Source organism: Zea mays, chromosome 5 (assembly GCF_902167145.1).
Source record: "Zea mays cultivar B73 chromosome 5, Zm-B73-REFERENCE-NAM-5.0, whole genome shotgun sequence".
Lineage (NCBI taxonomy): Eukaryota > Viridiplantae > Streptophyta > Magnoliopsida > Poales > Poaceae > Zea > Zea mays.
Genome location: NC_050100.1, coordinates 42,202,463 through 42,274,551, shown reverse-complemented (window position 1 = coordinate 42,274,551; position 72,089 = coordinate 42,202,463). Strand labels below are relative to the sequence as shown.

General features: G+C 46.8%; 1 protein-coding gene across 1 annotated transcript; it reads left to right on the top strand.

The window, feature by feature from the left end:
- The first annotated feature begins 28,445 nt into the window (after positions 1–28,445).
- Positions 28,446–33,555, top strand: LOC542179 (U1 snRNP). The gene is made up of 10 exons (NM_001358412.1): positions 28,446–28,625; positions 28,720–28,834; positions 28,923–29,002; positions 29,541–29,616; positions 29,702–29,766; positions 29,886–29,948; positions 31,753–31,834; positions 31,926–32,088; positions 32,399–32,464; positions 32,547–33,555. Exons 1-10 carry the CDS (start codon positions 28,527–28,529, stop codon positions 33,211–33,213), a joined length of 1,476 nt encoding a protein of 491 aa, NP_001345341.1. The 5' UTR covers positions 28,446–28,526; the 3' UTR covers positions 33,214–33,555.
- The last annotated feature ends 38,534 nt before the right edge of the window (positions 33,556–72,089 follow it).

The following is a 72,089-nucleotide window of genomic DNA, read 5'->3' as shown; positions in this document are numbered from 1 at the left end:
GATGCTGAAGACTGGCTGCGCACTGTGGAGCGGGAGTTGCATACCGCTCAGTGTGACGACAGGGAGAAAGTCCTGTATGGTCCCCGTCTATTGAGAGGAGCAGCTCAGTCATGGTGGGAGTCTTATCTCGTCACCCATGCCAACCCCGACACCATCACCTGGGAAGAGTTCAGAGGAAGCTTTCGTCATTACCATGTGCCTGCAGGTCTAATGACAATGAAGAAGGAGGAGTTCCTGGCCCTCAAGCAAGGGTCATCGTCTGTTAGCGAGTACCGGGACAAGTTTCTGCAGCTGTCTCGCTATGCTCCTGAGGATGTCAACACCGACGCCAAGCGACAGTACCGTTTCCTGAAAGGCTTGGTCGACCTTCTGCAGTATCAGCTGATGAATCATACCTTCCCGACATTTCAGCACTTGATTGACAGAGCAATCATGACAGAGAGGAAGCGTAAGGAGATGGAGGATCGCAAACGCAAGATCAGTGGACCCCTGCCTGGAAGCAGCAATCGTCCTCGTTTCTCAGGCAATCAACCTCAGCAGTTCAGGCAGAACCAGCGTCCACCTCAGTATCAGCAGTTCCAAAGGCAGTATCCTCAGCACCAGTATCAGAATCGTCAGAACAATCAGTCAGGAGGAGGTCAGTTTCAGAGGTAGAATCGGCAGACACCTCGTCTTCCTGCCCCAGCAGCCCAGCAGAACAGTCAGGCAGCACCAGCTCAGATTGGGAACAGAGCATGTTTCCACTGTGGAGAGCAAGGCCACTGGGTGATGCAATGTCCGAAGAAGGCAGCCCAGCAGCAATCAGGCCCCAATGCCCTAGCAAAGCAGAACGTGTCTCAGCCTGGAGCAGGCAATCGCTCTCAGCCGCGTTATAATCATGGAAGACTGAACCACTTGGAGGCTGAAGCAGTTCAGGAGACCCCCGGCATGATAGTAGGTATGTTCCCAGTCGACTCCCATATAGCAGAAGTGTTATTTGATACTGGAGCAACGCATTCTTTCATTACTGCATCATGGGTAGAAGCACATAATCTTCCAATTACTACCATGTCAACCCCCATTCAAATTGACTTAGTCGGTGCTAGAATTCGAGCCGATAGCATTTGTTTGAATGTATGTGTGGAAATAAGGGGGATAGCGTTTCCCGCTAACCTCATAGTAATGGGTACTCAAGGAATAGATGTCATCCTAGGGATGAATTGGCTAGATAAGTATCAGGCAGTTATCAGTTGTGATAAGAGGACAATTAAGTTGGTGTCCCCACTAGGAGAGGAAGTGGTGACCGAGTTAGTCCCGCCTGAGCCGAAGAAAGGAAGTTGTTATCAGATGGCTGTCGTTAGCATTGAAGCAGACCCAATTGAGAGTATCAAGGTTGTGTCCGAGTTCCCGGATGTGTTTCCAAAGGACTTACCGGGTATGCCACCAGAGCGAAAAGTTGAGTTTGCCATAGAGCTTCTTCCTGGAACCGCCTCCATCTTTAAGAGAGCTTATAGAGTATCAGGACCAGAGTTAGTTGAACTTAAAAAGCAGATCGATGAATTGTCAGAGAAAGGTTACATTCGGCCAAGCACCTCGCCTTGGGCCGCCCCTATCCTATTTGTGGATAAGAAAGATGGCACCAGAAGGATGTGTATCAATTATCAAGCTCTGAATAAGGTCACCATCAAGAACAAGTACCCCTTGCCCAGAATAGAAGATCTGTTCGACCAGTTGAGAGGAGCCAGTGTGTTCTCCAAGATTGATCTGAGGTCAGGTTATCATCAGCTCAGGATCCGACCTTCAGACATTCCGAAGACGGCATTCATTACCAAGTATGGGTTGTATGAGTTCACTGTGATGTCTTTTGGTTTGACAAATGCACCAGCCTTCTTTATGAACTTGATGAACAGTGTATTCATGGATTATCTTGATAAGTTTGTGGTGGTATTCATTGATGACATTCTGATTTATTCTCATAGCGAAGAAGAACATGCAGATCATTTGAGGATGGTATTGCAGAGATTGCGAGAGCACCAGTTGTATGCAAAGTTGAGCAAGTGTGAGTTCTGGATCAGTGAAGTCTTGTTCCTGGGTCACATAATCAACAAAGAAGGATTGGCTGTGGATCCGAAGAAAGTGGCAGACATTCTGAACTGGAAAGCGCCAACAGATGCCCGAGGAATCAAGAGTTTCATTGGAATGGCCGGATATTATCGGTGATTCATTGAAGGGTTTTTGAAGATTGCAAAACCAATGACAGTGTTGCTAGGCAACAAGGTCGAGTTCAAGTGGACCCAAAAATGCCAAGAGGCCTTTGAAGTGCTGAAAGAGAAGTTGACAACAGCGCCTGTCCTAGTCTTGCCTGATGTGCACAAGCCCTTCTCGGTGTATTGTGATGCTTGTTACACTGGTTTGGGATGTGTGTTGATGCAAGAGGGAAGAGTTGTGGCTTACTCGTCCCGACAACTGAAAGTTCATGAGCATAATTATCCAATCCATGACCTAGAGTTGGCAGCAGTGGTTCACGCACTGAAGACATGGAGGCACTATCTGTATGGACAGAAATGCGATGTTTACACAGACAACAAGAGTCTGAAGTACATATTCACTCAGTCAGAGTTGAATATGAGGCAGCGAAGATGGTTAGAGCTGATCAAAGACTATGAGTTGGAGATTCATTACCATCCAGGCAAAGCGAACATAGTGGCAGATGCTTTGAGAAGAAAGAGTCAAGTCAATCTGATGGTCGCTCGTCCGATGCCTTATGAGTTGGCCAAAGAGTTTGACAGGTTGAGTCTCAGATTTCTGAACAACACGCGAGGAGTCACAGTTGAGTTGGAACCTACCTTGGAGCGGGAAATCAAAGAAGCGCAGAAGAACGATGAGAAGATCGGTGAGATCTGGCGACTGATTCTAGACGACAGAGGCAAAGATTTTCGGGAAGATGTAGAAGGTGTGATATGGTTCAAAGACCGCTTGTGTGTTCCCAATGTCTAGTCTATTCGGGAGTTGATCCTCAAGGAAGCTCATGAGACAGCCTATTCGATTCACCCTGGCAGTGAGAAGATGTATCAGGATCTGAAGAAGAAATTCTGGTGGTATGGAATGAAGAGGGAAATCGCAGAACATGTGGCTATGTGTGATAGTTGTCGGCGGATCAAGGCAGAGCACCAGAGACCAGCTGGACTGTTGCAACCGTTGCAAATCCCTCAGTGGAAATGGGATGAAATCGGCATGGATTTCATAGTCGGATTACCTCGCACTCGAGCCGGCTACGATTCCATTTGGGTAGTGGTGGATCGCTTAACCAAGTCAGCCCACTTCATACCTGTCAAGACCAACTACAGCAGTGCAGTATTGGCAGAGTTGTACATGTCTCGGATCGTCTGTCTTCACGGTGGGCCAAAGAAGATAGTGTCAGACCGAGGAACGTAGTTCACCTCTCATTTCTGGCAGCAGTTGCATGAGGCCTTAGGCACACATCTGAATTTCAGTTCAGCCTATCATCCGCAGACGGATGGTCAGACCGAAAGAACCAACCAAATCCTTGAAGATATGTTGAGAGCCTGTGCGTTGCAAGATCAGTCCGGATGGGACAAGCGATTGCCTTATGCAGAGTTTTCCTATAACAACAGTTACCAGGCCAGTTTGAAGATGTCACCATTTCAGGCGCTTTATGGAAGGAGTTGTAGAACTCCGTTGCAATGGGATCAGCCTGGAGAAAAACAGGTGTTTGGACCAGACATTCTGCTTGAAGCCGAAGAGAACATCAAGATGGTCCGAGAGAATCTGAAGATAGCGCAATCAAGGCAGCAAAGCTATGCAGACACAAGAAGAAGAGAGCTGAGTTTCGAAGTCGGAGACTTTGTCTATCTGAAAGTGTCACCGATCAGAGGAGTCAGAAGGTTCGGAGTCAAAGGCAAGCTAGCACCCCGCTACATTGGCCCATATCAGATTCTCGCAAGGCGTGGAGAAGTGGCCTACCAGCTCAGTCTGCCAGAGAATTTGTCTGTTGTGCATGATGTCTTTCATGTGTCTCAGTTGAAGAAGTGCTTGTGTGTGCCAGAAGAGCAGTTGCCAGTGGAAGGTCTTGAAGTCCAAGAGGACTTGACATACACAGAGAAACCAGCGCAAATACTTGAGACCGCAGACAGAGTCACCCGAAGGAAGACCATCAGAATGTGCAAAGTCAGATGGAATCACCACTCTGAAGAAGAAGCAACCTGGGAGCGTGAAGATGATCTAATGGCCAAATACCCTGAGCTCTTTGCTAGCCAACCCTGAATCTCGAGGGCGAGATTCTCTTAAGGGGGATAGGTTTGTAATGCCCTGAATTTGGGGGTAGAATTTTTTTCTTCTTTTCTCTCACCAAATTCGGGCGTTACTCTCTTTTCTCTTCCTGGTTCGCTCTTTCTTCCCAATTTCAAACCAGTATAGTGACAAGTGTCCGTGTCGTGTATGAACAAAGACCTAAGTGTCATGGGTGTTGCATCATGCTGAAGCACATTTCTTTGTCTGATATTGCGTGTTCGTCTCGTTCTGTCTCGGTTTTCGGTTCACGATTGGAGCCCGTATCGTGCGTCTCGGATTGGGTCGTGCGTGTCGTGGGTTTCGGTCCGCGAAGTGGCCCAGCCCAGCCCAGCCCGGCCCGGCCCGGCGCGCCCCTGGCGCCCACACCCCCCCCCCATGCGCCCCCTCCTCCTCTCCCTCTCTCATTTGGATTTCCCGCGCAACAACCTCCCTCTCCCTCTTCCACCTCTCTCTCCCTGTGGTGCCCTAGGGATTGGAGACGGCGATCACCGGAATTTGGACCCCGAGGTGAGCTCCCCTCCCCTCCCCTTCCCTTCTCCTCTCTCTCCCTCTCCCTCCCCTTCCCTTCCCTGCGTGCCCCCCTCTCTCTCCCCCCGCGCGGTGGCGCTTGCCCGCCCCCTGCCCCTCCCCTCGGCGCGGCGGCGCCCGCCCCCTGCCCTTCCCCCCGCGCGACGGCGCTCCCCCGCCCCGGCCTTCCCCCGCGGCGGCACTCGCCCGCCCCCTGCCCTTCCCCCCGCGCGGCGGCGCCCGCCGCGCCCCAGCCTCCCCGCAGCGGCGCTCGCCCGCCCCCGCCCCGGCCTTCCCCACGGCGGCGCTCGCCCCCCGGCCCCCGGCGTGGTCCGCCCGCCCCCGGCGCGGCCTCCCCGGTCCCCGGCGAGCCCCCTGCCCCCGGCGCGCAGCTCCCGACGCGCAGCCCCGGCCCCCTGCGCGCGGCGTCCCGGCCCTCGGCGTGGCTCGCGTGGCCTTGGCATGGCCTCGCTGAAAGTCGCCTAGGGGGGTGAATAGGGCGAAACTGAAATTCTCAAAAATAATCACAACTACAAGTCGGGTTAGCGTTAGAAATATAATCGAGTCCACGAGAGAGGGTGCAAAACAAATCGCAAGCAAATAAGGAGTGAGACACGTGGATTTGTTTTATCGAGGTTCGGTTCTTGCAAACCTACTCCCCGTTGAGGTGGTCACAAAGACCGGGTCTCTTTCAACCCTTTCCCTCTCTCAAACGGTCCCTCGGACCGAGTGAGCTTTCTCTTCTCAAATGCTTGGAACACAAAGTTCCCATAAGGACCACCACAAAATTGGTGTCTCTTGCCTCAATTACAAATGAGTTTGGTCGCAATGAAGAATCAAGAAAGAAGAAAGCAATCCAAGCGCAAGAGCTCGAAAGAACACAAGCAAATCTCTCTCACTAGTCACTAAGGCGTCGTGTGGAATTTGGAGAGGATTTGATCACTTGGGTGTGTCTAGAATTGAATGCTAGAGCTCTTGTAAGTAGTTGAAGTGGGAAAACTTGGATTTCTTGAATGTGGGGTGGTTGGGGGTATTTATAGCCCCAACCACCAAACTAGCCGTTTGGTGGGGCTGTCTGTCGCATGGTGCACCGGACAGTCCGGTGCACACCGGACATGTCCGGTGCGCCAGCCACGTCACCAAGGCCGTTGGGTTTCGACCATTGGAGCTCTGTCTTCTGGGCCCGCCTGGATGTCCGGTGGCACACCGGACATGCACTGTAGAGTGTCCGGTGCGCCACTTCGCGCGTGCCTGACTTCTGCGCGCTTTGGCGCGCATTTAATGCTTCTGCAGGTGACCGTTGGCGCGAAGTAGTCGTTGCCCCGCTGGCTCACCGGACAGTCCGGTGTACACCGGACATGTCCGGTGAATTATAGCGGAGCGAATTCCCGAAGCTGGCGAGTTCCTGAGACGCCCTTCCTTGGAGCACCGGACATTGTCCGGTGAACACCGGACAGTCCGGTGAATTATAGCGAAGTGCCTCTGGATTTTCTCGAAGGTGAGGAGTTCAGCGTGAAGTCCCCTGGTGCACCGGACACTGTCCGGTGTGCACTGGACAGTCCGGTGTGCCAGACCAGGGCACACTTCGGTTATCCCTTGCTCTCTTTGTTGAACCCAATTCTTGGTCTTTTTATTGGCTAAGTGTGAACCTTTGGCACCTATATAACTTATACACTAGAGCAAACTAGTTAGTCCAATTTATTTGTGTTGGGCAATTCAACCACCAAAATCAATTAGGAAATAGGTGTAAGCCTAATTCCCTTTCAATCTCCCCCTTTTTGGTGATTGATGCCAACACAAACCAAAGCAAATATAGAAGTACATAATTGAACTAGTTTGCATAATGTAAGTGCAAAGGTTGCTTGGAATTGAGCCAATATAAATACTTATAAGATATGCATGGACTGTTTCTTCATTTTTAACATTTTGGACCACGCTTGCACCACATGTTTTGTTTTTGCAAAAAAAAATTGTAAATCTTTTCAAAGTTCTTTTGCAAATAGTCAAAGGTAAATGAATAAGATTTTTCGAAGCATTGTCAAGATTTGAAATTTTCTCCCCCTGTTTCAAATGCTTTTTCTTTGACTAAACAAAACTCCCCCTAAATGAAATTCTCCTCTTAGTGTTCAAGAGGGTTTTAAGATATCAATTTTGAAAAATCTACTTTCTCCCCCTTTTGAACACAATAAGATACCAATTTGAAATTTATCAATTGAGAATCATACCAATTGAAAAACTCTTTTTAAAATTAGGTGGTGGTGCGGTCCTTTTGCTTTGGGCTAATACTCTCTCCCCCTTTGGCATGAAACGCCAAAAATGGAGTCATTAGAGCCCTTAGAATTACTTTCTCCTCCTTTGGTCATAAATAAATGAGTGAAGATTATACCAAAGACGGAGTGATGCTCGGAGTGACGGCGAAGGATGAGTTACGGAGTGGAAGCCTTTGTCTTCGCCGAAGACTCCAATTCCCTTTCAATACACCTATGACTTGGTTTGAAATAGACTTGAAAACACATTAGTCATAGCATATGAAAGAGACATGATCAAAGGTATATAAAAGAGCTATGTGTGCAAATCAACAAAAGAAGTTCCTAGAATCAAGAATATTTAGCTCATGCCTAAGTTTGTTAAAAGTTTGTTCATCAAGAGGCTTGGTAAAGATATCGGCTAATTGATCTTTAGTATTAATGTATGAAATCTTGATATCTCCCTTTTGTTGGTGATCCCTTAAAAAGTGATACCGAATGGCTATGTGTTTAGTGCGGCTATGCTCAACGGGATTATCCGCCATGCGGATTGCACTCTCATTATCACATAGAAGAGGAACTTTGGTTAATTTGTAACCGTAGTCCCTAAGGGTTTGCCTCATCCAAAGTAGTTGCGCGCAACAATGGCCTGCGGCAATGTACTCGGCTTCAGCGGTAGAAAGAGCTACGGAATTTTGCTTCTTTGAAGCCCAAGACACCAAGGATCTTCCCAAGAACTGGCAAGTCCCCGATGTGCTCTTTCTATTGATTTTACACCCTGCCCAATCGGCATTTGAATAACCAATTAAATCAAATGTGGATCCCCTAGGATACCAAAGCCCAAACTTAGGAGTATAAACTAAATATCTCAAGATTCGTTTTACGGCCGTAAGGTGAGCTTCCTTAGGGTCGGCTTGGAATCTTGCACACATGCATACGGAAAGCATTATATCCGGTCGAGATGCACATAAATAGAGTAAAGATCCAATCATCGACCGGTATACTTTTTGATCGACGGATTTACCTCCCTCGTCGAGGTCGAGATGCCCATTGGTTCCCATGGGTGTCTTGATGGGCTTGGCATCCTTCATCCCAAACTTGCTTAGAATATCTTGAGTATACTTCGTTTGGCTTAGGAAGGTGCCCTCTTGGAGTTGCTTTACTTGAAATCCTAAGAAATACTTCAACTCCCCCATCATAGACATCTCGAATTTTTGTGTCATGATCCTACTAAATTCTTCACATGTAGACTCGTTAGTAGACCCAAATATAATATCATCAACATAAATTTTGCATACAAACAAGTCATTTTCAAGAGTTTTAGTGAAGAGTGTAGGATCGGCCTTTCCGACTTTGAATCCATTAGTGATAAGGAAATCTCTAAGGCATTCATACCATGCTCTTGGGGCTTGCTTGAGCCCATAAAGCGCCTTAGAGAGTTTATAGACATGGTTAGGATACTCACTATCTTCAAAGCTGGGAGGTTGCTCAACATAGACCTCTTCCTTGATTGGTCCATTGAGGAAGGCACTCTTCACATCCATTTGATAAAGCTTGAAGCCATGGTAAGTAGCATAGGCTAATAGTATACGAATTGACTCAAGCCTAGCTACGGGTGCATAGGTTTCACCGAAATCCAAACCTTCGACTTGGGAGTATCCTTTGGCCACAAGTCGAGCTTTGTTCCTTGTCACCACACCATGCTCGTCTTGCTTGTTGCGAAAGACCCATTTGGTTCCTACAACATTTTGGTTAGGACGTGGAACTAAATGCCATACCTCATTCCTAGTGAAGTTGTTGAGCTCCTCTTGCATCGCCACCACCCAATTCGAATCTTGAAGTGCTTCCTCTATCCTGTGTGGCTCAATAGAGGAAACAAAAGAGTAATGCTCACAAAAATGTGCAACCCGAGATCTAGTGGTTACCCCCTTATGAATGTCGCCGAGGATGGTGTCGACGGGGTGATCTCGTTGGATTGCTTGGTGGACTCTTGGGTGTGGCGGCCTTTGTTCTTCATCCTCCTTGTCTTGATCATTTGCATCTCCCCCTTGATTATTGTCGTCATCTTGAGGTGGCTCATTTGCTTGATCTTGTACTTCATCAACTTGAGCTTCATCCTCATTTTGAGTTGGTGGAGATGCTTGCGTGGAGGAGGATGGTTGATCTTGTGCATTTGGAGGCTCTTGGGATTCCTTAGGACACACATCCCCAATGGACATGTTCCTTAGCGTGATGCATGGAGCCTCTTCAATACCTATCTCATCAAGATCAACTTGCTCTACTTGAGAGCCGTTAGTCTCATCAAACACAACGTCACAAGAAACTTCAACTTGTCCAGAGGACTTGTTAAAGACTCTATATGCCCTTGTGTTTGAATCATATCCTAGTAAAAAGCCTTCTACAGTCTTAGGAGCAAATTTAGATTTTCTTCCTCTTTTAACAAGAATAAAGCATTTGCTACCAAAGACTCTAAAATATGAAATATTGGGCTTTTTAGCGGTTAGGAGTTCGTATGATGTCTTCTTGAGGATTCGGTGTAGATATAACCGGTTGATGGCGTAGCAGGCGGTGTTGACCGCCTCGGCCCAAAACCAATCTGAAGTCTTGTACTCATCAAGCATGGTTGTTGCCATGTCCAAAAGAGTTCTATTCTTCCTCTCCACTACACCATTTTGTTGTGGGGTGTAGGGAGAAGAGAACTCATGCTTGATTCCCTCCTCCTCAAGGAAGCCTTCAATTTGTGAGTTCTTGAACTCCGTCCCGTTGTCGCTTCTAATTTTCTTGATCCTTAAGCCGAACTCATTTTGAGCCCGTCTCAAGAATCCCTTTAAGGTTGCTTGGGTATGAGATTTTTCCTGCAAAAAGAACACCCAAGTGAAGCGAGAATAATCATCCACAACAACTAGACAGTACTTACTCCCGCCGATGCTTATGTAAGCAATCGGGCCAAATAGGTCCATGTGTAGGAGCTCCAGTGGCCTGTCGGTCGTCATGATGTTCTTGTGTGGATGATGGGCACCAACTTGCTTTCCTGCTTGGCATGCGCTACAAATCCTGTCTTTCTCAAAATGAACATTGGTTAATCCTAAAATGTGTTCTCCCTTTAGAAGCTTGTGAAGATTCTTCATCCCAACATGTGCTAGTCGGTGGTGCCAGAGCCAGCCCATGTTAGTCTTAGCAATTAAGCAAGTGTCGAGTTCAGCTCTATCAAAATCTACCAAGTATAGCTGACCCTCTAACACTCCCTTAAATGCTATTGAATCATCACTTCTTCTAAAGACAGTGACACCTACATCAGTGAATAGACAGTTGTAGCCCATTTGACATAATTCCGAAACGGAAAGCAAATTGTAATCTAATGAATCTACAAGAAAAACATTGGAAATAGAATGGTCAGGGGATATAGCAATTTTACCCAATTCTTTGACCAAACCTTGATTTCCATCCCCGAATGTGATCGCTCGTTGGGGATCTTAGTTTTTCTCGTAGGAGGAGAACATCTTCTTCTCCCCTGTCATGCGGTTTGTGCACCCGCTGTCGATAATCCAACTTGAGCCCCCGGATGCATAAACCTACAAAACATGTTTAGTTCTTGACTTTAGGTACCCAAATGGTTTTGGGTCCTTTGGCATTAGAAACAAGAACTTTGGGTACCCAAACACAAGTTTTTGACCCCTTGTGCTTGCCCCCAACATATTTGGCAACTACCTTGCCGGATTTGTTAGTTAAAACATATGATGCATCAAAAGTTTTGAATGAAAAGCTATGTTCATTTGATGCATTAGGAATTTTCTTCTTAGGCAACTTAGCACGGGTTTGTTGCCTAGAGCTAGATGTCTCACCCTTATACATAAAAGCATGGTTAGGGCCAGAGTGAGACTTCCTAGAATGAATTCTCCTAATTTTGTCCTCGGGATAACCGGCAGGGTATAAAATGTAACCATCATTATCTTGAGGCATGGGAGCCTTGCCCTTAACAAAGTTGGACAATTTCTTAGGAGGGGCATTAAGTTTGACATTGCCTCCCTGTTGAAAGCCAATGCCATCCTTAATGCCAGGGCGTCTCCCACTATAAAGCATACTACGAGCAAATTTAAATTTTTCATTTTCAATTTCATGCTCGGCAATTTTAGCATCTATATTTGCTATATGATCATTTTGTTGTTTAATTAAAGCCATGTGATCATGTATAGCATTAACATCAACATCTCTACATCTAGTACAAATAGAAGTGTGCTCAATGGTAGATGTAGAGGGTTTGCAAGATTTTAATTCTACAACCTTAGCATGCAATATATCAATCTTAGTTCTAAGGTCGGAAATAGTAGCATTGCAAACATCAAAATCTTTAGCCTTAGCAAGCAATTTGTCATTTTCAATCCTAAGGCTAGCAAGAGACATGTTTAATTCTTCAATCTTAGCAAGCAAATCATCATTATCATTTATAAGATTGGGAATTGAAACATTACAAGCAATAGAATCAACCTTAGCTAATAAATTGGAATTCTCATTTCTAAGGTTGTCTATAGTCTCATGGCAAGAGCTTAGCTCACTAGAAAGTTTTTCACATTTCTTCTAGAGCGTAAGCATTTTTGACCTTAACATGCTTCTTATTTTCTTTAATAAGGAAGTCCTCTTGGGTGTCCAAGAGATCATCCTTTTCATGAATGGCACTAATCAATTCATTAAGTTTCTCTTTTTGTTGCATGTTGAGGTTGGCAAAAAGAGTGCGTAAGTTATCTTCCTCATCACTAGCATTTTCATCACTAGAAGACTCATATCTAGTGGAGGATTTGGATTTAACCTTCTTCTTTTTGCCGTCCTTTGCCATGAGGCACTTGTGGCCGACGTTGGGGAAGAGAAGTCCCTTGGTGATGGTGATGTTGGCGGCGTCCTCGTCGTCGGAGGAGTCGCTAGAGCTTTCGTCGGAGTCCCACTCCCGACAAACATGGGCATCGCCGCCCTTCTTCTTGTAGTATCTCTTCTTCTCCTTTCTTCTCCCCTTCTTGTCATCACCCCTGTCACTGTCACTAGAAATAGGACATTTAGCTATAAAGTGACCGGACTTACCACATTTGTAACAAACCTTCTTGGAGCGGGGCTTGTAATCTTTCCCCCTCCTTTGCTTGAGGATTTGGCGAAAGCTTTTGATGACAAGCGCCATTTCCTCGTTGTCGAGTTTGGAGGCATCGATTGGTTGTCTACTTGGTGTAGACTCCTCCTTCTTCTCCTCCGTCGCCTTGAATGCAACCGGTTGAGCTTCGGATGTGGAGGGACCGTCATGCTCGTTGATCTTCCATGAGCCCTTGATCATAAATTCAAAGCTCACAAAATTCCCGATTACTTCCTCGGGAGTCATTAGTGTATATCTTGGATTACCACGAATTAATTGTACTTGAGTAGGGTTAAGGAAAATAAGAGATCTTAGAATAACCTTAACCACCTCGTGGTCATCCCACTTTTTGCTCCCGAGGTTGCGCACTTGGTTTACCAAGGTTTTGAGCCGGTTGTACATGTCTTGTGGCTCCTCCCCTTGGCGTAGACGGAAGCGACCGAGCTCCCCCTCGATCGTTTCCCGCTTGGTGATCTTGGTGAGTTCATCACCCTCATGCGCGGTTTTGAGCACGTCCCAAACTTCCTTGGCGCTCTTCAATCCTTGCACCTTGTTGTACTCCTCCCTACTTAGAGAGGCGAGGAGTATTGTTGTGGCTTGGGAGTTGAAGTGCTCGATTTGGGCCACCTCGTCCTCATCATAATCCTCATCCCCTACGGATGGTACCTGTGCTCCAAACTCAACAACATTCCATATACTTTTGTGGAGTGAGGCTAGATGAAATTTCATTAAATCACTCCACCTAGCATAATCTTCACCGTCAAAGGTTGGCGGTTTGCCTAATGGAACGGAAAGTAATGGAGTATGTCTAGAAGTACGAGGATAATGTAAGGGGATCTTACTAAACTTCTTGCGCTCATGGCGCTTAGAAGTTATGGAGGGCGCGTCGGAGCCGGAGGTAGAAGGTGATGAGGTGTCGGTCTCGTAGTAGACCACCTTCCTCATCTTCTTTATTTTGTCGCCACTCCGATGCGACTTGTGAGAAGAAGTTTTCTTTTCCTTCTTCTTCTCCTTCTTCTTGTCCTTGTTGTGGGACTCTCCCGATGAAGCCTTCCCGTGGCTTGTAGCGGGCTTGTCACCGGTCTCCATCTCCTTCTTGGCGAGTTCTCCCAACATCACTTTGAGCGGTTATGCTCTAATGAAGCACCGTGCTCCGATACCAAATGAAAGTCGCCTAGAGGGGGGTGAATAGGGCGAAACTGAAATTCTCAAAAATAATCACAACTACAAGCCGGGTTAGCGTTAGAAATATAATCGAGTCCACGAGAGAGGGTGCAAAACAAATCGCAAGCAAATAAGGAGTGAGACACGTGGATTTGTTTTACCGAGGTTCGGTTCTTGCAAACCTACTCCCCGTTGAGGTGGTCACAAAGACCGGGTCTCTTTCAACCCTTTCCCTCTCTCAAACGGTCCCTCGGACCGAGTGAGCTTTCTCTTCTCAAATGCTTGGAACACAAAGTTCCCACAAGGACCACCACAAAATTGGTGTCTCTTGCCTCAATTACAAATGAGTTTGGTCGCAATGAAGAATCAAGAAAGAAGAAAGCAATCCAAGCGCAAGAGCTCGAAAGAACACAAGCAAATCTCTCTCACTAGTCACTAAGGCGTCGTGTGGAATTTGGAGAGAATTTGATCACTTGGGTGTGTCTAGAATTGAATGCTAGAGCTCTTGTAAGTAGTTGAAGTGGGAAAACTTGGATTTCTTGAATGTGGGGTGGTTGGGGGTATTTATAGCCCCAACCACCAAACTAGCCGTTTGGTGGGGCTGTTTGTCGCATGGTGCACCGGACAGTCCGGTGCACACCGGACATGTCCGGTGCGCAAGCCACGTCACCAAGACCGTTGGGTTCCGACCATTGGAGCTCTGTCTTCTGGGCCCGCCTGGATGTCCGGTGGCACACCGGACATGCACTGTAGAGTGTCCGGTGCGCCACTTCGCGCGTGCCTGACTTCTGCGCGCTCTGGCGCGCATTTAATGCTTCTGCAGGTGACCGTTGGCGCGAAGTAGTCGTTGCCCCGCTGGCTCACCGGACAGTCCAGTGTACACCGGACATGTCCGGTGAATTATAGCGGAGCGAATTCCCGAAGCTGGCGAGTTCCTGAGACGCCCTTCCTTGGAGCACCGGACACTGTCCGGTGAACACCGGACAGTCCGGTGAATTATAGCGAAGCGCCTCTAGATTTTCCCGAAGGTGAGGAGTTCAGCGTGAAGTCCCCTGGTGCACCGGACACTGTCCGGTGGTGCACCGGACAGTCCGGTGTGCGAGACCAGGGCACACTTCGGTTATCCCTTGCTCTCTTTGTTGAACCCAATTCTTGGTCTTTTTATTGGCTAAGTGTGAACCTTTGGCACCTGTATAACTTATACACTAGAGCAAACTAGTTAGTCCAATTTATTTGTGTTGGGCAATTCAACCACCAAAATCAATTAGGAAATAGGTGTAATCCTAATTCCCTTTCACTCGCGCTTCCTCGTTTAGCCCCTAACGCATTTCCCGCGTGCGTAAACCCACGCGCGCGGTGATTATTTCTGGTTTGTAGTTGATTTCAAACTCCGTTAGTTAGTGTGCTGCGTCGCGCGCCTCGTCGCGCGACGATTCAATTTAAATTTGTGTTTATTAATGTGCTGCGTCGCGCGCTTCGTCGCGCGACGATCTATTTTAATTTCAGGTTGTTTAAGGTGCGATGTCGCGCGTCCAGACGCGCGACGTTCCAGTTTAAACCCAGCTCTGTTGGAGTATGTCGTCGTGCGCTTCGTCGCGCGATGCTTAACGTCTATTTATAATTAGTGCAAGCGTCTCATTGGGCGCTTTGTCGCGCAGCGAGTCGTTTACTTGTTAATGCAATCTAAAGGTCGTGTCGTACGTCTCAACGTGCGACCACTCCCTTTCATTCATCTTCAATTGTTTATAATGATTAAATGTGGAACTTGACTTTACTTTATGCCAAACGTAACATCCAATTTAATTCCTTTCCATTAAGCGAGTAGTTTGATTTACAACCTTGTAACGTGATCATTTCTCGACTGTCTTTTTCTCTCTCTCTTAGCCTTAAGTGCGAACCCGCGTGGAACGTCTGTTTACTTACTGCACTCTATTGTATGGTGTACTGTTCTTTTGTATTAAATATGTGGATGCATGTATGTTTGCGCTCGCATAGAGAACGATCTGGTTGAGGAGCCCAAAGAACACGCAGGAGAAGCCCCTGAGCAGCAGTCGGTTGGTGGAGGCAAGTGTCCCTTGACCTATCTCTGTCCTATTCATTATTTAATTCACCTCCCACATTACACATTTATGCTTAAGGATTTACTAGCTTTGCTATCCATGTCCTTGTTTACCTATTTAGGTTGGATTATTATTGCTTAGTCTTATGCTATTGCTCAACTATAATCAATGAACATGATGAGAATTATCAATGATACGCTGTTTTCCCTCTTCTTATTATGATGATCTACTTGTGGCCTTTAAGGGGGGTTCGAGCGGTTTCTCAAGTGCCTCTCCGTAAGGACCTGTTCTTTGGATGACCGCCCGGGAAAACAGTGCAACCATGAGGGTGGAATGGGGTGCCCTTAGCTGAATAATTAGAGGATCTGGGGTGTAGTTCGCTTAGCCGTTGTGCCGTCAATGGGGCTCGGTGTATGCGGCTCGCTCTGCCAAGGTTGATTTGTCCCTTGGGGAGGAGTGCGGTACATTTAGGAAACCTAACGGGCGACTACAGCCCCGGGGAGTCTTTGTAAAGGCTACGTAGTGAAACCCTGCTGGGTCACCTTGGTAGTGATCAATGGAGAGTCATGATCTCCGGGCAGAAAGGGAATCACGACTTGTGGGTAAAGTGCACAACCTCTGCAGAGTGTTTGAAAACTGATATATCAGCCGTGCTCGCGGTTATGAGCGGCCAAGGGAGCTCCAGTGATTAGTGATACTTGATCAGAGACATTTTGGTTTACAGGTGGCAATGAGATTGATGGTTCTGGTTATGACTATGGTACTGATAAGTGGTATTCTTTCCGTTTGGAAAGGGTACATCGGGCTAATAACTTGGGCAAATGTTAAAATCTGGCTTTCTACTAGCAAATAATAATCTGACCAACTAAAAGCAACTGCTTGACTTACCCCCACATAAAGCTAGTCCACTACAGCCAAACAGGATACTTGCTGAGTATGTTGATGTGTACTCACCCTTGCTCTACACACCAAACCCCCCCATCCCCAGGTTGTCAGCATTGCAACCACTGCTCAGGAGAAGATGAAGCTGTGGAAGGAGACTTCCAGGAGTTCCAAGACTACGACGAGTTCTAGGCGTGGGTTAGCGGCAACCCCCAGTCGGCTGCCTGTGAAGGCCGCGTTTATCTATGTTTCTTTTCCGCACTTTGATTATTTGTAAAGACTATGTGGATGTCTCAGACAGATGATGTAATCGACTATTATTTCCCTTTTTAATACTATTTGAGCACTGTGTGATGATGTCCATGTTATGTAACTGCTGTGTACGTGAATTGTTGATCCTGGCACGTACATGGTTCGCATTCGGTTTGCCTTCTAAAACCGGGTGTGACAGCCGCTGTCGCCGCCGCCATCGCCGTCGCCTCCATCGTCGCCATCATCACCACCATCGCCGTCGCTGCCCTCCTCGGACGAGTCCGAGGAGTCCTCCTCGTCCAAGGAGTACTCCGACTCATCCGAGCCCTCGAGCCCGGCACGCTCGACGACCCGGATGTAGGTCCAGACCTCCGCGGTAATCCCCTGGGAGTCGTCTGAATCATCAGACGTCGCCGGGGGAGAGACGGGAGCCGGAGATCCCTCGGACTCGGAGGAGAACTCCTCCTCCGAGTACTCCAAGTCGCCGAAGTCCTCCTAGGGAGGAGTCGGCTCGTGCTTGCGTTTGTCGCCAGAATGGTGTGAAGAACCGCTACCTTTCTTGCTCTTGCCCATAGTGGGGAGGAAGGAAGAAGAAGAGAACAAACAGCAGAGAGCAGTAAGAGATGTGAAAATACCGGGGAAGCAAGAACACTATTTATAGAAGAAGAAGAAGGCAACCGTTCACCTCCTACCACGGTCACTGAACAGTCGCAAAAATTCAATATGCAATTCAAACCGTCTGAAGACACGTCAGGCGGCTGACGCTGTTTCACGCAACACAACATCCATTGGGTCTCCAGTCAACTGCGCGGGCGATATGATTACACCCGCGGTCACATCAAGTTACTACTCAGAAGCAGTTTGCTAAATACTCAGCGTACCAAGCCGTCCCTTGCCTACACCCATTGGGGGGGACGCCCAGGAATTATCAGTATATTTTTTTCAAAATTGTCACATCCAAGCAGTGCGTACAATGAATACCTCAAGACAAAAGGGAGATATCAGCAAGGATTAAAGGAAAAACCAAACATAGCCGGTGAGATACAAGTTTGATCGACAGAAGCAACATGAAGGCTAGCCAGGGGACGTCTGTCGAACGTCTAATCAGTTACAGATCAAATAAATAGCTCTACCAAGCAAGATATGGGCAGATCATAAACTCGGCCTCAAAGACAAAATACACGCTGACCTCTAAAGCATAATATCAATGACATAATACCGACCTCTAATGCATTCGGCAAAAGAGAGGATGATTCTCAGCAAAAGGGCACGAAATGAAGACCTTCGAGTGGATTATTTTCAAAAATCCACTCGAAGCTCGGGGGCTACACCCATTGGGTGCACCTTCGGCGCACCCAATGAATCGTCGTCTCAAATCAAGACAATGCTGACCTCTAAAGCATAGGGCAAGATCAAAACAAGGCTGACCTCCAACAAAGTACAAGTGGAAAATAAAAATGATTTCTGATAATACTCGAAGCCCGGGGGCTACACAATGAAGTTCAAGGTCCTACAGTACGAAATGTTGACCTCCGAAGCACGAGTCTGAGACAGAACACCAATTTTTGAGTGATAAAAGCAGAAGGAGACAGTAAGGAATCATTTTTACCAGATTACACAGAAAGTATTTCCTATCACAAACAAAGACCACAAGCTGGACCTAGGATCTTTGGGATGATTATTTCAAAATCAACCAAAGATCGGGGGCTTGTGGGGGACAGATATCCCCCGGGTCCACTGGAAGGATAAAAGACCTCACGAAAGGCCCAAGGGCCCAATAAATCGTAAGGTCATCCCTTCGTGGGCCTGGGGAGGAATGACCAGTGAAGCGGATTGACACAAGGCCGGATCGACGCGAACCCAGACGGCCCAACGACTTCGAGCGAGTAACCACAATAGAGACCCGACCTTCCCGCGCTGGAACCCCGTACAACGGAACCGAGCGAGGATGAGTCGGCGGAACTATAGGAAGATAGACTCAATCGGTTCACTATTTCTTAGGCGCACATTGTTATCATATTTGCATGTATTGCCCCACGGTCGAATATATAAGGCCTAGGGGGCACCCCTTCAGAACGATCGAACTCACTACTAGCCATCCACCCGATTCTCTGCGTTCTCAGGGTCAGAGAACTCTCTTGTAACCCATCACATAAAACACTCTCGCCAGGACGTAGAGTGTTACGCATTTCAAAGCGGCCCGAACCTATAAACCACTGTCCATTATTCCTCGTGCATCCAGCACGAACCATTTAGCTACAGTCGGTAACACCGTCCTACTCCTAAAAACACCTTGAGGGGCAACCCCGGGTGTGCGGTCGGACCCAAAACACCGACATAACCTATGTTGGATTTCGTATATAATAATAATTTTATTGTGTTTCAGGAAGGGCAAAATATTGTTAAACATGATACTCCCACATCTGGTGCACCACAGTTTGACAGAACCCCATGGATAGAAGTTTGTCATGTCGTGTCATCTTCTTATATTTTTATATATGTACACTACAATCCATAATTATTTTTGCCATTGATTACTAACAAATATATATATTAGGCAACTACTGAACTTGTTGCAAGGGATATTTCCTCTAAATCTGCAGTTGGTGAACATCCCCACGTATCACGTGAAGAATGTGCTCTCCAACTATTTAAGTTCATTTGTTCAGGACAACTAGATCCGAACATGTATGTATTCGTTATTCAAACTTCAATTAAGTATAATTAGATGGTTTGTAATTCAAGTTGCATTTTTAGGTCTATCATTGATTTTGGAGGATATGGTGGTTCTGTCCTGGATGTTATCCAATCGTTTTGCCCTAATAAATGCCTCGAGAACTTTTTCATGCAGGGATTTATTGACTGTTCGTGATGATGATTTATTATACAATCCAGATACCATAAGCAACACACTCATACTAAATGCCAATGTTGGGGTATTTTTTTGCTCTTCAACTTTGTATCATGTTTCAATCCTTAGTGTATAAATATATAATACTAATCAATATATTTTTTGTGCAGACTGTTTTGAATATCGAGGAGTTCGAACAACACAGTACAAATCCACAGCCCTTCTCAACATCAGTTCTTAAAGAACAACTAGAACCGACGCTTCCTCTAGATGAAGTTCTGAATCAAATTAAATTGGTGAGCCCCAATCAGTATTATTTGTAAGAATTTTTTAATATTCATTTGGTAATAAGTTATATTTTACGTTATCTTTATTTTTCCATAGACACATTATTGTTCATTCATAACCTTATACATATATGTTAACATATCATGGTTCCTATGCTACGTCGTAGTCACTGGACCCTTTATGCAATCAACTTTCAACTTCGTCGAATAGACATTTTAGATTCAAATCCTTATGGGCCATTGCTTGGAGGCACTTCCTGGAAACAAATCTGAAATGATCAATTGTTGATAAATGGAACGAAAATACCTTGGTCTAGATTAATAATGAGAAGACTTAGCATTGTGTTACATGAAGCTCGACCAGATTCTAGTTAACCAAAGTTTGGCAACTACAAGATTGGGCTTCTTCCCAATTGTCCAACCATGTTACCAGGGTCAAATGATTGTGGTTTTTTTGTCGCAAACTTCTTCCGATGCTACGATTTTGATGATGGCGACATATCAGAATTTGTTGTACTGGTATGTTACTAAATTAGTGTTTTGATCATGCATATATTACTCCTCCATACATCTTCTTAGCATTAATTCAACTATTATGACTATTTCAGGATGAACCATTGGACCAACGTGCTTTTGTTCTGCATTACCTGACCTTTCATCGCAACAACAGGGTTTACCCCTTCCCTGCAGAACTGATGCCTTTCAAGTATGTTCTAAGGAAACGACGTTGTTTGAAAGCCAAGACTTAGATATCATAGCTGAACAAGATTCCCTCTGGGATCCCAAACTGTTTATGTTACTTCTTAAGGCACTTATGTCAAGTGTTGCTCATTTGTATGCTACTCCCCATGACACTTATGTTTGTTGTGTCCAGTGTTTATGCTACTTCATATCAGTATTTATTTCAAGTGTGTAAAACAGAAGTGGTACCAGAATTTCTAGTTATGTTATCTGTGATGAGCTTCTATGCCACTCATGCCCGGATTGTCAGATTGTTAATCGTTTCCGTCCAATGTTTGGCGTATTTTTATTATCATATTATCCTTAATATTCAAGTTTTATGCAACATATATACTTCCATATATTATATGCATTATGTTCCTTTTTCAAATTTACCATGTTAATTATGCTCACTTGTCCAGTGTCTATGCTACTACATTTCTGGTTTATATGAAGTGTGAAACCCGAAGTATGTAATACCAATTGTTTAGTTATGTTAAATGTCTTGAGTTTATATACCATTCCTGTCCAGATTGGCCGATTGTTAATCGTTCCATACCAATTGTTGGCATATATTTAGTTTCATATTTTTGCGTGATGGTCAAGTTTTATGCAACATATTATAGTATTATATCAACGCATTATATGACCCAGTCATGCAAAATATTAATTTCCTCAACCAAACATAGGTCATTGTGCTATTACAAATTTTTACTACATCAACCTCTCTTTATTCACACTTCAAATTATTCACCCAATTCCATATGCTCAGCGGCTGATTCATTTTCTACTTCTTCATCAATATGATGTTTTTTAGCAGTCGAGGTTTCATTCCATTGTGGAGCAGTTGTTTTATTGTTTAGTCTTGATTCAGCCGGTCGTCCTCTCTTTCGATTAGCCAGTTTTGCTAGTCTTGCTCTGTTCTCTTCCACAGACAGACACGTTCTGCTGTTATGTCCATCTGCAATTCCACATAATTGGCATCTCCTATTCTTATTTTTTTCTCCTTTGGCACCTAGTTTCATAATCATTTCTTCTGTATTTTTTATTGTCTGTCTTTTTGGTCTTGCACGATCCGGCATACTCAGATTTATAACATCCACATTAAAATTCAACCTCTGTATAATAAAAAAACGATATTAATTAGTATACACATATATACATAAAGTATTTTTGTACCACTCAGCAAAATCAGTTCTCAATGCTGACCTTCTTAGCTTAATAGCAGGTCGAATTCCGGCATTGAATAGATCCACGGATAAGAATATTTGTCCATCTGTAATTGAAATTACATTAGTAGGAATATAGGCGGAAACGTCTCCAGATTGAGTCTCCACTATTGGTAAAGCGGTCATACTCCCTTCGCCTAAAAGAGAATTTAATTTAGCGGCTCTTTCTAAAAGGCGTGAATGCAAATAAAAACATCCCCTGGATAAGCTTCGCGGCCGGGAGGTCTTCTTAATAGAAGGGACATTTGGCGATAAGCTTGTGCCTGTTTGGAGAGATCATCATAAATTATTAAGGTATGTCGTTCGCGGTACATAAAATACTCAGCCAGGGCTGCTCCCATATAAGGAGAGGATGCACCAATCTGTTCCATTTGGTCGTGTGCTACGTGACACAGAGAACTTGTATCACAAACCTCATGTGGAACTCTCATGTTGTCCACCTATATAGCATAACCCAAATACATCATCATTTCAATGCAGCATAAACATCTATTTCACTATATACAAATGAACACTAAATTTTGAATATGTACCTGGTAACCAGCTGTTATTAATGTCAACGCATGTTCACATCCAGTCATGGGGTTATGATCATCCTACAAAATAAAATATTTTTAGTACATTGATTTCATATATTCATTACATACAATACTTCATGCAAGATTATATATTTATCTTTTACATACTATTTTATGGCATGTAATTGAATTGTCATCTTCCATTCCATCGCCAGCATTATTATTATTTATTTCTTCTTCCTGTTACAAATAATATGTGACCATACATACTCATATGTTCCAAATAGTTTAACATTAAAAATAATTGAATTTTATTACCTGGTTTTCCTCATCATCACTAACATCACATGACTCATTACATCCAATGTCTGGCTCTAATCGGCATAGAACGCCATCGAGCTCATCCAACACATCCATTGCCTTGTCGTACCCTGCTTTTGACATACACGCCTGGCGAACAACTTTTATTGTTTTCGTTAGCAATATTTTCTATCTGTATGATTTAGTAACTCCATCCTTTCCCCTGAAGCTCTTATCAATTCTTTCAAACGGTACATCTTTTCTTGATGAGACAATGTACCTTTGCAATATATACTTTGAAGGTATCTTTTCAACTTGTAGATGCATGAAGGCTCTTAAAAGATGAACACATAATAGACCTGAAATCATGAAGACCAACCATTATTTTTTTAATGATAAACATTAATTTGTACTACAATCAACAAATTATATAATATGCAATTTTATTCGTTTAATCAAGACAATATGTACAAACCTGTATGTTCCCACTGTTTGCACTCGCATGTATACTCTCCAGCTTCTATGTCCGCTGTTATCTTGAATTGATGTTATCCCCACACAATTTTATTAGATCTTTTTGTTTGTTGTACAATCCAATCTTTATCACAACCGTCTATGTCCTTCAATATTCTGTATGCGGTGGCGTATTTCATTGATTCCTCAAATCTATTCATAACAGCTCTGGTGTATGCCCTAGAGACTCTCACTTTGAACCTATACAATGTATCTGTTGTCCTAGGTCCCTATAAGACGTTAATATCATAATTAAACAACGTATTTACATAAACATGTATGCCATACATTATTGATAACAAACACGATATACCTTGCTCATCAATGCCTCCTTTGATTCTTTCATTTTCTTGCTATGCAACATTTTCATCATTTGTTTAGCAAACTCATGCAGAGGGGTGTTCGCATCTACATGTGATTGCTTCACTAATCTGTTCATGCTCTCACTTCGTTGTGTAGACACCATTACCCCACAGAAGTCATTTTTAAAAAATGCTGGTATCCATTCTTTCCTTATTTCATATAATTTGCGTAGAGTCATATCTTCATGCAGATTGAATTCTTCTAGCATCATTTCCCAGGTACATTCAAACTCATGAGGAGTTAATGGATGATGTATAATAGATTGTAATGTTATTTTAAAATCCTTATCAGCAAACCTTGCATATAATTCATTTAAGAATGACATAAATCTGTTCTGGACATGCCATAAACACAGTATGTGAATTGTTTTTGGAAATACAATTCTCAAAGCAATTGGCATTGCAGGATCTTGATCTGCAATTGCTCACAAACTATTATTTTACTTTCACAATAAATTATTTGACATGTTTGCATAACAAATTCACATACCACATACTTGTTAGCATAACTCTCGGACCCTCGCATCCCATACATGTTTTGAATGAATTAAAAGCTCATTCAAAAGTCTGAACTGTTTCATCTCCTAACAAAACAAATCCAAACACTGTACACTACAGATGACTGTTAGCTCCAATAAACATGCCCAATGGTTTATCATATATATTCATCTTGTGTGTTGTATCAAATGTCACAACATCACCATAATCTGCATATTCCCCCTGCATACTTGTGTGTGACAAAAAATACTCACTATTTTCCCATCATTGTCTAGCTAAAAATCACAAAAAATTGTGGATTCTGTTTCTTGCATTCCGTAAAGAAAGACAGACGTTTGGCTACATCATTTGCGCAGTTTTCTCGTCTCCTTGCTGCCCTCCTACATTTGTATGCACAAAAAATGATTATCCAAATATTTACTATAGTAATATTTATGGCACTCAATATATACATAGGCAACATAAAAGATTCCTTACATGTTTTTCAGATCTTGAGCAGTTACTGGTACGTTCTCTGGCCCATCATGCATGTCTGATATAAAATCAACTATGCAATGCTGCAGCACTCGGCTATCATGCATTGCATCAACAAAATTAATGAACTCAGCATCCCTACTTTTGTTGCAACGTAAATGTTGTTTCTCTGCTTCGTCAGTTATGAACTCATGGTTATGCTCCACATTCATCAGTTCAATCTTTGCAGCTACGACCATTTTTTTTCATCATCATATATTTTTTAAATTTCATTCCAACCTTACATTGCGTACAACCCGAATTCCTATTCCTCATCCTAGGTGTATCATTTGGTTTTGGTGCACTTTTACCTTCACGTGAACAATTTATCCACTTATCGAATGTCTTCTCTCTGTATTTCTTCAATGGAAATCCAACTTCATATGCATACCTTTTATAAAATTTATATGCATCATCAACATCCTTGAAAGTCATCCCTACTGTTGGCACTATATTCGGATCAATGTTTTTTTCTGCAATTCATTGACATTGTTGTTTGTACCACAGAATATGATCATAACAATCTAATCAATTAATAATAAAAAACAACAATTATACTTACATGTGAATGGAATATTTGAGGCGTATCCATCTCTCTGGAGCTAATGTTGAACATTAGCGGTCGAATCCATTATTGCCCTTCATCCCCCATGCTTGAAGCGTCGATTACAGGCCCCAGTAGACCAGGAGGTGGTGTAACCATTAAGTTACCATCAACTACTCCCTCACTGTTTGGACCAAGATGATCGCCATCTCCTACCATCGCCGGCGATTGTCCACAGCCGGCCATCTCCATCGCCAACTAGTTCTCCAGTAGTCGGATATTTTTTTCGAATGCAAGGAAATCACGGATGATACTCTAAACAAGTAACCGCACCCACGTTTCCAGGGTATTTCCATAATTTCCGTAACCATATCGATATTGTAGGAGTGTAACTTCAATTCAAAAAAACATTATAACTTCTTACGCACAATGACTCAACGTTTTACGCCATTCTGTATATACTATATATGCAACATTTATAGCGTAACTGTTTTATGCCAAACCATTCATCACCTTATACGATATTATCTTTAACTGCCTTAATTAAACACCATGCAAGATCCATTAATTCCGCGCCCACGTTTCAGAGTACACACGTTTGCATGCGAAATCTAATCCCTATAATTCCGCCCATTACCATATGATTCCCGCCTTCCCATTAATCCACCCTGTCACGGCGCCGCCGGTTCTGCATGTTCTTTGTCTCCTCTCCATCAGACCCACGCGCCGACGGCTGAGCGGACCAGACCCCCTCCACGACCCGGGCTCTCTTTAATATCCGAAGCCCAGGGCTCCCATTATACCTGCCCTATATATATATTAAGAGCCCTAGGCTTCCAATAATAGAGGAAGCCCAGACTAGTCAATATGCACATTTGGTTGAACCAGACCTGGTCAGCAATTACACTGTCACAGCGCCGTTATCCATGTTTCTTCGTTAGCCCAGCCCACGTCTCCCCCGTTTCCCGGTTTCCAAAACTGTCTTCGCGCAATCAACAGAGAGAAACCCGCGCGAGTCCGGGATTACAGCTTCTGCATTTGCCGAATAGGAAGGAAACCCCGTAACCCCTGCGGCCGAGTTGACTTCCCCTGGAAACCCCGTAACCCCTGCGGCCGAGGCGACTTCCCCTGCGGCCGAGGCGACTTGCCAGTCGATTTCCGGCGCTCCAATCCAGCTGCGCTCCTTCAATCTCCTAACATTGGAGCCCGATTGAAGAGCCATTGCTTTCCCGAGAAGTTCTAGGTAATCCATCCAACTTGAAATACATCGAGGTTTCTATCGATTCTTGAAGCTTTTTTGTCGATTTGAAGTCGGTTTGATTGTTTCCCTTAGTTTTATATTGTGTGTGATTTGTATCCGATTATACATTTCTCTAATCGGCTCATTGCATCGCTCATTGCATCTCTCTTTGGTTTATATATATATATATATATATATATATATATAGAGAATATTTGTGGAGTTCACCTACACTCTACTCACCAGGGCACCACCCTTAGCAGGGCTGAGACAATTAGCATTGTAGCCAAGGGCGCATATAGAGGAAAATAGAGGGGGTTGCGGTACTTTATAAAAATAAAAGGTATGTCCGAGTTTAAAAAAATGTGTTTAAATTTTGAGGGTAATAATTGGATTTTTGATTTTCTAGCCATCGCGTCCACACTTTATAACCTAGCTTCAGTCCTAATTGTGGCCATCATACAACACTCCACCTACTATTGGATAGGGCTAAGTACTTACTCCCTCCGGTTCAATTTATAATTTTTTTGATTTTTTTGTCAAATTTGACCAACTCGGCTTTTTTCAAAAAAATTATGACAAAATAAAAAAAATTCAAAGACATACTTTATATATATGATATGTTAAATGATATAACAATAATCATTAATAATAATTATGATTTTTTGAATAATACGAGCCGGTCAAACTTAGGATAAAAAAAGTCAAACAAATTACAAATTGGAAAGGGAGAGTACTAAAAAAATACTTACGTGGTACATAACCACTATTCCAGCTGTTGCTGTCGACGGACACACCGGACAGTTCGATGGTGCACCGGACAGGACACTGTTCACTGTCCGGTGCCTGCCACGTCAGCAAACCGTTGGAGTTTGGAGCGGTTGACCGTTGAAGTCTTTTGTCCTCTTGCTGCACTGGACAGTCCAGTGCGTCCTGACTTCGCAACTCTAACTTATGACTTCTGCATTATGCTCTTTTACTGTTCATCGCAGTCGACCGTTGGGTGCAATTGACCGTTGCTCCGTTGGCTCACCGGACACTGTCTGGTGCACACCGGACAGTCCGGTGAATTATAGCGGAGCAACTCCCAAAGAATCCCGAGAGCGGCCAGTTCGCGAGTGCCTTGGCCTGGGCACCGGACAGTGTCCGGTGCGCCACTATCAGCACTAATGCTTGTCTTTGCTCTAAACTTTGTTGAGTTCATAACTTATTTTCTTTGTTGGTTTGTGTTGATTTTTAAGCACCTGAGATAAATAACAATTAGGCAAACTAGTTAGTCCACGTGGTTTGTGATGGACATCAAACACCAAAATCAATTATGGGAAATGATTAATCTCATTTCCCTTTCAGAAAAGGCTTAGGTTGGGGATCAAAAGGGAGGAGGGAGTTGTACCATCGCCGAGTAGGACAAGCTCAAAGGAGACGCCAGGCGGCCTCGAGTTCATTGGCGACAGCGAGGCGGGGTCTTTCACGACAGGCGGCCTCAAGCCCATAAGCACGTCGAGGTCTTCCATCGCGCGGCACCGCGATGAGTGCCGGGTAGAAGGACACTTGCGCGACGACGACGTGTGGGGGTGGGGGGTAGCGTGCGCATCTGGGTGGTGGGAGCGTGGCGGTCACGGACCTATGTGTGGGTGGGGAGCGCGGTAGCCACGGAGGCGGGGGCATGGTGTACTCAGTGTGGATGTCCACGCTCAGTCCTTATAGAGTAGTAGAGACTGGAAACTTCTGGACGCTAAAATTCTCCACTACAAATTATCATGTGTAAGAAAATTTTACCACACTTTTATAAACCATTTACGAATGAAACCAGTATAATAGGAGAAAGATCTTAGCATGCCCCTATTTGTTTCGGCTTCTGGCAGCTTCTGGCCACCAAAAGCTATTGCGGACTGCCAAACGCTCAGCTTTTCAGCCAGCTTCTATAGAATTCGTTGGGGCAAAAACCATCTAAAATCAACCTAAACACATAATCGGTTGAGTCGTTGTAATAGTAGGAATCCGTCACTTTCTAGATCCTGAGCCCTATGAACAACTTTATCTTTCTCCACACGTAATCGTAATGATACTCAGATACTTCCCACAGCCACATTCTCCCCATAGCCAGATTTTCAAGTTGGTCAGAAAAAAGCTGAACCAAACATGCCTCATAGATTGCCACATATATGGCTAGCCAAAACTATCTAATCTAGCAATGAAACTCGGGCAAGCGCGGCACCGAAAACAAGTCAGGGAGCAGACGTCCAAACAACCATCCGTTTCGTGTCCGTTGTGTCGGGACCCTGCCGCGTGGGCCACTTCACGGTCTTGACCTAGTCCCGTGCGTTCGTTGCTGGGCCGCCTCGACCGCAACAAAGACTACAGGGGGGAGACACATCTCTCCCCACCTCGCTTCGCACCTCTCCAGCCGCCGCCTCCTCCTTCGCCGGCGTCGACGATGGGTGACTATGGCCACGGCGGGGGGCAGATGCGGGGCAACCCGGACTCCCGCCCCAGGGGCCAGGGCCAGCGCCCTAACGTCCAGCAGCTCAAGCTCGTAAGCCACCGATCCCCTCGTCTCCCCTGCTAAACCCTAACCCTAGCTGCCTGATTCGTCTCTGATCCGTGGTTTGGTTTCACCTCGCTCGCAGATGGGGCAGATCCACCCGACGGGGCTCACGCCCAACCTGCTTAAGCTCTTCGAACCGCGTCCACCGCTCGAGTACAAGCCCCCGCTGGAGAAGCGCAAATTGCCGGCCTACACCGGTGAGTCGACGGATTTTGGGATTGTCTAGTAGATGTTTTCAAGGGTTTGCTCACCGATTGTTTGGTGTGGCTACTGATTTGGATGCAGGGATGGCACAATTTGTGTCGCACTTTGCTGAGCCCGAGGATCCAGAGTATGCTCCGCCAGTACCCAAGTGTGAGACCAGGGTATGTTTTTGTCTATATGCTGAGTGTCATAGGTTTGCCTGCTATCATATCTGTACAACGTTCTCTAATCAGACTTTGTGACTTGGTTTCTGAGGTAGTCGAATTACACCACAGTGCTAGTGTGCAACTGGATGGTGTGCCAAGTATTTTTCGTAAAGAATTACATATTGTTAGAACAGTAGCTTCCGAAACCTGCTTGTAGCACACGATATCTACTGAGCGCATGATATTTTGGGCATTTCTGGTCAACTTTAGTAGTTGCTTCTGCTACAAAAGCATGCATGGTTTGACTATGTTCTGGATTTTCAATGTTTTGAGATGATATCATGCATTCAACTGTGTGAAGGCATTGTCACATTTCTTTCTGCTGAGATCACATGGGCCTAAATCATTCTTGAACTGCACAAATTCTCTCTCTCTTAATAATGCATTGGATCATATCTTACTCAATTTTGGGGCATATCTTAGCATTGTTCTACCCTTTACTATTTTATTTTATCCTGCACCTGATTATTATATATATGCTCTATATATGCAGGCAGAGAAGAAGGCTAGAATTCGCAATAATAAGCTCGAGCAAGGCGCAGCTAAGGTTGCTGAAGAGCTTCAGAAGTGTACGTCCTTAGGGCATGGTGTCACCCCAATTATTTTAAAGTTATGGTTGTAATAACATCATTGTTCTGATTTGGTTTTATGCAGATGACCCACAAAGTGACCCCAATGCTACTGGAGATCCATACAAAACACTCTTTGTTGCTAGACTTGTAAGTAATTTTGCCTGAAATTATTGGCAGTTTGGCACATTCCTTAGTCCTTACTGATGAGAATTTGATGGCAAGTTATCTTTGTAAAACCAAGCTAATTGGCTTTGCCATTGTTGCAGAACTATGAGACATCTGAGCAGAGGATCAAACGCGAGTTTGAAGGTTATGGTCCTATTAAAAGGGTAAGTAATGTGGTAATTCCTGTGCAGGTGAAGTTATTGCACTTTGGTAAGGTTTATGGATTTTTCAATCATTCTAAAATGTAAACAATCATTGGACAAAACTGTGGAAAAGTTGCCTCATTAGTTTATGGCTTCCTTTTAAGCTCCTCCGACAAGTGTTTGCAACACCAGGGGTCCTTATAACCGCTTTCTTGCTCCATTTCATATCTAGAATCAAAATCTGCAGTTTCTTCATTTCCTTTCTGGTTTCTGAAAACTTCTCTGGAAATGCTTTCAAAGAAACTGGGAACTCTCAGTTTCATAGTCATTTTTGGTAAACTTAGCATCAATGTTTTAATTGAATTTTTGTTTTTGGAGCCAACAACTTGTTTGCTCTGTTTCACGCACATGTATAGTGTTTGCTCTAGAATGTATTCCATGACAACTTTTTTTTTATGGTTTTGAGCTGTGAATTTGATCATTTAGCTGTAATTCATTTTATTTGATTACTTAATTATGAAATTGGTTCTAGAATAAAATATTTTCAGTAGTTTTATACAGTTCAATGCAATGATGTAAAATTTTACCTAGTTAAGGGTATTTAAACATCAGACAAGAAATTTTTCATGGGGAGGGGTGTGGAGTAACTCTTGGCAGTTGTGTTGTCCTAAACTAAGGAAATAACAATCATTTCTGTGGCACAGAAGGTCTACAACTCTTCACAATCTCTCTTTTTAAGCGATCTTTATACCTTTTGGGGCTTAGATGGAATACATTTCAAATGGAAAATTATATAGGGTTCAGGCATATGTATGCTCGCTGGTAATTTAGTTAAATCTTTTGGACTTTCATTGGAAAGCCATTTTACTATGTGCATGGTTGGTACAACCAATTAATGACAAGGCATCTCTGGGAACACAAATATGCGTAAACAGGTAATTATGGCTGCACCTGTATGTGGCCCAGGTTCTCTATTTCCTAGTACTTTTTTGTCGTCAGCAAGAAATTTCTTGAGAAGAGCAAATTGCTTCTAACGAAGGTAGTAAATGGTTGAGCTGTTCTCTCATTCCACAGATTTGCATCTACCATAATGGTCAACTGGGGGTAAACAAGCTTGAAAAATGCTGACAGTGGCACAAATTAGCATAGATCACTTTGTATTTTTCAAAAAGCAGCTTGTCTGTAGACAGGGATTTTCTACTGTATGTAGGCTTAATTGGGTAGGCTTGCTGGTGAGTATAGTATTTATAGTTCCTTCAGATTAGCTATGAAAGCTATCACTGCTACCAAATTTTGGTTGTGGAGCAATCAGCAACCTTACACAATACTAATTGCATCTCTCAACTCCTAGAGTCGAAGATCCATCGATTTTGTGCATAAGGGGTATACATCACTCACTTGGTATTTATCACCTTTCTGTTAACTTCGTTATCATTCTGTTTGTTTGGAAAACGAAGGCTGAACAAATTTCACCGATGGAGGGCAACTTGGTATAGTATTTAGTTCTATCGTACACCCTTTCCTTTAGTATAAAATTCCCTGGTAAGGGGATATCCAATTTATTTCCCAACGTATGCCAATCGGCCAGACAGCGCTTTTCCTCCAACTGTGTTGATCTGTGCTGGATTTCACTCCTCGTGTGGAAGCTCTACATGTGCAAGGTTAGCACGGCTGTTTTAGGCTTTATGCCTGTCTGTCGTGCAGCATAAAATATGCTAAAAATTAAAAGAACAAACACAATTACAACTAAAAATATAACATATTCTTAACTTCAGGGGAACTTTCTTATTGAATATTGTTTCATTACTAAATTTGATCTTTCCAGGTTCGTCTTGTAACTGAGAAAGATACAAGTAAACCTAGAGGATATGCATTCATTGAGTATGTGCACACACGAGACATGAAAAGTAAGTTTCTCTTTTTGTTGCAAATTTTCCGTTTGGTTTATTCTCTTTCATAATAGCTTACATTTTCTCTGCTAACTTGGGTTCTCACCAGATGCCTACAAGCAAGCAGATGGGAGAAAAGTGGACAACAGGAGGGTATTAGTTGATGTTGAGCGAGGCAGAACTGTTCCAAATTGGCGTCCTAGGAGATTGGGTGGTGGGTTGGGATCAAGCAGGATGGGTGGTACTGATACTGACAAAAAGGATTCCACTAGGTACATCTGTTTCTCATTTTGATCACCTGTAAAAAGTTATTGCTTTTAGAAAGAGGCACTGGAGTCAAACTCGTCAGTGATGCTTATACTGGTCATATGTGTTCACTTTGCTTCTACATGTTTGTTTGTTCCCTTTGTCTTTTATATGCTTTTCTGTAGGAGGCCTTCTGTACCATCTGTGATCTGATACATTGACATGCCATTGTTGATGTTGAAAAGTGTGATGACCTTGGTGTATTACTTGTGCTACATTTATGTTGACATTACGATATCTGATTGTTGTTAACACGTATGCATATCTTATTATCAGGGAGCAACAACAAGGTGGACGCCCTAGATCAGAAGAGCCTCGGAGGGATGATCGTCGTGCCGATAGGTAAGCCATGGGGATTGTTGTGTTGATATCATACTTTTGATGCTTATTAATTGCTTCTTCGTGTGATTATTTTTACTTGAAGGGATCGTGAAAAATCTCGTGAAAGGGTACGGGAAAGAGACCGTGAGGAGAGGACCCGTGAACGTTCGCATGACCGGACTCGTGATAGAGATCTACGAGATGAGAAGCATCACCATAGAGACCGTGAGAGGACTCGGGATAGGGAGAGAGGAAAGGACCGTGAAAGAGACCACGGCCGTGACCGGGAGCGTGATCGTCGTGACAGGGACAAGGATCGTGGTCGGGACTATGATAGAGAAAGGGACCGTGGTCGCTCTCATGATCGCCATCGTGAGAGAGGCAGGGACCGTGGTGAAAGAGATTATGAGCGCACCAGCCATGAACGTGACCGTGGTCACATGCATGAGAGGGATGCAGACTATGGCAATGGTGGGACAAAGCATGACAAAAATCTGTCTAGTTATGGGCAGGATTATGGCTATGGTCAGTATGAGCAACACAAAGGTCATGATGCATATGGTTACAGTCAAGATGTACGTGGACATGAAACTGAACACTCAAAGCGGCATGAGCACGAATATTATCGTGTTGACTCGTATGGTAAAATGGAAGCTAACTATCAGATGCCGCCAAACAATGCTGAGCCAGAAGGCCCTGAGGAAGGTGAGGCATATGAGGAAGGCGACTACCAGTATCACCGGTCTGGTGAACACATGAAGGAAGCTTGATTGCAGCGATGAGATTTGCCTGCAGCTTTATACTGATACACAACGATGGTTTCAATGTTGGTTCTTTGTATGAATTAGTTTCAGCTGCATAGTGCCTGTCAGTTGTGTTCTTCCATGTTGGGGAATTCTCAAAAGGAAGCAAAATCTTGCCCAACTGCGTGGATTTTTGAATTTGAAGCCTATGGCTGCCAATATCTTGTGGAATAAGATATTTGTGTAATCTGGTTGTGGAGATCCATATGATCTGCCGTTATCCATCTACTCTTCTGTTAAGAAGTTTTGTATGACAGTTCCTTCAAATTATTTGTTCCAACATTTTGCAGAACTTCAGAATTGTTGTTCTATTTGGCCTTCTAACAAAAAGTTGCTTGGTAACAACTGCAACCTTTGTCCTCTACATCCAAGCACATAGGTCTCATCAATAAAATGTAATCATTTTTTTTTGTAATTTAGTCTTTTTTTTTTGTAAAAATTTAAGTTCAGCCCGTAGGATGACGTTCTATCGGTTGTAGATCTTTTGCTCGGCGTTTAACACGGCTCGGCGTAATAGCTTAAGGTACTAGATACACTGGCGTACCCATGTTGTGTTAAAGCCTACGTGACACTTAGCTTTCCTTGGCGGAGAACTAGTTTTAGCCAGTCTTCTTCCTCGTTTTCTTCGTTTTCCATACCGTACAATTGCCTCCGGTTGTCGTTTTTGAGTCTGAAAGCTTCGATTTGGTCCATACAACTTAAAGAGCAAGGTATGATGTCTCATCGATTCATTTGCTATATATTCATTCGGTATATATATTACGTGGTATGGTTCCTTAGGGTTTAGATTAATTAGGTGATTGGTGGACAAACAACACACTAGCAAAAGCCTGCACAAACTGCTTCATACCCTTTCATACACAAACTTATCGTCAAAGAACACCAAAATACATCGACACTAAGGGATATGATGTGGCATGGGCACCAGTTAGGCCAAAGGCCATGACGCGAAACTCATAATGGCTCATGTTTGTCTGAAATGTTGTTCTGTGAGTCTCAGCCGGCTGCAACAGAATGTGGTTATAAACCACCGTAAGATCTAGGCTACAAAACCATGAGGCCTGACCCAATTCATCTAATAACTCTTCCATGACCGGTACTGGGAAGACCGACTTAACCGTGATCACGTTCAACTGGAGAAAATCAACGCAAAATCGCCAGGAGTTGTCCTCCTTAACCAAAAGAACTAAAGAGGAAAATGGACTGATACTTGGTTGAATGAGACCGAAGTGCAACATCACTGATACTTGACGCTCAATTATTTCTTTGATTGCTGGTGGATACTGATATAGCCTCACATGTACCGGAGCTGCACCGAGCACCAATGAAATAGTGTGGTCACATTCCCTAGAAGGAGGAAGACTGGTGGGGGGCAAACACTACAGCAAATTCAGTTAAAAGGGACACTAGAGATGCAGGCAACCTATCGTCCTAAAATGAAGGTGTGGCCGCATCAATGACTGTAACATCTACAACTGAACTAGGCATCAAAGTTGCAGAGATACGATGGAGCAAAATTGGCAAGTTGTGATATGATATGACCATCCATTTATGCAGCCAATGAACCTTCATGGGACTGTGCAACGATAACAAATCCATGTCCAAAATCTCATCATAGGAAGACAACTCTAGGATACGAAAATCCATGATAAAAACACACTGCTGAATAGACCAAGAAACCCCTAATAGTTGACGAGAACAATATAGGCAACCTGTAGGATTATGGTGAGGCTACACAAGCGTAAAAATAAATTTTTTGACCCCATAAAACCAAGATCTACTACTGTTATAGATCATGGGCTTACCACTAGACGTGCAGGAAAACGTCTCGATATAGACGAACACGTCAAGCAGTGTCGTGTATTCACCGACGTCCTTCACGTACTTACGTGGTTTGTCCTAGTGCTCTAGATGCAGCACCTACAAGATATCCACACATACAGGGAGGAAGCGCCCGTACTGAACTGCTAGGTTCACGACGGGAACTTGGGAAGAGCGAGAGGGGTGCGACTATTGGTTTGCTGGTGGGCGAATTAGGTTAACCTAACCGGTAAGGAAAATTGACCTCGACCCATTTGACTAATTGATTTTTGTGTTTGATGATCTACAGAGCCCGTGAACTAATGCGTCTGCTAGTGTTTGTGTTTGTAGTTCAAAGGATGCAGAGAGGATTGGGCTGAGGCTCTGAGGATGCAACACCTCAAAAGACTCAAGACCAAAAGAAGCCTAAGGAAATAGTGAAGAAATCCAAGAAGAGGACAGTCAGCCAGCGCTCTAGTGGTGCACCAGACAGTCTGTGCATAGAGGTCCGCAACCGAGGACTCTCAGGTGCTGTAGCACCAGACTATCCAGTGTGCACCGGGCAGTCTGACCAACGATCGACTGCTACATACCTCAACGGTTGACTGTTTACCTTCTGCATTTACATTAAGTACTTAAGTTTCAATCTCTCCTTTCTAGTTAGAATATTTAGGATTGGAACTTAGGTTTTGCGGTAGAGAGAGAGAGAGAGCAACACTTAGATAAAACCTATTTTGCACATTCTAGGTTGTTTATTTGCATAGGTTTTGCTATAGGGATTTAATTGTGGCCTAGTTTATAGATAGTCTTTAGAAGTCCTAATTCACCCCTCTTAGGTGTCGCCGTTTCCTACAAGTGGTATCAGATCCCGGTTTGGCTCATTTGAAACGTTTTAGCTTCACTGCTAATCGAGCCGACACTTTTTAGAGTAAGGGGATGGATACCCATAGACCACCACACTTCGACGGCACTAACTTCCCATATTATAGTGCTAGAATAACTTGTTACCTGGAAGCGGTTGATCTAGGTGTTTGGAGAGTCACTCGTGACAGGATGAAACCACCTAAGAATCCCAAGAAACTCACCACGAGTGACGAAAAAAAATCACTTGAATGCTAGAGCGAAAAATTGCTTGTATGAATCTCTTAGCATAGATTTTTTTAATCAAGTATTTATCTTGAAAACTGCTATTGAGATTTGGCAAAAATTTCATTAGTTCCACGATGGAACATCAAATGTTCGTGAGCAAAAACATTGCTTAGTTTTTAATGAGTATAATTCTTTTGCTATGAAAGAAAATGAGCTTGTTAGAGACATGTATTCCTGCTTAAATCTTGTGATTAATGAGCTCAACTCTATTGGAATTAATAAGCAAGGTGATGCGGACATTGTGAGGAAGATCATGTCCCTAATACCACGATAAAGATATGGGAGCATCATCACATTCTTTACAACCTCTAGGTCTTGAGCCAAATGACCCCAACGATTGTGATTGGAAAAATTGCGTCATTTGAGATGTCGCGGAAAATGGGTCAACAAGAGGAGCCAACTTCTTCAAAGCCATATGCTTTTGCATGTGATGAACACAAAAAGATGAAAGGAAAGAAGAAGGCTCCAAGCTCAAGTGTAGAAGATGAGGAAGAAGAAGAAGATGATGAAGATGATCAACCCTCAATATCATCCTCCGAGGATGAAGAAACAGTCCGACGCGTCGGAAAGGTAATGGGGATGATTCGCAAGATTAATCTAATGGGTGTGCCTCTGTAGGTCGAGGATCTTCTCTTTAACATTGACAGGAAAAATCAAAGAAAGAGATGATGCTTCACATGGGGGAGAAGGGCCACTTCAGGGACAACTATCCTAATATGGCCGAACCCATAAAGAGGAGGAGCAAAGGCAATGCACTCACAAGTGTCAAGACTTTGGATGACTCTTCAAACGAAGATGATCCTCCAAGGACACGTAGCCATCGCTCTTCATCACGCTCTTCACGGTCATCTCACAAATGCCTTATGGCAAGAGGTAAAACAAGTATCCCATCCTCTAGTGATGATGAATGTGATGATGAGGGAAAGCCCTCCATAGATGAACTTGCGCATGTCGTTATATTTTTTGAGGATGTTTGCACTGAACAAAAGGCTCAACTTCAAACTTTGAAAAACAAGTTGATTAGCTCTTAAAATGATTATAAATGTTTGCTAGAAAAATTTGAAACATTTGCAAATTTGAATTGTGAGTTAACAACTAAATTTGAGCAATAAGAGTTTAATGCTCCATCCTCAACTACCGATGATAGCCTTGTCAAAAAGAATGAAAAACTTAAGGCTAAGTTAGCTAGCTCTCAAGAAGCCATTGAAAACTTGCTAGAGAAGATGAAAATTCTTAGCATACACAATAATGAGCTAACTAGTAAGCTAGAGAGCATCGGTAGCACCCGAGGAGCATCTTTAGTTGAAATTCCTAAAATTATTAAGAAATATGCTTCTACTTCTTGTTTTGATTTAATTGATGATTCTAATCCATGCAATCAAGTTCTTGTTAAGAATGTTGTTATAGAAACATGTTCTGATGAGATTGCAATGGAGAATGAGCAATTAAGGCAAGAGGTGGCTCGCCTAGGCAAGGCTCTGTAGGAAAAGAAAGGCAAAGCCAAACAAATCCAACCTCCTCAGGATAACACCAATGTGGGAATGAACAAGCCCGTGGAGGAAGAAATTGTGATTTATAGGTTATGCCACAAGGAATGCCACAAGTCTTACCAATGCAAGGCAAAGATCGGGATAAGCAAAAGGAAAAGCTCAAGCAAACACCAACAAATAAAATCTCCTACACCTACATCAACAAGGTGGACAAAAAGGCCACTACACCATATTTGATCAAGAAGAAAAAATGGAAAGGTGATAGCAATCAAGGCTAACAAACATGCCAACAAAGGAAAGGGGGGCAAACGTATTTGGATGCCAAAGGGTATATTCTCAACCATGAAAAGCACCAAGAAAGTTTGGATCCCAAGTGGGAAGTGAGAAGTTCGAAGGACACCAGAGAATTTGGAGACTTGGCAAAATTAGGATGTACATCATGGGATGCATCATATTGGATCAAGTCTATTGCCAAGTGGGTTAGTGAATACTTTGGACCTAAATTCCCCATCCATGACTAAGGTAACTAGATTTATTGTATTTCCTATTTTTAGATGTGTATCTATTTTCTTGTTTCTAGTTTTTACCTTACATGCCTAGTTTTACATTTAGTATTTTTGTTGTAAGCAGAATTGCATGCACATTAGGTCAATCATATGTTAGGAATGTTCATTTTCAATTCATATTCTTGAGCAAACCTACATGGTTTAAAAATGTTTAGTTAAGCACGTCACATAGCTTATTTAACATTCCTAAATAAATGACACTAATGCTTCAAAGTTTATATCCTACTAGTGGTATTCTTCTTATATGTGCCAAAGCTCAGATTATAGACAATTTTCCCCTCTTGATACCAAAATCAAAGTGCATGTCTCCTACAAGTATTCAAAACTTGTATGCACACTTTTATAGGGAGGTTACTCTATAATCTAAGTCTTTGAGACTATACTTGTTTTGAAGTCTATTATGTGTAGTAGTCTCATGAAGGAAAATGGAGTCCCTAGGAGAAAGACAATAAGCTTCCACTACAAATCTACAAGTACTTCCACAAGTGGTTTCATTCCACTATGATATCATTTACATGTCTTTTCCAGATTTTGATTAGACTATATTACATATCTTATGCTTCCCGTGTTGCTAAATGCATATGTTGTTAAAATATATCTTCTACCTATGCATAGGGGGAGTTAGTCTAATCAATCATATCTTGTCCCTCTCTTTCTCATGTGCTTTTCCTAAGTAGAGGATCTCCAACAGGGGGAGTATATCTTCTTTTATGACAAAGAGGGAGAATATTCTTTGAAAGTGGGAGAATACTCTTTTATGGGGAGTAATATTTTAGAGGGAAAGTCTTATTTGCTTCCTATATGCTTTTAATGTCTTCTTTTTCGATGTTTGATTCCAAAGGGGAGAAGTTTTAGGGACCAAAGCAATTCAAAATATATCAATCACCAAACACCACCCAATTTAAAAAATTTAAAATCTTAAGTTACAAGTGGTTTTTGTTCTACAAGTATCTTTGGTCTAAAATAGGAAGTATGTGGATTATGGAGTTAGGGGGAGGCTTAAGTTCATAATCTCACATTGTGGGGGACATTCATGCATCCTAGAAAGTAGATTGCACATTTTCATCAAAATATTTGTTATATTTGCTTGTTTTGGTTGTGTTGTCATCAATCACCAAAATGGGGAGATTCTAAGGAAAATGGACCTCATCCCATTTAACTAATTGATTTTAGTGTTTGATGATCAACATAGCACTGAACTAATTCATCTACTAGTGTTTGTGTTTGTAGTTCACAGGATGCGAAGAGGATTGGACTGAGGCCCTAAGGATGCAACACCTCAAAATAAGACCTAAAAGAACCGTAGAAGTCCAAGGCTCAAGACCAAAAGAAGCTCAAGGAAATAGTGAATAAATCCAAGAAGACGACAATCAGCCAACGCTCTGGTGGTGCATTGGACATGTTCGGTGCGCACCAAACTGTCTGTGGAGAGAGGCCCGCAACCGAGGACTCTTAGGCACTGTAGCACCATACTGTCCTATGTCTGTGTGCACCAGACAGTCTGGCCAACGGTCGGCTCCAACGGTCAACTGCTACAGGCCTTAATGGTCGCCTGACGTGGTTAGGGCACCAGACATGTGTCACACCGAGGTTTCGGGGCACCAAGACCTGGGCGCTGTTGGGGGCCTTCTTTTCCGCCGAAGGTACTCTAAGCAAAAACACCTTCGATATGACGATATGTAATCAGATACGACATGAAGATATATGCCGAAGTTACAATTGAAGGAGCTTCGACATGATGGCATACTTAAGACGAAGGATGGCACCGACTTAAAGAGGAAAAGACCACATAGTCCCTGATAATTTGTACTATGATTATGATTAGTTTTCAAGGATACGAATGTAATTTCATCCAAGCTGCGTCCTGTGCCTATAAATAGATGAACAGTACCCATGTACTGTTCACGCTGACTTGTAATCACTCACGCGTCACTTTGGGATTTTTGCCTTCTATCAAGAGGAAGGTACAAATGTAATCTAAATATATTATTGATGTTTGTTCATGATTTTATAATGATAATGTGAATAATCTAATGATTCAAAATGATTATTCATATTCTTGTTGCGTTTCATATGTCCGTGTTTATATCTTTTCATATTGAAATGATGAAGGTACTTCCTTCATGACCGTCGTCCGAAGATCATTATATCCTAAAGGGGATAATGTTATGAAGGACGAAGGTCTTTAACCATTAACATTTGTGTTGCCTTGTTCTTGATTTATAGCTTTTGAGAACAAGTGGCCAACATTGGCGCCCACCTCCGGTAAACTCACTTCCACTATTGTGATGATGGCTTCGTACAACAACCAAGCTGTAGCACCTTCGGTCACGAAGTTGGTGCTCCCAATCACAGGTGGTTCAAGCTCAGAACCAGCCAATAAGAAGCATAAGAAGGAAGCACAAAGAAGAGTGCAACATGTTGGGGTGCAAGGACCCTTCATCAGATCCAAGTGGTCTCACATCCCAATTACCTTCTCCCAGGAAGACCTTCAGCTCAAAGATTATCCTCATAATGATGCCATGGTTATATCTTGTGTCATCAAAGGATTTCTGGTCCACAATGTTCTGGTTGACACAGGTAGTGCAACGAACATCATCTTTGCAAAGGCTTTCAAGCAGATGCAAGAGCCAGAAGACAAGATACATGACGCAACACACCCCCTTTGTGGCTTCGGAGGAAGACAGATTGTGGCACTTGGCAAAACAACAATGTCAGTTACCTTCGGTTACGTCCACAACACAAGAACTGAACAAGTTGTCTTTGACATTGTTGACATGGAGTACCCATACAACGCAATCATTGGTCGAGGGACGCTCAATGCCTTCGAAGCAATACTCCATCCAACATACTTATGCATGAAGATACCTTCGGAACAAGGGCCTATTGCTGTTCATGGGAGTCAAGAAGCTGCCAGGAGGGCTGAAGGAAGTTGGACGGATTCAAAGGCTATCCATAACATAGATGGAGCCGAAGCTTGTCAGCAATATAAACACAAAAGAGAGAAGGCTGCTTCGGCAGATCAACCGAAGCCTATGCTCCTATGTGAAAACATAGCAGATCAAAAGGTACTGCTGGGGTCTCAATTATCTGGTGAACCAGAAAAGACTGCTAAGGTTTTTGTTCAACAACAAAGATGTCTTCGCTTGGACAACTAACGATCTCTATGGTGTTAATAGAGATGTCATTGAGCATTCACTCAATGTAGATCCATCTTTCAGGCCAAGAAAACAGAGACTTCGGAAAATGTCTGAGGATAAAGCCGAAGGTGCATGAAATGAAGAGACTTCTCAGTGCCGGTGTTATCAGGGAAGTAACATATCCAGAGTGGCTAGCTAACACTATTATGGTGAAAAAGGCCAATGGGAAGTGGAGAATGTGCATTGATTTTACAGATCTCAACAAGGCATGTCCGAAGGATGAATTTCCCTTACCAAGAATAGACTCCCTTGTAGATGCAGCAGCTTCTTCAAAGCTCATGAGCTTATTAGACTATTACTCGGGTTATCACCAAATCTGGATGAAAAAAGAGGATGAGCCAAAGACAAGCTTTATAACTCCTAGTGGCACCTATTGCTACCTTCAGATGCCCGAGGGGCTCAAAACTGATGGAGGAAGCTTCAGCAGAATGACTGCCAAGGTTCTTCACTCTCAAATAGGCAGGAATGTGCTAACTTATGTTGATGACATCATAGTAAAAAGCATGAAACAAGAAAATCATATTGCCGATTTGCAAGAGACGTTTGCAAATTTCAGGCAAGCTGGTCTCAAGTTAAATCTAGAAAAGTGTGTTTTCGGAGTAAAGAAGGGCAAGTTTCTTGGCTGTCTGGTATCAATAAAGGGTATCGAAGCCAACCCAAGTAAGATCGAAGCTATCCTTTGGATGGAACCGCCAAATTCAAAGAAGGGGCTCAACGATTGGCAGGAAGGCTTGCATCGCTGAATAGATTTATATCAAGATCAGTAGAGAGGAATCTACCATTCTTTGAAATACTAAAGTCAGCCGAAGTTTTTCAATGGGGTCTGGCTCAACAGAAGGCTTTTGAAGAGTTAAAACAATACCTGATAGATTTGACAACTCGAACTCCACCTTCATCAGGAACTCCTTTACTCCTGTATGTGGCTGCCTCTCATTCTGCAGTTAGTGCGGCACTGGTACAGGAGAAGCAAGATGGCCAAGTAAAAAGACAAGCACCGGTATACTTCATCTCCGAAGTACTCAGTTTATCAAAGAAAAATTACAGAGTTGGAGAATGTATTGTATGCTGTGTTGATGGCCTCCAGGAAACTTCGGCATTACTTTCAAGCATATCATATAATAGTACCTTCAACACAACCTCTGAAGGATATAATGAGAAACAGAGAAGCTACTAGGAAGAATTGGAAAATGGGCTGCGGAGCTTAATGAATTTACTATTGATTATGTACATAGATCCTCAATTCAATCTCAGGCGTTAGCAGATTTCATTGCTAATTGGACGCTAGGGGCTCAGGGAGAAGAAACAACAAAAGATGCCAAAGCCTGGATGGTATTCTGTGACGGCTCTTGGGGGACCTTCGGCACAGGAGCGGCTGCTGTTCTAGTAGCGCCCTCTAAAGTCAGGACATGTTATGCAGTAAAATTGGACTTTAGTTGCACAAATAACATTGTCGAGTACGAAGCTCTTCTTTTAGGGCTTTCGAAGCTAAAGGCAATGGTAATAAGAAGGGCAATTCTCAAAACTGATTCCCAAGTTATTTCTGGCCATGTAGACAAAAGTAGCAAGGCAAGGGATCCGAAGCTTGAAAAATATTTGGAAGCAGTCCGAAGATTGGAAGCTTCTTTTGAAGGATTTTCTGTAAAAAATATTCCAAAGGGGAAAATGAGCATGTAGATTTGCTAGCCAAGTCAGCGGCACAGGGGCTCCCTTTGCCTTCGAAAGTGTTCTTCGAAACAATAAAAGCACCTTCAGTCGAACTTATGGAGAGAGCAGTGCTTACAATATCACCTGTACATAGTGAAGATTGGAGGACTGAGATTACATCTTTCCTCCAAGGCAACTGCCTTTCGGATGACGAAGTTTATAATAAAAGAATGGAAGCAAGAACAAGACCATATGTGATCATAGAAGGGGAGTTATATAAATATGGAGTCTGCTCTCCATTACTCAAGTGTTTGACCAGAACCGAAGGTCAAGAATTGATGAAGGAAATACATGCAGGATTATGTGGGTCTCATATTGGGTCTAGGCCTTTGCTGGGGAAGGTTTGCAGACAAGGATTTTATTGGCCGAAGGCAGCTTCTGATGCAGCAGATCTAGTTCAAAAATGTGAAAATTGCCAAAGATGTGCAAAAGATCAGAAACAACCTTCGTCCTTAACCCAGTTAATATAGCCAACTGGGCCACTGCAAAGGTGGGGTCTGGATTTGTTAGGTCCACTTCCACCAGCTCAAGGAAATTTGAAATTTGTCGTCGTAGCAGTGGAATATTTCTCTAAGTGGATCGAAGCAAAGCCCTTAGCCACAATAACTTCGGCCACAGTATAGAAATTCTTTTAGCAAAACATTGTTTGTCGCTTCGGCGTGCCGAAGGCAATAACCGTTGACAATGGAACTCAATTTGATGCTAAAACGTTCAAAGATTTTTGTGACCGAATTGGTACAAAAATTCATTTTGCATCAGTAAGGCATCCAAAATCAAATGGGTTGGTAGAGAGAGCAAATGGAATTATAATGACATGAATAATGAAGTTAATCTTCAACCAGCCCAGAGGAAAGTGACCAGATGAGTTGATTAAAGTGGTGTGGAGCCATAACACAACTGTATCAAGGTCAACAGGTTTTACACCCTTCAAGCTCCTGTTTGGTGACAAAGCAATAACACCAGAAGAAGCAAAGACAGGATCAATAAGAACATCAGCTTCAGCGAAGGATGAAACTGATTCTCAAATAATAAAATACACTATAGAAGGGACCAGACTTCAGGCCATAGAACACATCAATAAGTATCAAGCCAAAACAATAAAATGGCGTGATAGGAAAGTTTGATTGAAAAATATCAAGCCAGGTCATTTGGTGATTCGGAGAGTAGCCAACCCAGATACAGTGGGCAAGTTACAACTGAAGTGGGAAGGTCCTTTTCTGGTAGTATCTTCGTTAAGACCCGGTTCTTACAGATTAAAGGATATGGACGACAATGACATACCCAGATCTTGGAATGCGGATGAGCTTCGACGGTACTATGTGTAATTGATGTAATCTTTTTCATTTTTCCTGTGGCACCCTTTTCCATTCAGGAGGGGAGAAAGGTTTTTAATGGGGTCATAGTTTGTAATTTTCATTCTTATTTAGCCCCATGCAATACAAGGGCAAAAATCCCCAAAAGATGTAATATGTAATATCAGAACCTGCACCATCGAGTGCAAAAAACAGGGAAAAGCTCAAAAGACGTCCCTAAGGGGATGCAGAGCTGTAATCACCCCAAGGATGACGAAGCTGCAAAAGTCGTTCCTAAGGGAGCGCAGAGTAAGTTCCGAAGCTGCAAAAGTCGTTCCTAAGGGAGCACAGCGTAAGTTCCGAAGCTCCAAAGTCGTTACTAAGGGGATGTAGAGCTTAAATGACACCGAAATAGAAGATGAAGAAGCTCCAAAGTCGTTCCTAAGGGAATGCAGAGCTTAAATGCCACCGAAATAGAAGGTGAAGAAGCTCCAAAGTCGTTTCTAAGGGAATGCAGAGCTTAAAGACTCCAAAGTCGTTCCTAAGGGGATGCAGAGTATAGGTGTGACTTCGTGTGCGTTTGGGACATTCATCTGCATATTACATCACATCATGCATTGCATTCATACAGACATTCATTTAGACATCCGTAGGATCATCATCATGACATAAAGCACGAACAGAAAAACTCCGGCTTCGACGACAGTGCTTCGATGAACGCAAAGAAGCTTCGTTTCAAACATACATATTTTATGCAAGGAAATGCTTCGATGTGTACAAAAAGAAGGGAAGGTGTTTTTCGCCTTCGACTCAAAAGATACAAGTTTCATCCACAGCAAAGAAATTCGTACATGGATGAAAAGGTAAAAATATATTACAAGGTATGGACAAATATACACAGTACTGTTTAATTCTCGATTACAATCTTTTGCAAAGATAATGCATATTTTCCTAAGCTCTATACAGTAAGGCTTAAAGAGAAGCTTCATCTCAGCAACCTTCGGAATGTACTTTGGGTTATCAATCTTCAGCATCGCTATCCTGCAGACAAACAATGGTATAAGGTAAAAGTAATTATAAGAATCAAGGCAAGCAACATGTATAAGTTCCGTACTGGTTTAAGCAGTTTTCGGGCTTCGTCCCCAGCCAACTCTCGTCCACCCTTAGCCCAAATTTGAGTTATGAATCTGTTTCCGATGCTTCAGGCTTCACTAGGAATATCAATCAAATCTGATAGCGACATGCTGAAGGTTGGTCTATTTACTGTCTTCGCATGCGTGCAACTGACTTTCAAGAATGCGACAGCTATGCCGCGAGAAGCTAGCAAAGCACAGAAGTCACCATGCCTAGCTATCACTTCATCGAGTGCATCAACTTCATCTTTAATATGTTTGAAGGTATTTGATATGTTTTTAGACGAAGGGGTAATATCTTCAGAGCTGGCTCCAACCGAGCTGAAGACCCCTTTCAACCGTTGCACGCAGCGACTGCCAAAATTTAAACATGTATCCCAAAGGTCCTTCAAAAATTTCTGTAGCTTGGTATTTTTATCAGCTTCGGCTTCATATTTTGCTTGTAGATCTTTCTTCTCTTGTTCGAAGCTCTCTGATTTTTCTTTTAAGACTGTTTGACTTTGAAGAAGCTCCTCACTTAGTCTAGCTTTTTCAGCTTGAATTTCTGCAAGTAAACCCTCTGTTGCTTGAAGCAAGAAGTCCTTCTTCTCTAGAGAAGCTCGTAATCCTTAATTTTACTCTCCAAGCCCTCGATTATGATTTCATTTTTCTTATCCTCAAGGTCTTGTTGCATCCTCAATGCTTTACTTAGCAGCATACTCTGTGCAAATAAGCTGACATCAAAAAATTTTGATTCATCACAAATATAACAGAAATCTAGGTGAAAGTCGCCTAGAGGGGGGGGGGGGTGAATAGGCAAATCTGAAATTTATAAACTTTAAGCACAACTACAATCCGGGGTTAGTGTTAGAAATAAAGTCAAGTCCGAAAGAGAGGGTGAAAACAAATCACAAGCAAATAAAGTGGGTGACATGGTGATTTGTTTTACTGAGGTTCGGTTCTTGCAAACCTACTCCCCGTTGAGGTGGTCACAAAGACCGGGTCTCTTTCAACCCTTTCCCTCTCTCAAACGGTCACCTAGACCGAGTGAACTTTTCTCCTTAATCAATGGGTCACTTAGACCCCTTACAAGGACCACCACAACTTGGTGTCTCTTGCTTGATTACAAGTTGCTTGAGAACAAGAATGGAGGAAGAAGAAAAGCGATCCAAGCGACAAGAAGTCAAATGAACACAAATAACTCTCTCTCACTAGTCACTATGAGGTTGGAGTGATTTTCGGACTTAGGAGAGGATTTGATCTCTTGTTTGTGTCTTGGAGTGAAGTGTAGAGCTCTTGTATTGAAATGCAATGGCTGAAAACCTGGATGCCCTGAAGTGTGGTGTTTGTGGGGGTATTTATAGCCCCAACCACCAAAATGGCCGTTGGGAAGGTTGTCTGTCGATGGGCGCACCGGACAGTCCGGTGCGCCAGCCACGTCACCAAACCGTTAGGGTTCGACTGTTGGAGCTCTGACAGCTGGGACCACCAGACGGTCTGGTGGTGCACCGGACAGTCGTTGTTCACTATCCGGTGCGCCTTCTGGCGCTGCTCTGACTCTGCGCGCGCTGTTCACGTTCACTGTTCACTTTTGCAGACGACCGTTGGCGCAATAGCCATTGCTCCGCATGGCACACCGGACAAGCCAGTGCTACACCGGACAGTCTAGTGAATTATAGTGGAGTGGCTTTCCAAAAACCCGAAGCTGAGTAGTTCAGAGTTGATCTCCCTGGTGCACCGGACACTGTCCGGTGGCACACCGGACAGTCCGGTGCGCCAGACCGGGGTAGCCTTCGGTTGGTTTTGCTCCTTTCTTTTTGAACCCTATCTTGGACTTTTTATTGGTTTGTGTTGTACCTTTGGCACCTATAGAACTTATAATCTAGAGCAAACTAGTTAGTCCAATTATTTGTGTTGGATAATTCAACCACCAAAATCATTTAGGAAAATGTTTGACCCTATTTCCCTTTCAATCTCCCTCTTTTTGGTGATTGATGCCAACACAAACCAAAGCAAATATTGTTGGGGCGAAGGCGAAGACGCCACCCTTCGCTCGATGCCTTCGCCGTCCTCGCTGCACCAACGAAGACAAGACAACGGGCAGACTCACCCTTCGTCCCACACGTCACTGGACGAAGACCTGTGACGAGGTCGTCTCATCTTGCGACCTTGTCCAACATGGAGGCCCACGTGTGATCCGGCCCATTGTAACAGGCCCTGCCTGGCCGCTGCGCATTACGGGCCTAATTTGTAAAGGTCTCCCTGTAATTACGTTCTGTAACCCCGCTTTATGAGAATATTCCGGGGATAACCTAGGCCCCTGAGGGCACATGCGTCCTTAACACTGGACGCTGGGCACTCAGATACCTATAAATACCCTCGCACAGTGCCGTTGAGAGGCTAGATGAACAGAGCTATTGCCATCTCGAGCAAAAACCCTGTTTACATTGCTACACTCCCCCGTTGGATCAACTTGCACCGGAGAGCAAGTTCCAACATTTGGCGCCCACCGTTCGTGCTACGAAAAAACCACCCGCGATGGCACCCAATAAAGCTAGCTCGAAGGCTGACGAGGCTGCGAAGGCAGCACTACTGGCCGCAAAAAAGGGCAAGGCCCTCACCCTCGTCCACACCACCCACCAAGAGGCCACTGAAGACGACGCTCTCCGCACCTGCGGCTCTGAAGGACAGCCGCAACCTCCCCCAGGCTTCGCTCCACCGGAGGGCGCGGACGTCACCGAGGACGGCGAAGTCATCGGTGTCTCAGCGGAAGAACAGCTACAGCTGCGCGCCTTGCGCATCAAGAACCGCAATCTCCAGAAGCAAAAAGAGATACTTGAGGCCAAGCGCCAACGTGTGTCTGCACAAGCCAAGGTGCGGCAAATGATACACGACGAAGATCAGAAGGCCCAGGAGCTCGAACAGGAGATCGCGCTAATGTAGCGCGAAGGCCACCTCGGCCTGCAACACGAGCCACCCCTGCAACAGCGCGCACAAGTCGAAGACCTACACTTCCCCCAGCGCGACCACACCATCCCACACGCCGCGGCATTCCAAGGTGTCAACTACCTCGATGAGCGAAGTCCCCTGGCGCCACACCTGCAAGTGACACCTTGGCCTGCCAACTTCTGGGCAGGGACCTATCCCAAGTACAACGGTGTCACACCCGGTTTTAGAAGGTAAACCGAATGCGAACCATGTACGTGCCAGGATCAGTTATTCACGTACACAGCAGTTACATAATATGGACATCATCACACAGTGCTCAAAATAGTATTAAGGGAAATAGTTGATTACATCATACGTCTGAGACGTCCATATAGTTCTTACAATAAATCAAAGTGCGGAAAAGAAACGTAGATAAACGCGGCCTTCACAGGCAGCCGACTGGGGGTTGCCGCTAACCCACTCCTAGAACTCGTCGTAGTCTTGGAACTCCTGGAAGTCTCCTTCCACAGCTTCATCTTCGCCTGAGCAGTGGTTGCAATGCTGACAACCTGGGGGGGGGGGTTTGGTGTGTAGAGCAAGGGTGAGTACACATCAACATACTCAGCAAGTATCCTGTTTGGCTGTAGTGGACTAGCTGTATGTGGGGATAAGTCAAGCAGTTGCTTTTAGTTGGTCAAATTATTACTTACTAGTAGAAAGCCAAGTTTTAGCATTAACCCAAGTTATTAACCCAAACGTACTCCTTTCCAAACGGAAAGAGTACCACTTACCAGCACCATAGTCATAACCAGAATCATCGATCTCATTACCACCTGTACCAAAGTATCTCTGATCAAGTACCACTAATCACTGGAGCTCCCTTGGCCGCTCATAACCGCGAGCACGACTGATATATCAGTTTTCAAACACTCTGCAGAGGTTGTGCACTTTACCCACAAGCCGTGATTCCCATTCTGCCCGGAGAGAGCTACTCCCCATTGACCACTACCTAGGTGGCCTAGCAGGGCATCACTACGTAGCCTTTACAAAGATTCCCCGGGACTGCAGCCACCCGTTAGGTTTCCTAAATGCACCGCACTCCTCCCCAAGGGGTGAACCCAAACTTGGCAGAGCGAGCCGCATACACCGAGCCCCATTGATGGCACGACGGCTAAGTGAACTACACCCCGGGTCCTCTAATTACTCAGCTAAGGGCATCCCATTCCACCCTTATGGTTGCACTGTTTTCCCGGGCGGTCATCCATAGAACAGGTCCTTACGGAGAGGCACTCGAGAAACCGCTCGAGCCCCCTTGATGACCACAAGTTCAACATCATAATAAGAGAAGGGAAAACAGCGTATCATAGATATTCTCATCATGTTCATTGATTAGAGTTAAGCAATAGCATAAAGCTAAACAGTAATAATCCAACCCAAATAGGTAAACAAGGACATGGATAACAAAAGCTAGTCAATCCTTAGGCATAAATGTGTAAAGCGGGAGGTGAATTAAATAATGAATAGGACATAGATAGGTCAAAGGACACTTGCCTCCACCAACCGGCTGCTGCTCAGGGGCTTCTCCTGCGAGTTCCTCGGGCTCTTCAACCGGATCGTTCTCTAAGCGGGTGCAAACATACATACATCCATCCATTGAAATTAGGAAACCAACAGTACACCATACAAGAGAACAAGTAAAGCAAATATGCATAGAGTACCACATACGATAATGAATTTACCTTGGTTAGAAAGAAACGAGGGAAAGTTTCGCAGGGGTTGAGGCTTATACTCGAGAGACACTACGGGTAGACGAAAGACTAGACGTCACGTGCTCTAGTTTTAATTAGTCCTAACAAAAGAATTAGCTACATGCACTAATGTAATCGCAACCACTTTTAGTAGATTAACATTGAACGAGATAGATGATTAGTTATACGAATTAACTAACGTAACCAATTTCCAAATTGAGACTCCTATCTTATTAATATAAACGACGTGATTAGCGCATATAGGAGACGGGGGGGGGGGGGGTAGACGAGGGGTTAGGGGGTAGACGAGGCACGACGAGTCGTGCCAAGGCACGCGCACTACGCGGGCACGCACGCGAGGTCGCACGCACACGCTACGAACTAACCGTACGCACGTCGGGGCCGTGCGCTAGCCGAGCTCTAAGCCGCGCGCCATAGGCACGCTGGGCCAAGCTCGAGGCCACGCAGGGGCCAACACGACGCGAGCAAGGCACGGCGGGGCGAGCGGGCAAGCACGCCGGGGCCAGCGAGCGTGAGCGAGCGAGGGAGCGACCGGACGAGGCCGAGCGCGGAAACGGGCGGTCAAGCCGGGGCACGGGGGCGGTTGAACCGAGGGGGGGCGCTGAGCTCGCCGGGAGGCGGGCGCGAGGGCGGGGCCGAGCGGGGCCGGGCGAGGGCGGCTCGCCGGAGGGCGGCGAGGCGGGGCCGACGCGGGCGCGGGGCTCGCCGGGGGCGAGGCAGCCGAGGGCGGCCAAGCCGGGGGCGGGGCCGAGGGGCGCGACGGGGCGGGGGCTCGCCGGAGGCGGGGGCGGGCGCGGCGGCGCCGGCCGAGCTCGCCGGGGGCAAGGACGAGCCGGGCGGCCGGGGCGGCGAGGCGGGGCGCGCCGGGGCGAGGACGGGCCGGGCGGCTCGCCGGAGGCGGCCGGGCGCGGCGGCGCGGGGCGCGCCGGGGCGAGGCGAGGGCGGGCTCGCCGGAGCGGCCGAGCCGAGCGGCCGGGGGCGGGAACGAGCCGGGCGGCCGGGGCGGACGAGGGCGAGGGCGGCCGGGCGCGGGAGGCCGCGGGCAACCGGGGGAGAGGCGGCGCGGGCGGGGCCAAGCCGGGGGAGGTCGGGGCGCGGGCTCGCCGGGGGCCGAGGCAGCCGCCGGGGCCGGACGGGGCGGGGGCTCGCCGGAGGCGGGGGCGGGCGCGGCGGCGCCGGCCGAGCGCGGGACGGGGGCAGCCGGGTGTAGGATCTAGGACACCGGCTAGAGGGGGGGGGGTGAATAGACGGTTTTGACTAAAAACAACAATACTAAGTAAATTTAATCAATACAACAAGGGGAATAAATTTACTAGTGTCAATAAGTAAACAAAGTATGAAAGACAACTATGGAGATTGAATACTCGAAGAACAATAAGCAAAACACTAATCAATTGCATGGCAATAAGTAATGCTAGAAGGAATAGACACCGAAATTTATCCCGTGGTATCGGTGATTTGCCGATCACCCCTAATCCACGTTGAGGTGGACTTCAAGCTCTCACTTGCTCCTCTATCAAGACACGACTTGATCTTTGAGCCAAGTGGACAAGAAATCACTCAATACCTCGATTCCACTAATGTCACCTTTGCCGCTCCGGCGAGGTAGGCGCGAACCCCTCACAATCAACACCGCGGCTTCTCCACAATCTTCTTGGAGAGCTCGACGGAGACAATCACCCGAGCCGTCTAGGAGGCGGCAACCTCCAAGAGTAACAAGCCAACGACGCTTGCTCGGTGTACCACCTAGTGCCTCAAGAATCACCAAATGATGCAAATGCACTAGGAACCCTCAATCTCTCACTAGAATGCAATCTCAAGCAAAGAGTGTGAGAGAGTGAGTTGGAAGATCACAAATGAGCTCAATGTGTGCAAGGAATGGCCAAGAGAGATCTCACACACGAGCTACTCTTCTATTTATAGTCCCCCATCTAAAACCAACCGTTATGTGCAAAAGAGGGCAGTTCTGCGCAGGCGTGGACCGTCCGCGCCCTAGGGCCGGACGGTCCGCCGTACACCATAACGGCTATAATGACCGTTGGAACATGTCAGAGTTGACTCAAAAGGTGGGTCCGGACAGTCCGCCCTTCAAGGTCGGACCGTCCGCGACCTGGCAATTTCAAACACCCGAGCCTCGGATCAAACGGAGTTAACACACGCGGACCGTCCGGCTATAAATCCCGGACCGTCCGCGACCTGAGACAGTACTGTCCGGACTGGTCCCCCGGACCGTCCGTAGTACAAATCAATAAAAACACACAGTCCCTGTCCAAAAACGAGTTAGACACATGCGGACCGTCCGCGCCTCACAGGCGGACCGTCCGCCTATAATTCAGGGACTGACCCGAAGCCACCTTCCTTTGGTCAGGACTGCGGACGGTCCGGCCCTAAGGCCCGGACGGTCCGCAGTGCAAAAGAACACAGAGTCAATACAAATGGTCAAACCTCGGACTCTCTGGAGGATCGCGGACGGTCCGCCCCCAAGGGCCGGACAGTCCGCGCGACCAAGACTTCTCAAGTTTCAAACAAGCTTTTGAATGAACTTTTAACTCACGAAATGAGAAGCGCTGTTAGTCCTTATGCAAATGCAACTACTTGATGCTCTATGAGGCACTAAGTCTTACACAGATCTAAGTCATTGACCCCTCTTAATAGTACGGCTATCTAGCCTACTAATCCGGTCAAGCATCTTCTCTAAACTCCTCAAGACCGGCAAAAGTAAAACCTATATTATACCTTTGCCTTCATCTGATCCACAACCAATGCGTATGACTCTTCAACATTTCCTGTTCTATGTGGTCCAACCCTGCATTCTTATTTCTCCAAGAATCATTAGTCCACAAGTAGTTGTCATTAATTACCAAAACATTACCATAGGGGCCTAGATGATTCACAATCTCCCCCTTTTTGGTAATTGATGACAACACCACATAGTATATTAAAGAGAAGTTTTAGTTTCTCCAAATCTCTCTCATACCTAAGGTATAAGATAGATCTTGGAGATGAGTTTCATAGGACTTATCTTGATTTGAAGTTCTGTCCAAGAGATAGATAAATCCAAATGAAAACTCAGTATGCAAGAAAGGCTCCCCCTAAGTGTGTGCAGGATTATTTGAAGTTGAAGATATAACACACATAATATATTGGAGCTTGATGGAGACTTTCCTACAATCATGGTTATCGAGGCATACAAGAAATGATTCGTAGAGTGAGCGCAGCAATTATAATCACATCTCGATTAACCACACACAGAGTAATTTGAACTAACACATAGTTCATCCCACAGAATATTACAGATAATAGTCCACAGACATACGACATAGAGTTAATAGATCAAACCAAGTTCCAAATGCATAAAACATAAACTAAAGCGGCATAAAAAGATAAGATGCATATGCATGGTCTTAGTGTCCACATAGAACCACCAACTCCCCCTGAAGGAGACACCTCGCCTGACAACTTCTCACATCACTTCTCTCCCCCTTTGGCATCAATTGCCACAAAGGAGAGGCCCTACTGATCACTCGGCGGAGGATGCATGTTGTAATAATGAGTGCTGAAGGTGTCAAACAGGGAGGAGAACTGGCCAAAGTCCTGCTGGAGCTGCTGCTGCCTCTGACTGATATCATGCATGTTGTCAGTTGTAGAAAGATTGTCAAACTGACTGGAGAGAGCACCCATGTTATCTTGAAAACTTTGTTGCATATTGTTCAGCCTTGACATGATGGGATCAGTGACATTAGTGTGAATTTGATCACGAAAGTCAGAAAATTCAGAGTTGAGCGCATCCCAGTTGCTGTCAAAGCGAGACTGCATGTCATCGAGGCGGTGATCCACATGTGTCATCAACCCCTCAAATCGAGTATCAATATGAGTCTCCAGCCCTTGCTGCATGTTTTGAAAATAAGGATCAAAATATCCTGGAGCAGGCTCCCAATAGTGCTGAGGCTGAGGAGGAGGTGGAGGAGGAGGCATCTGCTGTTCCTCAACATTAGGCGCTGCTCCACCCTCATAGCCAGGGTCTTCCTCATCATCTGGGAATGGAGTGAGTGGCCTGGTGAGAAACCCTATCTCATTCTTGAAAGGCCTGAATGGAGTGTGAACAATCTCACATGGGCCCTCAAATCTTGTTTTGGATTTGATAAGAGCCATAATGTATGGAGCATAGGCCAAGTTTTGATTCTTGTCCATCTTTAAATCATTAAGCTGCCTCATCATGAAAAGAACAATGTTCATGACTTCTCCATTCATGATGTGCTGAATTATGTTCCAGAACTTATCTCGAATTTTACTCTTATCACCACTCTTGGGAAGAATGGTGACTCTGGCAATCTTGTTGATGACAGCAGGATGATGTCTGAGTCCTGCTGTTTCTCCAAATCTCCTGGGTATACTGAGCCTGGCTGGCTCATAAAACTGCACAAAATCCTCAAAGTTATCTTCAGTATATAGATCCACCCCAGCAGAAATAGTGCCATAGTCCAGACTGTTTGCAGCGGCAAAGTCAGCAAAAGATGCAGAATACCGCTTGAAGCCAGTCATCCAGGTGATAGATTCTTCTGCAATATCAATCTCTGAGGTAGCCAAGAATTGCTTAACTGCCATTTCATTGAAATCGGTGCGCTGCCCCATAAACTGATATAACCCACATGTTTCAAATTTGGGGATAAGACCCTCCATGACTGATTGACTGAGCAAGAAGGACCAATCAATCACCTGATGCTTATGAAAGTTGGTATCCACCAGGGTGCCCCAAAAGACATCAAACTGCAGCTGAGTGTGGAAGAACTGAATATTGGTATCTGATGGCAGACCATATTGGTTCACAGTCCGTCTAGAGCAGTACCCAGCCATAGAAAATCGCCGCTTGGGATAAGTCCATCCTTGGATATCAATGGGATAATCTGGATGAATATGAAGAAAATCTTCAGCATCCATGGATTCAGTGCCCCCAGCTGAGGATTGGGCCTCTGAATCAGTGGTCGGTGTATAATCATCATCATTGCCACGAGGGCGCTTTGATTTAAAGCGACCTGCAAGTTTCTTGCGGAGACCACCAAAACCACTGCAACAAGGTGACAGACATCCAGAGATAAATAATTGATACCAATCGCCACTTATAAAAAGGAATGGAATGGTAATACTCTGCCAGGGTCCGGACGGTCCGCGCTAGGGGGCCGGACGGTCCGCGCCAGAGGCCCGGACGGTCCGCGTCCACCAGGCGGACGGTCCGCGACCGACCAGGGGCGACTCCAAGAACCCTAGCCGCCACAAGTGTTCAATTTGATGTTTTTGCAGATAATACCCAGCCAAATAAGTTGAAAATTTTGCATAGCATTGATATTGAGAAGAACTAACAATCCCACCAATCAGATTTTGAAACCCACTGCTCAATTTCAGATCAGAGAAGAAATCCAAATAATCTCAAAGTTGATGAAATTTGATTAAATCCACAAGATTTGAAGATACCGTGATGAAGACATGTTGAGGGAATGGTGCTGCAAGCTGTCGGACTGTCCGCACGCAACTTCACTTCACGGTCCGCGCACACTCGACACAAGAGAGTATATGTGTCGGGGACCATAATTAGGGGTACCCTCAAGACGCCTAATTCTCAGCTGGTAACCCCCATCAGCATAAAGCTGCAAAGGCCTGATGGGCGCGATTAAGTCAGGGATCAGTCCACACGAGTGACTCGATCACGCTTCACCCGAGCCTAGCCTCGGCCAAAGGCAGCCGACCTCGAGAGACTTCCGTCTCGCCCGAGGCCCCCCTTTTTATGGCGGACACATCACCGGCTCGCCCAAGGCCTTGGCTTCGCTCAGAAGCAACCTTGACTAAATCACCGCACCGACTGACCAAATTGCAGGGGCATTTAACGCAAAGGTGGCCTGACACCTCTATCCTGACACGCGCCCCCGGCAGAGCCGAGGTGACCGCCGTCACTCCACCGCTCCACTGGCCAGTCTGACAGAAGGACAGCGCCGCCTGCGCCACTCCGACTGCAGTGCCACTCGACAGAGTGAGTCTGACAGGCCATTAGGCCTTGCCGAAGGCGCCACGGCGAACTCCGCTCCGCCCGACCCCAGGGCTCGGACTCGGGCTAAGACCCGGAAGACGGCGAACTCCGCTCCGCCCGACCCCAGGGCTCGGACTCGGGCTAAGACCCGGAAGACGGCGAACTCCGCTCCGCCCGACCCCAGGGCTCGGACTCGGGCTAAGACCCGGAAGACGGCGAACTCCGCTCCGCCCGACCCCAGGGCTCGGACTCGGGCTAAGACCCGGAAGACGGCGAACTCCGCTCCGCCCGACCCCAGGGCTCGGACTCGGGCTAAGACCCGGAAGACGGCGAACTCCGCTCCGCCCGACCCCAGGGCTCGGACTCGGGCTAAGACCCGGAAGACGGCGAACTCCGCTCCGCCCGACCCCAGGGCTCGGACTCAGGCTAAGACCCGGAAGACGACGAAACTCCGCCTCGCCCGACCCCAGGGCTCAGACTCCGCCCTGGCCTCGGCCGGACGACTTCCGCCTCGCCCGACCCCCTGGCTCGGGCTCGGCCACGGCAACTGAAGGCAAGACTCAACCTCGGCTTCGGAGGAAACCCCACGTCGCCCTGCCTAGAGCACAGACCGCCACGTCAACAGGAAACGTCATCATCATCCTACCCCGAATCGACTCGGGTCACGGAGAACAAGACCGGCGTCTCGTCCGGCCAGCTCCGCCAGAGGGGCAATGATGGCGCTCCACGAGCTCTATGACGACGGCGGCCCCCAGCTCTCTTACGGCAGCAGGACAACGTCAGCAGGGACTCGACCGCTCCAACAGCTGTCCCTCCATCAGGCTCCGCCGCACCTCCGATAGCCACGACATCACGCCAGCAGGATGCCCAGATCTCTCCGGCTGCCACATCGGCATGTACCTAGGGCACTAGCTCTCCCTCCGCTAGACACGTAGCACTCTGCTACATCCCCATTGTACACCTGGGTCCTCTCCTTACGACTATAAAAGGAAGGACCAGGGCCTTCTCAGAGAAGGTTGGCCGCGCGGGACCGAGGACGGGACAGGCGCTCTCTTGGGGCCGCTCGCTTCCCTCACCCGCGTGGACGCTTGTAACCCCCCTACTGCAAGCGCACCTGACCTGGGCGCGGGACGAACACGAAGGCCGCGGGACTTCCACCTCTCTCACGCTCGGCTCCGGCCGCCTCGCCTCTCCCCCCTCCGCGCTCGCCCACGCGCTCGACCCATCTGGGCTGGGGCACGCAGCACACTCACTCGTCGGCTTAGGGACCCCCCTGTCTCGAAACGCCGACAGTTGGCGCGCCAGGTAGGGGCCTGCTGCGTGCTGACGAATAGCTCCCCGTCAAGCTCCAGATGGGCAGTCTCCAGCAACCTCTCCTGCCCGGGACGGTGCTTCGTTTCGGGGCTCTCGAGTTCATGTCCTTCGACGACAACTACGACATGATACTTCTTCCACCGCCGTGCGACCACGACAATGGCGGCCGACAACCCGCCCGCCGGCGGCGGAATCGACGACGTCTTCCCCGCGTGGTGGAAGAGCTATATTCGGGCTCGCTCCGTTCTCTCCCCCGCCAACGGAGGGGAAGGCGGAGCCGTCAAGGCCAGACGGGAGGCCGCGCTTCGTCAGCCGTCGAGCGAATCGACGCCCCCGACGCCCCGACGGGAGGCACGCCGGACGTCGACCTCGTGTTCGAGACGGAGGCGAGCGCCGTCCCCCCGCGGCACGCTGACCCTGAGCAAGAAGACGACGCCGGCGCGCTCGCGGAAAGCCTGCAGGACGTCGCCCTCGAACCAGAGATGACGGCGCAACCAGTCCCCGATGTGACTACGTCGCTCCTCATCGACCAAAAGGTAACGACTAACTCGCATCTTGCGTCATTTCGACTCGGCCTCCACCCGCCAAACGACCTCGATTTGGTGGGCGCTCTCATTGAGGCGAGTGCAACCCCACTGAGGTTCTGTATGCGGTCGCCTTGGGACCGACTGACGGACGTATCGACCTACGGGCCCTCTGGGTCCGAGGAAGATGACGACCCCAGCATCGGTTGGGATTTCTCCGGACTTGGCAACCCCAGTGCCGTGCGGGACTTCATGGCCGCATGTGACTACTGTCTGTCCGACTGTTCCGATGGAAGCCGCAGCCTTGGCGACAAGAGCTGCGGCCCAAGCCGCGAATGTTTCCACATCGAGCTAGGGAATCCCACCGAAGGCAACCATCTTGGCATGCCGGAGGATGGTGATCTCCCTAGGCCGGTGCCTCGCGCCGACATCCCACGGGAGCTAGCTGTGGTCCCCGCTCCGGCAGGGGGTTACGACCCACAACTCGAGCAAGTCCGCGAGGCGCAGGCCAGGCTCAACGAGGAAACGGGAGCGCTTGAGCCGATCCGTCGGGACGTCGGACAGGCATGGGTGGACCAACCCTTGGCCGGAGAAATACGTCATCTGCCCCAAGGTCTCCAGCACCGCGTCGCCAACGACGTCAGGATCAGGCCGCCGCCCGCATCCAGCGGGGTCGGTCAGAACCTGGCAACCGCAGCAATGCTCATCCGCGCGATGCCGGAGCAGTCAACCACCGAGGGTCGGCGGATCCAGGGAGAACTCAAGAATCTCCTGGAAGGCGCCGCGGCCCGGCGGGCCGAGAGCACTGCATCCCGAAGGCAAGGATATCCCTCGGAACCTCATGCCGCGACTTCCCGATTCATGCGGGAAGCCTCGGTCTACACCGGGCGCACGCGCAACACCGCGCCTGCGGCCCCGGGCCACCTCGGCAACGAGCACCATCGACGCGACCGTCGGGCTCACCTCGACGAACGGGTGCGCCGAGGCTATCACCCCAGGCGTGGGGGACGTTACGACAGCGGGGAAGATCGGAGTCCTTCGCCCGAACCACCCGGTCCGCAGGCTTTCAGTCGGGCCATCCGACGGGCGCCATTCCCGACCCGGTTCCGACCCCCGACTACTATCGTAAAGTACTCGGGGGAAACGAGACCGGAGCTGTGGCTCGCGGACTACCGCCTTGCCTGCCAACTGGGTGGAACGGACGACGACAACCTCATCATCCGCAACCTCCCCCTGTTCCTCTCCGACACTGCTCGTGCCTGGTTGGAGCACCTGCCTCCGGGGCAGATTTCCAACTGGGACGACTTGGTCCAAGCCTTCGCTGGCAATTTCCAGGGCACATACGTGCGCCCCGGGAATTCCTGGGACCTTCGAAGCTGCCGGCAACAGCCGGGGGAGTCGCTCCGGGACTACATCCGGCGATTCTCGAAGCAGCGCACCGAGCTGCCCAACATCACCGACTTGGATGTCATCGGCGCGTTCCTCGCCGGCACCACTTGCCGCGACCTGGTGAGCAAGCTGGGTCGCAAAACCCCGACCAGGGCGAGCGAGCTGATGGACATCGCCACCAAGTTCGCCTCTGGCCAGGAGGCAGTCGAGGCTATCTTCCGAAAGGACAAGCAGCCCCAGGGCCGCCCATCGGAAGAAGCCCCTGAGGCGTCTGCTCCGCGCGGCGCCAAGAAGAAAGGCAAGAAGAAGTCGCAATCGAAACGCGACGCCGCCGACGCGGACCTTGTCGCCGCCGCCGAGCATAAGAACCCTCGGAAGCCCCCCGGAGGTGCAAACCTCTTCGACAAGATGCTCAAGGAGCCGTGCCCCTACCATCAGGGGCCCGTCAAGCACACCCTCGAGGAGTGCGTTATGCTTCGGCGTCATTTCCACAGGGCCGGGCCATCCGCCGAGGGTGGCAGGGCCCACGACGACGACAAGAACGAAGATCACCCAGCAGGGGGGTTCCCCGAGGTCCGCGACTGCTACATGATCTATGGAGGGCATGCGGCAAGTACCTCGGCTCGGCGCCGCAAGCAAGAGCGCCGGGAGGTCTGCTCGGTGAAGGTGGCGGCGCCAGTCTACCTAGACTGGTCCGACAAGCCCATCACTTTCGACCGAGCCGACCACCCCGACCGTGTGCCGAGCCCGGGGAAATACCCGCTCGTCGTCGACCCCGTCGTCGGCAACGTCAGGCTCACCAAGGTCCTGATGGATGGGGGCAGCTGCCTCAACATCATCTACGCCGAGACCCTCAAGCTCCTGCGCGTCGATCTGTCCTCCGTCCGAGCAGGCGCTGCGCCCTTCCACGGGATCATCCCTGGGAAGCGCGTCCAGCCCCTCGGGCGACTCGACCTCCCAGTCTGCTTCGGGACACCCTCCAACTTCCGAAGGGAGACCCTGACATTCGAAGTGGTCGGGTTCCGAGGAACCTACCACGCCGTGCTAGGGAGGCCATGCTACGCGAAGTTCATGGCCGTCCCCAACTACACCTACCTGAAGCTCAAGATGCCGGGCCCCAACGGGGTCATCACTGTCGGCCCCACGTACAAACACGCGTTCGAATGCGACGTGGAGTGCGTGGAGTACGCCGAGGCCCTCGCCGAGTCCGAGGCCCTCATCACCGACCTGGAGAACCTCTCCAAGGAGGTCCCAGACGTGAAGCGCCATGCCGGCAACTTCGAGCCAGCGGAGACGGTCAAGGCCGTCCCCCTCGACCCCAGTGGCGACACCACCAAGCAGATCCGGATCGGCTCCGGGCTCGACCCCAAATAGGAAGCAGTGCTCGTCGACTTTCTCCGCGCGAACGCCGACGTCTTTGCGTGGAGTCCCTCGGACATGCCCGGCATACCGAGGGATGTCGCCGAGCACCCGCTGGATATTCGGGCCGGAGCCCGACCCGTCAGACAGCCTCTGCGCCGATTCGACGAGGAGAAGCGCAGAGCGATTGGCGAAGAGATCCACAAGCTAATGGCGACAGGGTTCATCAAAGAGGTATTCCATCCCGAATGGCTTGCCAACCCTGTGCTTGTGAGGAAGAAAGGGGGCAAATGGCGGATGTGTGTAGACTACACTGGTCTCAACAAAGCATGTCCGAAGGTTCCCTACCCTCTGCCTCGCATCGACCAAATCGTGGATTCCACTGCTGGGTGCGAAACCCTGTCCTTCCTCGATGCCTACTCAGGGTATCACCAGATCCGAATGAAAGAGTCCGACCAGCTCGCGACTTCTTTCATCACGCCGTTCGGCATGTACTGCTATGTCACCATGCCGTTCGGCTTGAGGAATGCAGGTGCGACGTACCAGCGGTGCATGAACCATGTGTTCGGCGAACACATCGGTCGCACGGTCGAGGCCTACGTCGATGACATCGTAGTCAAGACTCGGAAGGCTTCCGACCTCCTCTCCGACCTTGAGGTGACATTCCGGTGTCTCAAGGCGAAAGGAGTCAAGCTTAATCCTGAGAAGTGTGTCTTCGGGGTGCCCCGAGGCATGCTCCTAGGTTTCATCGTCTCCGAGCGAGGCATCGAGGCCAACCCGGAGAAGATCGCGGCCATCACCAGCATGGGACCCATCAAGGACTTAAAAGGGGTACAGAGGGTCATGGGATGCCTCGCGGCCCTGAGCCGCTTCATCTCATGCCTCGGTGAAAGAGGTCTGCCTCTGTACCGCCTCTTAAGGAAGGCCGAATGTTTCGTTTGGACCCCTGAGGCCGAGGAAGCCCTCGACAACCTGAAGGCACTCCTTACAAAGGCGCCAGTCTTGGTGCCGCCGGCGGACGGAGAAGTCCTCTTGGTCTACGTTGCCGCGACCACTCAGGTGGTTAGCGCCGCGATCGTGGTCGAGAGGCAGGAGGAAGGGCATACATTGCCCGTTCAGAGGCCGGTCTACTTCATCAGCGAAGTGCTGTCCGAGACCAAGATCCGCTACCCACAAGTTCAAAAGCTGCTGTACGCTGTGATCCTGACAAGGCGGAAGCTACGACACTACTTCGAGTCCCATCCGGTGACTGTGGTGTCATCCTTCCCCCTGGGGGAGATCATCCAGTGCCGAGAGGCCTCGGGCAGAATCGCAAAGTGGGCGGTGGAGATCATGGGCGAAACGATCTCGTTCGCCCCTCGGAAGGCCATCAAGTCCCAAGTGTTGGCGGATTTCATGGCCGAATGGGTCGACACCCAGTTGCCAACGGCTCCGATCCAACCGGAGCTCTGGACCATGTTTTTCGACGGGTCGCTGATGAAGACAGGAGCCGGCGCGGGCCTGCTCTTCATCTCGCCCCTCGGGAAGCACTTGCGCTACGTACTGCGCCTCCACTTCCCGGCGTCCAACAATGTGGCCGAGTACGAAGCTCTGGTCAACGGATTGCGGATCGCCATCGAGCTAGGGGTCAGACGCCTCGACGCCCGCGGTGATTCGCAGCTCGTCATCGACCAAGTCATGAAGAACTCCCACTGCCGCGACCCGAAGATGGAGGCCTACTGCGACGAGGTTCGGCGCCTGGAAGACAAGTTCTTCGGGCACACTCACTCCTCAACAAGAGAATGCAGCCGCCGGCCCGCACCGCTGCGCGGATCCTCCTCTCCCCCGTCGACAAGGCGAAAGGCTCGGCGAAAAAGAAGTAAGTCCACAAATCCCAATGGGGAGCAATCCCCAGGTACCCTTCGCATAGCGCTACGAAAATAGCGGCCTGCGAGATGGAGTTGGGGGAGAGGTTGTGCAACTCCACCCCATAGTGGAACAAGATGGCCCGCATAAAGCGGCCCGCCGGCGCACCAAATCCCCGCTCATGGAAGGAGACGAAGCTCACAACATACCCTGGCGGTGGGGACGGAGCGGCTCCGCCCACGGGAGGAATCCACTCTGGCCGCTGCTTGTCGGTGAGGGGACGGAGCAGACCTTCGCCGACCAGCTCCTCCAGATCGCTCGCCGTCACCGTGGAGAAGGGCCACGGATCGCGCGGGGGGATTATGGTCACTCGGTCCGCCATCACCAAGATGGAGAAGATGGCGGCGCGGGGGCAGGGAAGGTGGTTTCTCTCTCCTCCTGCTAAAGTTCCCCGGGTGGCGAAAACCCGAAGGGAAAAGAAGGGAGCAGAGTGAAGAACCGTCACCGGGCCCCCTCTCAAGTATATGAAGGCCAGGGCGAAACCGTTTCCAGCACGCCGCCTGGACCGGACGCAGGATTCGAAAAACGCGAAGCGGCACAGCCGTTCCTCAAAACGGCTCTCACTCGCGTAACGGCCGCCCCGCCAACCACTCGTCCCGTCGCATTAACTCCGCGGCGGGACACGCGGCGCTTCTGGCAGAAGGAGCACGCGACGCTTCACCTTCGCCGTAATAACCGCGTCAGAAAAGGTACGCCACGTCGTCCGATTTCGTATCCTTTTCCGTTTTCCTCCTTCTCTATCTCTTGCAACAGGGACCGGGGAAGGGGGATACCCCGAAAGGGATCCTTCTCCACGAAGGAGCCGGGCTCCAAGCCCCCCATTACTGATCAGGGGTTCGAAGGCTGGCCCCCCGAGGGTTCAACAGCCGCCTTAGATCGCGTGGGCCCGACACCCACTACTGGTCAGGGGTTCGAAGGCCAGCCCCCCGAAGGGCTCCATGGCCGCCTCAGGCTACTCGGGCTCCGCGCCCATTACTGATCAGGGGTTCGAAGGCTGGCCCCCGAAGGGTTCACAGTCGCCTCAGACACCGAGCGAGGGATGACCAGGGGTACGTTCGATACATAACCGAGGCTCGGGCTGCGCTCCCGAGGTACCCTAGGACATTTCCGAGACCAGCGGGAACGATCTTGTAACGGAATCCCATCGGAGGGAGGCATCGAGCCCTCGGACCCCGTCGCCAGGGGACCGGGTCCGGCAAATCACCCGCAGGTACTTTTGGGCGTGCCTCCGGGCCCCTAGCCGACCCCCAACGAACGGGGCACGGACGTCCACTCGGATTACCCGCTTGCAGCTCACCGGAGACACCATGTTCGGTGCCCATCGAGGGTAACATGGCGCACTCCCCCCTCCTCCTTGCGGAAAGGCGACGTAGGGGCGTATGTAAAAAGCCGAGTCTGTCCCTGATCGTCCTCTCGCCCTGTGCAGAGGCTCGGGGGCTGCTCTCGCAAAAACCGGCTCCGGCCAAATCGTTGACAGCGTCAACATACCAGCCCGAGAGCTTGGGCCCCGACCGTGCACCCGGGCTACGGCCAGTTCGCATGAGGGAACGACCAGACCAGCCGAAGCGTAAAGCGAAGCATTAAGACCTCGAAGGAGTGTAACCACTCCTCCGAGGCCTCGGGGGCTACACCCGGCGGGTGCGCTCGCGCGCACCCACCGGAACGAAATGCAACCGAGAAAGGCTGGTCCCCTTGCAAAAAAGTGCGACGAAAGCCTCCAAGCGAGTGCTAACACTCCCTTCGAGGCTCGGGGGCTACTGTCGGGGACCATAATTAGGGGTACCCTCAAGACGCCTAATTCTCAGCTGGTAACCCCCATCAGCATAAAGCTGCAAAGGCCTGATGGGCGCGATTAAGTCAGGGATCAGTCCACACGAGTGACTCGATCACGCTTCACCCGAGCCTAGCCTCGGCCGAAGGCAGCCGACCTCGAGAGACTTCCGTCTCGCCCGAGGCCCCCCTTTTTATGGCGGACACATCACCGGCTCGCCCAAGGCCTTGGCTTCGCTCAGAAGCAACCTTGACTAAATCACCGCACCGACTGACCAAATTGCAGGGGCATTTAACGCAAAGGTGGCCTGACACCTCTATCCTGACACGCGCCCCCGGCAGAGCCGAGGTGACCGCCGTCACTCCACCGCTCCACTGGCCAGTCTGACAGAAGGACAGCGCCGCCTGCGCCACTCCGACTGCAGTGCCACTCGACAGAGTGAGTCTGACAGGCCATTAGGCCTTGCCGAAGGCGCCACGGCGAACTCCGCTCCGCCTGACCCCAGGGCTCGGACTCGGGCTAAGACCCGGAAGACGGCGAACTCCGCTCCACCCGACCCCAGGGCTCGGACTCGGGCTAAGACCCGGAAGACGGCGAACTCCGCTCCGCCCGACCCCAGGGCTCGGACTCGGGCTAAGACCCGGAAGACGGCGAACTCCGCTCCGCCCGACCCCAGGGCTCGGACTCGGGCTAAGACCCGGAAGACGGCGAACTCCGCTCCGCCCGACCCCAGGGCTCGGACTCGGGCTAAGACCCGGAAGACGGCGAACTCCGCTCCGCCCGACCCCAGGGCTCGGACTCGGGCTAAGACCCGGAAGACGGCGAACTCCGCTCCGCCCGACCCCAGGGCTCGGACTCAGGCTAAGACCCGGAAGACGACGAAACTCCGCCTCGCCCGACCCCAGGGCTCGGACTCCGCCCTGGCCTCGGCCAGACGACTTCCGCCTCGCCCGACCCCCTGGCTCGGGCTCGGCCACGGCAACTGAAGGCAAGACTCAACCTCGGCTTCGGAGGAAACCCCACGTCGCCCTACCTAGAGCACAGACCGCCACGTCAACAGGAAACGTCATCATCATCCTACCCCGAATCGACTCGGGTCACGGAGAACAAGACCGGCGTCTCGTCCGGCCAGCTCCGCCAGAGGGGCAATGATGGCGCTCCACGAGCTCTATGACGACGGCGGCCCCCAGCTCTCTTACGGCAGCAGGACAACGTCAGCAGGGACTCGACCGCTCCAACAGCTGTCCCTCCATCAGGCTCCGCCGCACCTCCGATAGCCACGACATCACGCCAGCAGGATGCCCAGATCTCTCCGGCTGCCACATCGGCATGTACCTAGGGCACTAGCTCTCCCTCCGCTAGACACGTAGCACTCTGCTACATCCCCATTGTACACCTGGGTCCTCTCCTTACGACTATAAAAGGAAGGACCAGGGCCTTCTCAGAGAAGGCTGGCCGCGCGGGACCGAGGACGGGACAGGCGCTCTCTTGGGGCCGCTCGCTTCCCTCACCCGCGTGGACGCTTGTAACCCCCCTACTGCAAGCGCACCTGACCTGGGCGCGGGACGAACACGAAGGCCGCGGGACTTCCACCTCTCTCACGCTCGGCTCCGGCCGCCTCGCCTCTCCCCCCTCCGCGCTCGCCCACGCGCTCGACCCATCTGGGCTGGGGCACGCAGCACACTCACTCGTCGGCTTAGGGACCCCCCTGTCTCGAAACGCCGACAATATGCGAGAGGAGAGCAAAAGAGAACAACCGAATGGGCACAACTGACAAGTCTGCGGGCTCTGTCCCTTTTTCTGCCCTGTCGCGGACGGTCCGCGCAGGGGCGGCGGACGGTCCGCGCCCTGATGATCTCAGACGGTCTGCGAGGCTGCTCGGACTGTCCATTTCCTGATGCTGCGGACGGTCCGCGGTCCATGGGCGGACGGTCCGCGGCCTGATACTCATTTTTCCAATTTCTGTCCACTTTCTGATTTTGAATTCCGAATCCGAATTGGTGCTCATATATGGACATTTTGACCAATCCAAAAGTTGGTATGCATGCATATACTTATGATGTATTTGAGAAATGCAAGATTTTTGAATTAAACTATCTAGAGCAATTAGAAATGAAAAATGCACAAATAATACCAAATAAATAGCATAAAAAGCATACTTAGACCCAAGATGCAAGGCGACACATGTGTGATCAACTTCAAGTCACATTAGAGATATCGATCACATTCATTTCACTTCTTAGAGAACAAAATCTTGTTTCATCCAAAGGTTTTGTAAAAATGTCTGCTAATTGATCATCGGTGCCAATGGAATAAATAGAGATATCTCCCTTGCCAACATGATCTCTTAAGAAGTGATGCCGTATATCAATATGCTTGGTTCTTGAGTGTTGGACCGGATTGGTAGCCAATTTCACCGCACTCTCATTATCACACATGAGAGGCACATTTTTGAAAATAATTCCATAGTCCAATAAGGTTTGTTTCATCCATAATAGTTGAGCACAACAATTTCCGGCCGATATATATTCCGCCTCGGCGGTAGATAGAGCAACCAAATTTTGTTTCTTAGAAGACCATGAAACAAGAGATCTACCAAGAAATTGACAACAACCGGAGGTGCTTTTTCTATCAACTTTGCACCCCGCATAGTCCGAATCCGAATATCCAATTAATTCAAATTGAGCACCTTTGGGATACCATAGACCAATATTGGGAGTATACTTCAAATATCTTAGAATTCTTTTAGCGGCCTTCAAGTGAATCTCTCTAGGAGAAGCTTGAAATCGAGCACACATGCATACACTAAACATAACATCGGGCCTAGATGCGGTAATATAAAGCAAACTACCAATTATTGAACGATAAAGTTTTTGATCAACTATAGTACCTCCTTCATCTAAGTCTAGATGACCATTTGTTGCCATTGGAGTCTTGATAGGCTTAGCATTTTCTAAACCAAACTTCTTGAGCATGTCCCTCAAATATTTTGATTGACTTATAAAAATTCCATCTTTCAATTGTTTGATTTGAAGGCCAAGAAAGAAGCTCAATTCTCCTATCATAGACATTTCAAATTCCTTTGACATCATTTTTCCGAACTCCTCACAAAATAATTCATTAGTAGATCCAAAAATAATATCATCAACGTAGATTTGACAAACAAATAAATCTTTGCCAATTCTTTTAGTGAATAGAGTAGTGTCAACCTTCCCAATTTTGAAGTCTTTGGAAAGCAAGAAATCCCTAAGCCTTTCATACCAAGCGCGTGGAGCTTGCTTAAGCCCATAGAGAGCTTTAGAAAGCTTGAACACATGGTTAGGTCTTTTGGGGTCCTCAAAACCGGGAGGTTGTTCAACATACACTAGTTCACTAATCTTACCATTTAGAAAGGCACTCTTTACATCCATTTGGTAGAGCTTGATATTGTGTGCACAAGCATAAGCAAGTAGAATCCGGATTGCTTCTAATCTTGCTACGGGAGCAAATGTCTCCCCAAAATCCAATCCTTCAATTTGAGTATATCCTTGTGCAACTAATCTTGCCTTGTTTCTTACTACCACACCATCTTCATTGTGCTTGTTGCGAAACACCCATTTTGTACCAATAACATTGTGGTTCTTTGGTCTCTCAACAAGCTCCCAAACTTCATTTCGAGCGAAGTTATTTAATTCTTCATGCATTGCATTCACCCAATCAACATCAAGTAGAGCTTCATCTACACGGTTAGGTTCCATACAAGATACAAAAGAGAAATGTTCACAAAATGAAGCTATGCGAGAGCGAGTTTGAACACCCTTACTAATATCACCCACAATTTGATCAACCGGGTGATCCTTCACAATGGAATGATGAATTCTTGATACCGTTTGATAGTTGCTTGTTGAAGCATTAGGAGGAACCGTAGGTCTTGAAGTACCTTGATCATGAGTATCCAAGGTTTCATCGAGTTGTTGGCTTTGGTGATCTTCCTCATTTATAGTTGAGGATGAAGGAATAACAACTACACTATCTTCATCATCATCTTCCTTAGGTTTTATTTCACCAATGGCCATTGTTTTCATTGCATTTATCAATTGAGTTCCCCCAACATCATCGAGATTATCACTCTCATCTTGAGACCCATTTGTTTCATCAAATTCAACATCATATGCTTCCTCAATAATACCATGAGATTTGTTGAAGACTCTATAAGCCTTACTATTTGATGAATATCCAAGAAGAAAACCCTCATCACATTTCTTCTCAAATTTAGAAAGCCGGCTTCCCTTTCTCAAAATATAACATTTGCAACCAAATACCCTAAAGTATGAGATATTTGGCTTTCTACCAATGAGCAATTCATATGGAGTTTTCTTCAAGAGTTTGTGACAATATAGTCTATTTGATGAATGACAAGCGGTATTTATTGCCTCGGCCCAATAAGAATCCGATATATTATATTCCGCTAACATAGACCTTGCCATATCAATAAGAGTTCTATTCTTTCTTTCAACAATACCGTTTTGTTCCGGGGTATATTTGGAAGAGAATTCATGTTTGATACCCTTGTCATCACAATATTGATCAATCCTTGCATTTTTGAATTCCGACCCATTATCACTTCTAACCTTTTTGATGTCGAAATCAAATTGATTTTGAGCCAATATAGCAAATGACTTGAATGTTTCAAACACATTGGATTTGTCTTGTAGAAAATAAACCCAAGTAAATCTTGAATAGTCATCCACAATCACAAGACAATAAGAATTACCACCAATACTTACAAAAGATGTGGGCCCAAATAAATCCATGTGAAGTAATTCCAAAGGTCGATGAGTGGACATTTGACTTTTATTTGGATGAGTATTTGCCACTTGCTTACCGGCTTGACAAGAGCTACACAATTTGTTCTTTTCAAACTTCACATCTTTCAAGCCTCGAACTAAGTCATGCTTGGTTAACCGATTGAGTTGCTTCATCCCAACATGACCAAGTCTTCTATGCCATAACCAACCTAGTGAAGCTTTTGAAAATAAGCAAGTTGTGAGCTTTGCCTCATTAGATGAGAAATCAACAAGATAAAGATTTTCATGTCTAAAACCTTTAAATTTAAGATTGCTACCGTCAACACTAGAGATAATAACATCTTCAACTGTGAAATTGCAACAAAATCCTAAATCACATAATTGAGCTACGAAAAGTAAATTAAAATTCAAAGACTCAACCAATAGCACATTTGATATAGAATGATCATTTGAAATAGCAATTTTACCCAAACCTTTAACCTTTCCTTTACGATTATCTCCAAATGTGATACTATCATAATTTGAGCAATCTTCCTCACTCATTTGGGTAAACATCTTCATATCCCCGGTCATGTGTTGAGTACATCCACTATCCAACACCCAATGATTCCCTCCCGCCTTGTAGTTTACCTACAAAAGGAAATCAATCTCTTTTAGGTACCCAAACTTGCTTGGGTCCTTGGATGTTAGTGACCAAGGTCTTTGGCACCCAAATAGCTTTCTTTTTGTTTCCAACAATTGAAGTACCAACAAATTTAGCATGAACACCTTTTGCATTATGAGAAAGAACATAACAATGCTCAAAACAAGTGGAGGATACATGTTTGAACTTGGGACAATTTTTCTTAACATGTCCCTTTTTGTGACACTTGTGACACACTTTGTCACATTCTTTCACAAACAATGTCTTTTGCTTTACAAAAGCATTCTTTCCTTTCTTGGGAACATATCCAAGACCTTCACGGTTAAGAGAACATCGTTGACTTCCCAATATGAAATCCAACTTCTTCTTTCCACCATATGCCTTTTCTAGGTCATGAGTTAGAGTATTTATTCTATCCACTAACACTTCATTCTCAACAATAATTTTTGATTCATCAAGAGCAATATTATCATTGAGAGAAATTTTGCATTTATCACAAATAGAGTTAGTAGGTAGTGGTTCACTTGTAAGACTATCAAGTAAGTCACAAGTGACTCCAACATCCTTAGTGACCACCTCAACTTCATGCACAATAGATGATTTTTGAGCATCCGCAAGCTTCTCACAATTTTCTTTGAGATCATTGTGAGAGATCTTGAGCTCCTCAAAAGACACTTGGAGGTTTTTATATAATTCCTTCAAGGCCTTAAATTTTTCTTTTTCTTTGTGCATGTAGTCATCGGCCTCACCTAACATTCTAACAAGATCATCATATGAATAGCCATCATCATCAACATCATCGATATCATCATCATCATTTATATCATTTAAATCGGTGATGATTTTTACCTTAGCATCTCCCTTTGCCATGAGGCAATGGGGGGATGAGAAGAGTGAGGGAGCTTCCTTGATGGCAATTCCGGCATTGAGCTTGGATGAGGTGTCATCATCATCATCATCCGAGCTATCATCCGAGTCCCATTCAACTAAGTAGGCTTTGCCATCTTTCTTCTTGTTATAGTATTTCTTTTTCTTCTTGTCACTTTCATCTTTGCCCTTCTTCTTCTTGCTTGGACAATTCATGGCAATGTGACCGGGTTCCCCACACTCAAAACATTTTCTATCATTGAAAGCATTTCTTCTAGATGTTTGACCTCTTCTAGGTTGACCTCTTTTCATCTTCATGAATTTATTGAATTTCCTTACAAATAAAGCCATGTCACCATCACTCTCACTTTCATTTTCTTCATCATTGCTATCTTCCTTTTCAATTGCCTTTGAGGCCTTGGCTTTGAGAGCAATAGATTCATTTTTCACCTTCTTTGCCAAACTTAAAGCATCGGCTTGTGACTTCTTAAATATATCTTGAGTGAGAATTTCTCCCAATACTTCAGTTGGAGAGGTTGTAGATAGATCACTCCTTACTAGCATTGTCACAATAGTCTCATATTTCTCCGGAAGTGATCTAAGGAACTTGTGTGTGAAATCCACATCCGGAACATTAAAACCAAGTCCTTTGAGTTCATTTACAATCTCATTCAATCGATTGAACATATCGGATACACTCTCATCTTCTTTCATAATAAATTGCTCAAACTTCCCTTTGCACACATATAGTTTGGCACTCTTCACAATTGTAGTTCCTTCATGAATTTCCATTAGTTTTACCCAAATCTCATGAGCGGTTGTGAGATTCTTGATACGATTGAACTCATTTATATCAAGAGCATCATAAAAGACATTCATGGCTTGATCATTTGTGAGGATATTCTCATTATCACTAACGGATGGTTCATCTTCCTTCAATACAACAAATCCATCTCTGACAATTGGCCAAATTTTTCCACCCATTGCTCTAAGATGCATTGACATTCTTATTTTCCAATAATCATAATTGTTTCCATCAAAGTGCGGTGGCTTCCCAATGTGCACATTGTTGTTACTAGCCATTTTGTCCCACTCCGGGATGATTAGATCCACAAACAATGGAGTCCTCGCCTCTGATACCACTTGTAGGATCTAGGACACCGGCTAGAGGGGGGGTGAATAGACGGTTTTGACTAAAAACAACAATACTAAGTAAATTTAATCAATACAACAAGGGGAATAAATTTACTAGTGT

What these genes read in the sequence shown, in the direction of transcription:
- LOC542179 (NM_001358412.1), top strand. Translation starts at nt 28,527, where the DNA reads ATGGGTGACTATGGCCACGGCGGGGGGCAGATGCGGGGCAACCCGGAC. An exon ending in CAAATTGCCGGCCTACACCG is followed by an intron (nt 28,835 to 28,922) that starts GTGAGTCGACGG and finishes ATTTGGATGCAG; the next exon opens with GGATGGCACAATTTGTGTCG. An exon ending in GACAAAAAGGATTCCACTAG is followed by an intron (nt 32,089 to 32,398) that starts GTACATCTGTTT and finishes TCTTATTATCAG; the next exon opens with GGAGCAACAACAAGGTGGAC.